Source organism: Populus alba, chromosome 9 (genome assembly GCF_005239225.2).
Source record: "Populus alba chromosome 9, ASM523922v2, whole genome shotgun sequence".
NCBI classification, from domain to species: Eukaryota; Viridiplantae; Streptophyta; class Magnoliopsida; order Malpighiales; family Salicaceae; genus Populus; species Populus alba.
This window is the reverse complement of record NC_133292.1, coordinates 6097922-6166928: the sequence shown is the minus strand read 5'-3', so window position 1 is coordinate 6166928 and position 69007 is coordinate 6097922. Positions and strand designations below refer to the sequence as shown.

Here is a 69007-nt window from a genome sequence, read left to right as displayed (position 1 = left end):
TTTGGACAGAGAGGAGCTTGCTTGCAACTGCGAATCACAAGGTTTCTTGGTCATTTTTTGCTGAAGGCGATTTTGACACAATGGAGACCGGCTTGCAAATACAAGGGCAAATTGAAGGGGAACCATGCAAGGAATCTTCTTGTAAACGTGAAGTTGCAAAATAAATTGAATTTTTGTTCCACCAGCGGAAGTCTAGATGTTCACGTCCAAAATATTACAAACAAATCCCCTCATGGAACAGCATAATAATTTAAGTACATCACTATAATCTGCACATGTAAATTAACATCATAACAAGTTACATAGAAAAAAAGTAAGTGAGAATTACATAACCCCACCTCCTTACATTGATGAGTATAGCACACAAAATGAGTTTCAGTCTCATATTTTCTTTTAACAGTTGATGCCACACTGCTCAACATCTGGACCTGTAACTCTAGTGGTGAAAGGATCAACTCTCACCCACAACAACGAAAAGATGGACGCAAGAAGAATAGACCACACGACAACAATGGTGGGTGTCCGGTTCTGGCGACCCATCAAACCTTTGAGGAATGGGTAGAGATGGACGATCACCCAGAAGGCAAAGAAAAGCTTGCCAAAGAGTGGGCCCCACGACTGATAACCACTGTTGATGGCATGGGATATCCCGGCAACAACACCTACCAAGTTAACGATGAGGAGAGTTGTTGGTGGGATAAGCAGAGTTGTCCATTTAAACATGTACAGTTCCGTGAAATCACCGTCCTCGTCTGATGACTTGGACGTGACAGTGAAGTTGGTGTCAATGCCAGCGAGTACTTTGAGCAAGCCTTGGAAAACAGCAAAAAGATGGGCTGAAACACCACCAATAACCCAAAACTGTTCGTTCCTCCACCATTCATCAATCCCAACACCACTCCACCTCATCTCCAAAATACCGGTTGCAAAGATGGAAAGAAAGAGAGAAATAAACCATATACTTGCGATGTTACTAATCTGCAGCAGAACAAGTCGAGGAAAAGAAAATTAGTAGATGCTAAAGATACAGCGATTGGAAATCTTTTGCAAGTTACACACAGGCAATAAATCAGATGCCAATTGAATGTGTATCCATAAATCACATCCTAAGCGGTTGAAATTGCAACAATTTGGCAATCCATCCAAAATGCCATATTGACAATATTTCGTTTCTTTAAAATCACACACATTTAACCTACTACCTCCCTCTAGGCAGATCCCATGTGAGCAGGGACTGCACAAAAGAGGCGCGCAGAGAAACTAAATGCCTTCAAGGCCAAGTTTGGACATAGAGGCAGCATGGACAGACATTGAGGTGTAACTAACCTGTGGAATGATGAACTTGTCTGTCAATAGACAGATAGCTGGAAGCGTGCAGTAAAAGAGAAGAGGAATGGCGGTGATTGGATAAATGGTAGTGTTTACATATGCAAACCTCTCGAGCCATTTCAGCCTACCACCATAGCCATACCAAATTGGACAATGCCGACTGAGAAGAATTTCAACAGATCCTAGAGCCCATCGAAGCACTTGGTTCAGACGATCAGAAAGATTAATAGGAGCAGACCCTTTAAAGGCTGGGCGCTTGGGCATGCAGTAAATTGACCGCCAACCACGGGCATGCATCTTGAATCCAGTAAGAATATCTTCTGTAACAGAACCATAGATCCATCCTATCTGCATTTCAGAAACAAGCATTCATGTCTGGTGAGGAATCGAGAAGAACTGGAGTATGCAAAAGATTGTTTGAATACAGTGAAATCTGCTAAATTAGAGAAGTTCGTAATGAACAGCTAGAATATATCTCAGTTGCAAGGTTTGCCTAATCTAGAGGCCTGCTTTAGGCCTTTAAACTCTATAGTACGGTAATGGAAGGATTATCTTCTAACAGATCACTTTTTTGCTCATGATTATATTTTCCATCCTCCTCCTCATAACTAAGACGATCTCAACAATATTAGATCATGGTCCTCAAATCCACAAGCAGCCTAAATTTCCTCAATAACAGCACCCAAATGGAAGTCAAAGCAATAAGTAAAAGAAATAAGCATACCTCAGATCCCCAATCTGTTTTGTCCTCGTATCCACAACTGATGACATGAATAGCCTCTTTAAGAAGAGTTTCTGGAGTTGCAGACTGAGGAACACCGCCATTCTCCATGAGTGTGGAAGCAACAAAAACAGCTGACTGGCCAAACCTCTTCTCCAGGCTCGTCTGTGACATGAGAAGTGACTTCTCATCATCAAATCCAGCTCCTGAATTTTCAAATGTGCATAAAAAATCTTAGCCACGCCTATTATAATTCAGTAATTTGAAAACAAAAAAAAATCCATCTATCAATTCATGCTACCCAGGCAAGGTCAGTTGGTACTTCTTTAAACAATTAACTATTTTCCCACAAAATTAAAAAATACGATGTATCTTGCTTCTGCACTAAAGGTTTACAATAATATTGTTTCAATGACCATTATAGAGTCAGTTAAAGACCGTATTCAGTTTCATGGCTAACTCATCAAAAGATACTGTTGCAGTTAAACCCTCACCCACAGTAAGAGGATGAGATAAGTGCCTTCTACCAATATATTTATCAATGAAACAGAAAGAGAAAACATAGAAATGTACCTTCGACGCCCTCTTCTATATCTTCCAAGCTGAAAACAGGTACAGTTGGATCTGCATGCTTTCCAGATTTCTTCTTGTCAGAGCCCTTTTTACTTGATTTAGAACTCTTCTTTCGTGATCCACCACAGAGTGAAGACAGGAACCCTGGTTTCTTATGCTTGGGTTTGAGGGGAGGTTCATAACCATACAATGCTGTCCTATTAAAGACACATCCAGTGCCCACATAGACAGGTCCTTGAATACCATCCAAACCCCTCAAGTTTATCTAAAATTCAGGCAAAAAGAAGATATTAAATATAACACTAAACAATGGCAAATGCTTTATGCAGCTTTTTGACAATCCAAATCATCAACACATAACAGACATAGCACAAAGCCAAAAAAAAAAACCAAACAAACCAGTTCATGACATCATGCTGGAAAGACAAACATTACTTAATCAATTGATGCAGAACTTACATCAAAGAACACAGTATTGCGATTGGCATATCGATCATTCTTGTCAATGCCATCAAATCTTTGTGGAAATTGAACATAGCAGACATGTTTTCCAAGATTAGGATCCATCATGAAACACATAGCTTCTCTCAAAGCCTTGCTATTGTTTACGTAGTGATCACAGTCAAGATTCAACAAGAAAGGCCCATTAGTTAGCACAGCTGATACACGAACCTGAACAAGTTGCATGTCAATGTTAAAAATGAGCCCAAAACCGAAGAAAATAATTTACATACATACATCATACAATTACTTTTACTGCTACTACTCACAAGTGCATTCATGGCACCAGCTTTCTTGTGGTGCTGGAAGCCTGGACGCTTTTCACGAGAAACATAAACTAACCGTGGCAGCTCATTACCATCAGTATCAAGCCCTCCACTTTGCCCTAAGAAAACCTGAAGACAAAAATGAAAACTTTCTTAGGTTACTACTGCTTGGGATCAGAGTTCATTTGATCAGCTTCAGCAAACCCATGAATCAAAATCCAAAATTATCAACAGTTGGTGGCAGAATAGAAGGCATGAGACAGGACATGACATGACAAGGGGAAAACACTAAAGAGTATACAAGGGAGATAATGTGCAGAAAAAAAGATCCAATAAAATGTTCTGGTGTGCACAATATCAGTGATTTTTAACTTTATGGGCTAGAAGAGAAAATTTACCAAACTTGAGAGAATACATCTGCCAGAAAAAAACTTGAATCATAAGCCAATGCTGAAATGTTTTTACCTGAATCATTCCTGGATGGTCTCTGGTGTTATTTCCAGGCCATGGGGTCCCATCTTGCATAATCCATCCTTCTTCAGGCACTTTTTGTGCCTTGGAAACAAGCCCGTTAACACGAATTTTAAATTCTTCATAATCTCTCTGCAGCAAGAGGAAAGAGTTACCATATGAAAGGTTTAACCATGGAAAACATTGGCAGAGTTAAGTAAATGAAGCACTGAATTGATACCTTCATAGCTCTACGATCTTTGACAAAAGATGGTTGCACTTTATCCTTCAAGTAGTCAATCTTCTGTGAAAAGTAGAATTCTGGAGCCCGAGGTTCAATGTTGTATTTCTTGCAGAAGGGTACCCATTTTCTGGCAAACTCTGAAGTCTCAGACAAAGCTTCAAATGTCAACATTGCAGCACCATCATCAGAGACATAGCACGAGACTTTGTCAATTGGGTAGTCAACTGCAAGAATAGATAGCACTGTGTTTGCTGTCACAAGAGGAGGCTCCTTTAATGGGTCCACAGTACTGACAAAAATGTCAACCGCAGCTAGCTGTGATGGTTCTCCTTCATGGTCATATCTGTTACCCATATAGAACAAAAATTAAAATCTTAAATATGGAAAAGAAAAGGAAAGACAAAAAAAAAAGCATCATTGCTGGAACTTGAAAAGTGATCTGATTATAGCAAGGTGGAGGACAGATGCAAAAGAAAGGACCCTACCTCAAAGCAAGCCTGTCCAGGTACGTTTCACGATTTACAGGGAGCCACTTAGGGAACTGATCCAATATCCAGGATATTGCAAACCATATCTCACATATCACGGATATTAACCACAAAGCATATGCATTGGGCACAGGATTCGTGATTCGGTAATGCAAGAAAATGCAGAGGATAATAAGCCGCAAAACAATGACCATCCTGTATGGATTAATCCTAGAAGAAGGAATGGAAACCTTCCTTGAGAGAGGTTGCCGAGCTTCATCATTCCTGCAAAGACACAGACAAGAGTATTATGGTCTAGTAGTTGAGTGTACCTAGTACCTAGTTTCATGTTATCAATTATTGCTTACTGCCAACGCTCCAAATATCAGAATAGATTGCAGGGTGTGAAAATTTGGAAGGCCCCACTTCCTGGGTCATTATTGTTATGAATTATGAAAACATAATTAACTTAACCACGTGGAAACTTACAGTAGAGAGTCATCTACAAGCACATCCGTGGCGGCATCAATATCTCCAACACCCCTTTCAGAAGGAGGATGGCCAGTACTCATAGGAACAACATTCTTGTCCTGCTTCATCTTCCAGCCATCTACTCTCTCCTTCCAGGCCACATTGCCCAGTCCTGGTGAACCAAACTCCCTTACTGGGTCCACAACCCTCCCATTAGCTGCAAAACGCACACAGGATGAGTACCACATATGACAACATAGCATCCAAACATATTACACAAGAACGAGAGATATACATGATTGGTGGACATCAGATGCATAAGGGATGTGCTTCCCACCAGCAACTCCAGGAGATGCCATAGAAATATGCTCAGGAGATGCGGCAGACAGCTCTCCAGAAACCTAAAAGTTAATTGCAGGTAAAGATTAAACTTCAGGTTCATATAAAAAAAATCATTTCAAATTTTAGGTATTGTTTTTTTTTAAAAAAGGATAACAGCATTCCAGAATCTGATTGACTTTACCTCATGTCCATTGGTAATCAGTGGAATATGGTGATGTGAAACCTCTTTATCATAATTTGGAGCCCCAAGATCTTCCCCCCGTCCAAACATCATCTGCCAGCTCAACATGCGTTCTGCAATCTTCTGTTTCTGGTTTTGATTTTCTGAAGAGTAATTAAAATCAATAGCTCCATCATCAGCATCACCATCCTCTTCTCTATCACCAAGAATGGCAGGGCTACCTGATATCATTTCACAATCAGTGCTAATATTATTTCAAAAAAAATAACATTAAACAAAAACATCAGTTAACCAGTGAAAATTTTCATTTTCCATTCCATTGCATGGAAGAAAGAGTTTTCACATTATTAATGAACATTCAAACGCTAATGTGATATTACAAGATAAAAATTACATGTCCTCAACAATCATAGTTGCATAATCATAGTTGCATTCAACTCAGAATAACAATCTCTTCCTTTTCTGGCATTGGCTAAAGCATCCAGTAACACAATGCTGTTCAACATACCTTTGTGCCTCCTGTATCTGGTTTTGCACTGAGGGCAAGACTGGTTCCCATCCTTCCTCTCATACTCATAGCAAGGCCTGCACACTGGAAATGCACAAACATCGCAAGCAACAAATGGTTCACCATCCGCAGTCTTCCCAACACTGTCACTACAGATCTGGCAAACCTGTCCAGATATACTTGTCATGGGCTTCACCTGCGCAACCAAGCAAAATGCACATTATTTCAGAAACCATACAAGGAATCTGAATGAACCTAGTTCCACCGAGTGACCTAAACCAGACTAAAACACCCAGAGTATTCTAAGAAGAAAAATCACAGAAAACAGTCACAGTTCAAGCTTCAAGTGAGCAACAGTACTGCCTCTCTTTTTATAAATTCTTCAATCAAACCAAAAACTAATTGAATCGCCATCTATACTTACCCCGGTTTCACCTTCTGATTCCATCGATAGCTGCTCTCTTTATCCCAGAATTGAACAGTGTATCGAAATAACAGTTCGGTCTCAACAAACTCTATGCATCCCTAATCATACAGAGAGCATCGAAGCGTCAGCTTCTCTAACTCTCAACCTCAGAAGCAACCTCTTATCTCTCAGAACTACTGCATAAAGAGAGGATGAGAATCAAACTGCGCCGCTCAATAACTACACAAGATCAACACGCAAACTTTATAAATATTATCCACTGAATCCACCAATTAAGTTTACTGACCATCTGTATTCACGGTAAATACACAGGCAAATTCACCAAAAACAAGTTAATTAGCCTCAAATCAAAACGCTAACAAGAAACTATAATAGCATTACAAACAAATCAATGAAAAATTGAACTTTCTTTCATTTTCTTGGCTACCAAACATAAATTAACAAAAAATGACTCTAAATTGAGTTTGAATTCCAGACAAAAACAACACGCTTGGTTCGATCTCCTAGAAACCAATTTGAATTTGGCTCAAAATCAAAGCAGTTATAGAAAACAGAAATCAGAAAGTGAATAGTTACTTACAGACTCTAACAGTCCAAGATCGACCGATGCTAAGGAGAAATAAATGAAAGAGGTAGAAAGACGACGGGCAATGCAAAGTAACAGCTCTGTCTGTCTGTCTCTCTCTCTCTCTCTCTCTCTCTGTGTGTATTTTATTTATTTCAATAAATAATTTAAGTATAGAATTAGTTAGGGGATTTCTTTTTCTTAGTAGGTGTAACATAGCTGTAAATGGATGTGCTTAATAGAGAAATGACTAGAGCTTACAGGAAACGAAAGCGACGACACACCAACAGCTAGATCTCAGGGACGCCTCCACCGACACTAATATTTTTGACTCGGTAATTATCGGAATTGGAAGATCGAAGATGAAACAGATCATACATTGCCATAAATATTTCTTCTTTTCCTTTTGCAAAAACTTCAAAAAAAGAAAGTTATTTTTTTTTTTTATGAAAAAAAAAAAAAAAAAAAGAGAGATAAGTGGGAGACGGTTGTTTTTATTTTTGTCTGAAGGTACTCCTAGACTACTACTGTTACATTTTTCTTTCTTGTGGACTTGCAGGGGTCCTGTTAGTGTTTGATTGTGCTTTACTTTACTTACTCAATAGTGTCTTGCCACGTAAGACTTGGAAGGTCGCCTTTTTTTCTCAACGGCAATAAGAACAAAGCGCGTCCAAAATGAGCGTGTTAAAACGACAATGCCCTCGCAGCTGTGGCCCGTGGGGATAATTTCTAACAGAGAAAATCTTTTTTAAAAAAAAAAAACAAATGGTTTATTTTATGGTAATCTGTGGTGGACGCTGGACGGGCGGGGTGGGGTTTGTAAGATAGTATTTTGTTATGTGTTAAAAGTTTTTTTAAAAAATATTTTTTATTTATTTTTCAAAATTTAGTTTTAATATCCTTATATTAAAATTATTCAAACACATTAAATAAAAATAATGTGTAAGAGCGGTATGCAACTTTGTATTTTCAAATAAATAAATAAAAAAAGAATAAATAACATATTGCTATTAAACAATTGAAAATATTCTCAAATGCTGGTAGCAAATAAAAAAAAAATAGTGTTTGAAGGAGGGATTATAACATGAATAGAATAAATTATCAGTGGTTGAGAAAGAGACAATTTAACTAATTAGAGAGGGAGACATTTATTAAAATGAGTTGAATTTCAACATGAGATACGAAGATTACGAGGTACTACCATGCGACGATATTATTTTTCCTTTCCTCTTCGCAGAACATGCATCTTCCCTGTATCAACATCAATCAATTCACATGGTTCAATTCAAGACAAAATACATGTTTGTTAAATATTTTTTAATCAAAACAATATTTTTTAAGATTTTTTTTTATATTAACACACCAAAATTATCTAAAATACATAAAAAATACTTTTATTTATACTGAAAAAGAAAACACTCCCTCCAACTTTTATCAAAATAGCAAAAAAAACCTATAATATTCAAAGTCTCAAGTTTAATATATTATTTAATATTTGATAATGTAGTAATGATTATTATTTAATTTATTTTTATTTAAAAATTATTTTAATATTAATATAAAAAATTATAATTCTTTTAGAGCTTGTTTGTTACTATGCTTCCTATTGTTTTTCAAATAATTTTTCGTGTCCAAAATGCATATTAATGATTTTTTTTATTTTTTAAAAAATTATTTTTAACATTAATACATCAAAATAATTTTAAAACACTAAAAATATATTAATTTAAAGTTCATAAAAAAATAAAATAAAAATTTAAAATTTTTAAAAAATACTTTTAAAATACAAATACAAAGAGGTCATATTGCCATACTAAACAACGTTGAAAGCATCCAACTTTATAAGGGTATTTAAAAGTATGGTTATAATTATTTTTCAAAGTGTTTTTTACTTAATAATACATCAAAATATTAATTTTTTATTTTTTAAAAAATTATTTTTGACTATTAAAATAATAAAAAATATTAAAAAATAAAAAAAGTTATTAAAAATATTTTTAAAATATAAAAATAAACAGGAAAGCTTGGAAGTTGAACGAGCACTGGACGACACACCATCTGATTATACACGGCAGCAAAATTTTCTTACAGATTTGCTTTCTAGGGTTTTGTATTTCGAAAGGAAGAGACATGGCCTCTTTTGGCTCTTTGAAACCTGCAATTTTCGAAAGAGAAGAGATAAAACAGTACCTTTCTTCACTTCCTCTTTTTCTTTGCATGGACATATCCTTCCATGGACTTGTCATTTATAGATTTTTGTTGTTTACAGGAAATATCAATCTCATATTCGAGGCCTCAACGCCTGCGATCGCCACAATAAATTTTGAACGATTACGGTAAGATTACTACCTCTAATTTGTTTCTTTAATCGAATTAAGTGATGTTGCTGTATGGATTTATCTGTTTAAAGGGATCGATAAAAGTTTTATACATGTCAATTTGAAGGAAATAATATTGTTTAATTTTATTTTTTTAAAAGAGAAGAGCTGAAATGAGGAGGACATAGAAGGTATTTATGCAAACAAGAAGCAATGTGTTTGTAGAATCTTCCTTTCCTTATTGTCCAAAAGCAAAATGGGATGGTGAACAGTCTCCTCCACTAAGAAAGGAAGGAGGCTACAGTCATCCTTATATTTCTTTCCTTTTCCTTTCATCACTGCCAAATTATTTCTCATGGCTTTTTTTCCCTTCTTTTTCTATTGCGGGTGTTTTTGTAAAGGCAAGTCAAGTAGGTTTGGTTTGTATAATTAGATATCAAGATCGTTACTGTTTTAAATGGGCAAATTTGGGTTTTTTTTTTTTTTGCTGTTAGTTTTAATTATGGGAAAGGAAAATCTACCCATGAGAAGCTGCTGGTTGAAATGGACAGAAACGCCCTAAGAGAAGGATACCAGTATGTTGATTCTCTTATGATTTTATTTTTTTTTTTTATCTTGTTGCGTTTGCCTAGTTATCAATTGTCTATGAAATTGTTGGTGATTGATTAATCCTTTTCCTCCAAGTATAAGGTTAGTTGCCCAAGTAGACTTGTATGTATTTAGTATTTTCTTGATTTTTTGTCGTGCATGGATGCCCTAAAACATTTTTTTCTTAAATGACGTGAAACCGATAATTAATCAAGCTGGTTGGCATGTCTTTTAATTTCTCATGTAATAACTGGCAATCAGGTGATGTAAATAAGGAGTCTCTGGCCCAATTTAGTGTTAGAACAAGAAAGGGCAGGGGAAAAAACATAGATTTTTAGTCAACAAGAGGGCATCCAGTGGCCAGTTAAGTGATGGGGATGGTATGTTTCCATCCAGCCACATGCGCGTGTAAGTTTAATTCACTGTTAGTTGTATTTATCCCGTGTTTCCTTTCATGCTCAATCAACACTGAATCGTTTTCAATCATGAATCCTATTCCATGACACTCTTGATGGTGGAAATTTACTCCTATATGGCCAAGCTGTCTTCTTTTCTAATCCTAGACTCTGCAATTTTGTCACTTGTCACCTCTCTTTGATTTTTGAAGGCTCGTACGTTCAGAGGAAGATGATATGGATACATCCTACGAGCGAAGGCTAGTGAAGCGTTTTTATGATAAGCTTTTAAAGAGCATCCTTTGTGAATGGATGTTGTTCAATGGTCTGAAAAGTATTGTTACTCCTACATCTGAAATTCACTTGAAAATACCGTGAGCTTAAACTTTTTGAAGATAATGCAGAGCTGACATGTCACTCCACAACAATGGCAAGTTGTGTGGTTTCCCATTGCATAAAGCTGTTTAATCTCAGCTGTAATGACTTGAAATGGTCACTCTGATGATCTTAAGAGTGTATTTCTTTGTTTCCCCAGAAGAATCAAAGTAAATTAACCGTGAAATATGAGTTGTGGATTGGATTTTCCTCTTCTGACAGTGCACATTCTTTTCTTCTGGTTCTTTACATATTCTTTTAGCTATTCAAAACTAGTAACTATCTCCTTCTTTGTCATCCAGCTGATACAAGGTTATGTTCTTGTCTATCCTACCACGGATAATATGCAATCTCTTGCTGTGACTTGCCACTGGGTTCATGTTTTTTCTGTCTATATGGCGTAAACTTTGAAATCAACACACACATATATATATAGCATGCAAACTTCATGCAACATATTTTCTTTATTGCATGTGTGTGTGTGTGTGTGTGTGTGTGTGTGTGTGTGTGTGTATAGAGAGAGAGAGAGAGAGCATGCAACACTTCATCATATATAAAAAATGATGTGCATGAAAATACAATAAGGAAAACATGTTTTAAAATGGCCGATTAATAAAATCAAAATTTTCATGGAAGAACCGATAAGAAACGTATATTTTGAAATTAATTGGGAAAACAAACTGCTCATGGATGATTAAATTGAAGACAAGATTTTGGTGCAACAGGGATGCATCCACATAAAGTACGAGCCTTGATGAGTTTGGAGAGGCGTCATGTCTTAATAATATCCTAGCTGAAGATAAGACCACTAGACTCCAGAAAGTCGCGACATGGATGAAGTTGGCCCATTAACTAATTACTTGATTATATGTAAATATTATGTTGTATTATTTTTTTTAATGATATGTTTGTATTTTTATATATTTTTTATAAATGTTTCAGGCTTAGGGATGGAATTTAAAATTAATGTTGGGAAATGGCACATCAAGATAGAAAACGTTGTTGAGACCGGTGATTTTTATATAAAACGTTGTTGGAACGAGTGTTTTGTAAAAGAATTGCTGGTCTCAATATGATTTCTATCTGGTTATGCTATTTTTTTTATAAATAAAAAAAATAATAATAATCATAGTTGGCTTGAAAAAGCTTCCCGATATTTGTGTATATAATGGGACAAAGTCAGGGCAAAAGTTGTACAGGATAGTAAAAAAATTGTATCAAGCGTGCCTGCAGTCCAAGCTAGGAAAAGACGAGATGCTAAATTTTTACTTTTTTTAATGGGCCTGCTTGTGTTTACCCGAATTGAACGCTAAAATAACAGTTTCCCTCTGTCCACTTTGGAAATGAGTTTGATTTTCCGAGTCTAGATAGGTCCTTTTTTGGTGTTTTATACTGAGTCGGTATGAATCATGAAAGGTTTAGGCGAGTTCACTCAATTATCTTCGGTAGGTTTTCGGCGATAAAGAATGAGTGTCCGTGCCATCTCAGCTCGGCTTGCTTAGCGTGAACAGCCCGTCGTTTTACAGCCACGCGGGACATTTTTAACAGACAACTAAACTTAGGATTTGACTGTAAGAATCCAGGCACTAAGTATGCAACATTCCAGTATGTTAAAGACTCGTAACTGAACTCCAATCACTAAAGTTCATAAAACAGGCATGGAAAAAGGGAGAAAAGAATGAAGAAATGTATACGTTTGAGGATAGAGAATTTTTGCGATGCCAGTGAATCCGAGAAGGAGAAGGAGAAGGAGTCATGAAGTTGTCTTTTTTGTTTTTGTATTTTAAAAATGTTATTAAAAAAAATTAAATTTTTATTTTTTTATTTTTTTAAATTAATATTTTTTAATATTTTCATATTATTTTGATTTAATAATATTAAAAATTTTGATGTAATAATATTAAAAGTAATTTTTAAGAAAATAAAAAAATATATTTTTTAAAATAAACACTTTAAAAACTCCTCCTACCTACCATACCATACCAAAATGCACGAGAAATAGGCCATGGACTCCTTTTTGGTTTGTCGTAACTCGTATGTCATTGACTTGGTTGTAAAGTTGAGTGACTTCTTGCAAGCTTGATCACCTTTACTTTTTTTCCTCTTTTTTTTTGGAATAACGGGTAAATACAAAAACCATAGATTTTATAAACGGACAGACTCTGTAAAGAATTTCATGGTTGCCGAAACCTCTTTTGAATTGTCAGCTGCGTAACTGTTCATAAGCTACTGGATTTGATTGTTGATTGGAAAGGACTAAAATTAGAGTGTGGTTCCTTAGATTTATTAGATTATTAGATTTTTTTTAAGCACGTCATTAAAAAAGAATTTGGGACATGAAACTTTATTATTTTTCAGCATTTTATGGTTAATGTAGGAAGGGCACGAAATTCATTCATATTTATCTTATAAAAAGCTGAGAAAGTAATATAAGATTTTCTGCTAATTTATTTTACAAGCACGGTTAGAGATTGAATCTGGGCAATTTATCTACCAAGTTTTTAATTAAAAGAAGAATTCTGCTCTGTTTTCCCGCAGTAGCTTTTGTCATCTAGCACCATTTACCACCCACTATATTGTAAATTCAATGGCCGCCTTGACGGTAGCTTGCTTGTAGGGAAATAGGATCGCCCTCCACTCTCCACGTGGCTTGTCTTGGTAACTACATGCCAGTCTGTTAGCACGTGGCTTTCTGACATCAAGTCCCGATTCTCTCTTGGTGGTCCCTTCCTGAATTAGGTAACAATTACTATTGAATTGGTAGTTCTTACTTAAATTCATGGCTGCAAATGACAGCCTTTAATTTATGATATTCGAGTTTATTATTTTTTATTTAAAATATACTTTTTATTTTTAAAATATACTTTTTATTTTTAAAATCAGCATATTAAAATAATTTTAAAATATTAATTTAAAAAAATAAAAAACATTAATTTTTTTTTAAATATTTTTAAAATACAAAAATAAATAAAAACTTAATAATTAACTCGAAAAAACATGGGACGCTATTAGATTATTTGATCAATATATAAGTAAGAATGAATTGATTGAAAAATAAAATAAAAATAAATAAATAATTGATTATAAATTTTGTTGACTTACAAGACATCCTCTTATTAATTTTTTTTTTCCGTACTATAAAGAGAAAATAAATTGACGTGATTTTTTTTATATTGTACACAAATTAAATAATAATAATTTTTTTCATATCAGGTTGGGTTAAATTTTTTTTATTAAAACATGTTTGTTTTTGCGCTTCAAAAATGATATAAAGAAATTACTTTTTTTATTGCATCAAATCAATATTTTTTTATATTTTTGTGTTATTTTTGATGTGATGATATAAAAAATAATAAAAAATATTATCTTAATATATTATTTTGACATTGGGTGTTTGCATGAACGATATTGTAGTGTCACAGGAATCATTATCTTTTATGTGTTTAATAAAAAATTACTACTTGGTCAGGCCGGACAACCAAACCCAATATTGTTAGGTCTTACTGCTCGACAGCACCTATGTTATTGTCAACGAAACCCAATAGCATTGAGCCTTTTCTCCAACAAGATCCAATAATATTAGCCTTGTTAGGTTATTGACATTTTTAATGCACTTAACCTATTTTTTATACTTTTAATTTTTTTATATTTAAAAAATTTATTTTTGACGAACTGCATGTCAGTATATTGTCAAGACATGTAACAAACAAGGAGCAAGATTGATACTTCGAGCTTATTTGGCAGTGAGGTTGCGGTTATTTTTTAAATAACTTTTTCGTGTTAAAATACATATCAATGATATTTTTTTAATTTTTTAAAAGTTATTTTTGATATCAGCACATCAAAATAATTTGAAAACACAAAAAAATATATTAATTTAAAGTTAATAAAAAAAATAAAAAAATTTTAAACTTTTTTTAAAATACTTTTGAAAAAAAAAAAAAAAAAAAAAACAGGCCCTTCATCTGATTGCAGATAACACCACAATCTACGGAACACGTTTATTTGATGGGACGCTTAATTATTGATTTAATGCTATATCTCATACGCATCGATTACCAGAGAAGCTATCAGAGATTGTATATTATTTATATAATCTCAGGGGCTGGCTTGATTGCAGCGAGGTTTACCATTGTATAGAGCGATGCGTCCTAAATGAAAATCGATTAAAATTTATTTATTTTTTATTAATATTTTCAGATTATTTTAATATACTAATATTAAAAAAATATATTTTTTATTTTAATATATTTTTCAAATAAAAAGTATTTCAAGAAGTAACAACTACTATGTTTTCAAATACTCTCATAATTTTTTGGATTAAAACTTTAAATCAACACCTAAAAAATATATTAAATTTCATAGAATATACCAAATTAATGTATATATTTAAAGTTAAAAAAGAAAAAAGTCTCAATCAATACAGAAGTAGCATGAAAATATCCCTTATTTGATTGTAAGAATGTAATTTGTGTTTCAATTGAGATTATAATTTTATCCTATATAATAATAAGAATCACTTTCACTCCAGCTTCATACATCTAAGATCACAGTTTTTGTTTTTATAAATATAAACTTCAATATAAAACTCAGAGAATCATGCGAGAAAATAAATCTCTCTACCGAGTCAAACATGAAAGTCAATACACAAACAGGGCCTTAACTTGTCCAGGAGGGCAGGTCTTTTTCGTCCTCTCCCGCTCCCTTCCCGGAGCCCGACAACATCGAAGTCTACTGCTTATTTCTGTCTCTTTCCCCCACCACACGATTTTGCCTGTTTTGTTATCTTAAACCAAACAGAAAGGATTAAATTGCGACTATGTTTAGGTAATATGATACAATTATTTATTAAAGTATTTTTTTATTTAAAAATATATTAATAAATATTTTTATTATTTTTAATATTAGTATGTTAAAATTATCTAAAAATATAAAAAAATAATTTAAAATAAAAAATAAAATATATTTATTTTTTAAAAGTATATTTTTAAAATACAAAAATAAATCAATTAACTTGTTTTATTTAAGGTATGTTTATTTTCATGGTTGAGTTTTTTATATGATTTTTATAGTTAAATTTTATATATAATTAAATTATTTTCAACTTCAATCTCATCCACAGAAATAAATACACTTTAGTTGTACTTCTTGTGTTTGTGGGTACCTCGGATCAGGACAAGAATGCCGTCTTCAAACGCCGTTAATATTCCAAATGTTACTGTTTTGCTTTAGCGTGTGAACAACGTGGCAAGGCATAAGTTAGTTGGCTCCAGTTTAAATCATTACATTTCTGACACGTAATGGCTTCACCACAAACGTCGGCTCCTGCAATTAAAAAACGACAAAAATAAAATAAAACAAATTTAACGCTCCAAAGTCTCTCATTGCCCTTCTGCTTTCTCTTTTTTATTTTTTATTTTCTTTTAAAATCCTTATGCAAGAAAAGAATTTTCGCACCACGCTGTAAGCATCATGCCCAAATTGCCCCTGCTCCCTAACGTCACTAATTATCATCCCCGTTTTATAAAATTGAATTCTTCTTCGCACAATTATTGACCATTTCGTCATTACTGTACTTAAAGACCTTGACCCAGGGCAAGATTTTAAACTCTTCACAACTTAAGAGAGTATCCAGTGATGTAAATCATGTTTTATTAAAATTTATTTTTCTATTAAAAGTTAAATTTTTATATATTTTAGATATTTTTAATATACTAATTTTAAAAATAATTTAAAAAATATATTTTAATACATTTCAACACAAAAAAACATTTTAAAAAACAACCATACCCATACTCTAAATATACTTAATTAGAAACTGGAATTAGAAATCTCAGCCTTAAACACTAATATTACCAGAGTTATACTTTATTCACATAAATTGAAAAAATAATAATTAACAACTAAATATATAGTGAAAACCAAGAGCCCAAAACCCCATGGCTCACTCTTTTTGACAACCAATTATAGCGAGAGAATCTGCTAGTTTCATCTGGAAGCTTGTAGAAACTACTATACCATAAAACATAGACAGTCAAGTAAAAGAATTAGAAACTCGTTTCAGCTTGTAGAAACTTCAATATTGATTTTGCAAGCAACACAAGATCTGCAAAAAGCGATGAGACCCACAGCTCACTCAGTGCTGCTAGTGGGATAGTTACTCTTCAGCTAAAAACTTGTATACATCAAATGGTTGTTAAGAACTAAACTTAGTAGTCAAGCATTTCTAAAAGGTAAAGGAAACTCCACAACTCCTGGAAGAAAACGCTATCATAATGTTCCTCACCTGTGGGACAACTTGGTCCTGCTGTGCTACTAACTACTAAACTTGGACATAAAACTGCCTGTACTTGTTTTCTTTTTGTTTATTTTTCACTTATATTGAACATAAAATAAAAAACTACACGTTCTTTCACATGCCTGTTGCGCTGTCTGTTTTTTTTTTGGGGGATTCGATAAATTATGCCTGGTCTGGTCTGGTACTTGGGTTAGATTTCAGTTACTGTACCTCTTTTCCTCCGAGGTCAAAGGAAATGAAGTGGTGTGCTTTCAGATTTTAGGTACTCTTTTTGGAAACATTATCTAGCTACTTGGCATCCATTTTTACCTTAGAAGCTTCCATTTCAGGGGTTCTCTATGCATCATTAGGAAATTCTAATGATTCTTTTTAATATCCATGCAGCAGTTCCATGATATTTTTCTCAAGATAAATTAAATTTCCAAGACAATCCATTTTAGACTGACCATTTGGGAATCAAAAGCAATTATTGCACATCCACTCCACTATTGTTAAAAGAAGGTACAAACTCCGCAATGAATTCAGTGGTGTTTATCTTTGTAGCACAGTTGTATTTTTTATTTTTTTTAAATTAATTTTTTAATATTTTTAATGTGTTCATATCATAAATGAATTTTAAATAATAATAATAAAAATATTATTTTGATATATTTTTAAATAAAAAATATTTTTTACCACACTTTCAACCAATTAAAAAAACATAAAAAATGAAATTTTAGGATTTTGTTTTTATATAAAGAATGATAATACTAATAAATATGATTATATCAACAGTATTATAGAGCCTTGCTATCATAGCTTAAGAAAAATAATTGAACAAGTATAAATTATTATGTAATTTTTTTATTTTGTATAATATGATTATCTGTCTCTGAGTAAAACATATTTTTCTCTAATTTTTCAATCAGACGCAAAGAACAAAAGAAAAGGAAATAAACAAAGGGGATAGCTTTGAGGTGACCCAAGGGTGATTTTGTCATACCAAAAAGTCGAGATACCTTGTGTTCTTAAATTTATAATTTTCTTCCGAAGAACAGACAAAGAAAACGACCTTTGCGTGAGCTGTAAAAATAAAAAATAAAAAAATGAATTTTTATTATTCCTGAAATATCCAAAACACTATTTTTTATTTTATATACATCTTTCTTCATCACAATGCCACTCTCTCTCTGTTGAGGTTTCCCTTGCACTCAGAAAATTAAATAAAGATGGACCGAAATCAATGACTTTCCTATAGATTCTCCAAAAATTCAAGCTCTTTTAGGGTTTCCCAATTTCACAGTAAGCAATTCTCCCAACTCCTCCTCCATCCTTCCTCTCTCTCTGCTTGCATCTTCAATTTGTGTTTTTGATGATAAAGTTTTGTTCTTTGGGGAATTTCTGTATCTGGCTTGCTAGAAAAATTGTGGGAAAGAAGAAAAAATTGGAAATTTTTTAGCTCTGTTCTTCAAGTAGAAGGGGGATTTAGAACTAGACTTTTGCTTGGTTTGATTACTTTGTGCTGTGAAATTTAAAAGGTTGGAGTGGATTTAGGATATCCTGATGAAAATCATAGCTGAATTGAGCTAAAATTTGGCGTCCTTTCCCCTGTTTAAGCCTAGTTTTGTTTTAAAGCTGTTGAAGTTTGAATAAACTTTGTTCTTTGCTAAAAAGCTTGAAATGAAGTCTTCTGTAAATCTCTCTGTCTGTCTGTCTGTCTCTCTCTCTCTCTCTTCTTTTGGCGATGTGTGGTGATGAGTAATTCAATGGAGATTGAATTTTGCATATATTTTGCAGCGTGTCATATGTCGTATTTTATTTTTATTAAATTATTGAAAATTTAGGATTTTTTGAAATTTTTATGTTCTAGGAGGACGTTGTGAATGATGCCGGCAAAATCTGAAAAAGAAGATCGACGTTTAGACCACAGTGGACCGAGCCCGTTCCAAACAAACATTTACTCGCAACCTTGGTGGCGTGATGTGGGGAACAGTCCCTCTTTAGGTGACACTGCATCAAAATTGTCTTCAGTAGAGAACCTAAATGGTTCTCTTGCGAATGCAGCAATACAATCACAAGTTAATACTGGCTTACAGAAAGGAGCTATGGTGAACAAAGACATGCAGACCGATGTAACATCGCAATCTGGTAGTAATCCTTGAACCCATCTCTTTGTTTTGCAAGTATGTTTGCACGAAGCCATTATTATTACCTTAACAGTCAACATAAGATAACTGTTTGAAAAGAGTGTCGCTAGGGCATTCCAATTGTGCTTTTCTCTCAATGTGAGTGATCAATAGAATGTTCCCCCGTCTTTAACATGGTCCATTGAATTTAAACCAAGCATTCCATGTTTTTATGGTTTGCATCACAAACTTGTTCCAGTATGCATATTTTGCTTACTCTTCACATTTTTTACATGAAAGGTTTATTCTAGAAATTAGAGAAATCAGCTTGAAAGAACAAGATTCTATCTTGTACAAGAGGAAAAGAAAGAAAAGGATTGGTGATTTTCCATTGTGGATAAAGTTTATCGACATTGCTAGGATACTGCCTCTTTTACTTCACCCTGGGTATCATATTCATTTACTTTGGTGATATGGATGCTGGGCACTCGAAAATGATAGAGAGCTCCTGAGAATAATCAAACTCAAAACTTGTAATTTTCACTTACAATTGAAATAAATGCATGTGTTATGGGTTTATTTGTACTTTGATAGAAAATTGTTCGTGAATGCTTACTTTGTTGATTACTGGTGCCTTGATTACTTCTAATCTTCAACAGAATGAAATGTATATGGCATGTTTGCCCCTTGTTTCTTAGAAATTCAGATGTACCCTTTTCTTTTAGACATATGATATTGTTGCAAGGGTCACATTTTGTCAGGTGAGAACACCACTCATGGCATGGCTAAAGTTTCTTTTCTTGTCCAGATGAAAGTAATGGACAAGAACACCATCTCAAACACATTCCATCACCAACAACTGTTACCATGGGCGGACACCTTGAACCAAATTCCCAGATGGAACTTGTTGGCCACTCAATTGTAAGATCCCCCCCCCCCTGTTTGTTTCCCTTGTGTGCACAAATGCACTTGTTTTTCCAGTGCATGCTCAATGTGCACATTTGTGAGCACTCACAGTTGTCTTCCATTAACAGCTGAATGTCTCTTGGACTTTGCCTCACCTGGTTCCAACTTCTGTTTACTCAGAATTCGAGTTCTGTTACTTTTTCAGGTTTTGACATCACATCCATATACAGATCCACAGTATGGCGGGATGTTTGCTTCTTATGGAGCACAAGCTATGGTATGAACTTCATGGTCCTCTATCTATGCTATAAATATAAGAACAGAAAGACAGTAAACCACATTTGGCATGCTTCACGTTTGAATCTTATTTTAGATGCTATGTTTGCTTCTGAATTACATTTGGCATACTTCATGGTCCCTTCTCTATGTTTGCTTCTCATTTTAGATACTCTCCCAGTACTGAATTTATATTTGTGCCTCCTTGTTCACAATTGGTGATCTGGCATTATGAGCTGAAGCCAATAGAGGAATGATACAACCAAGGCCAACAGATTTCTAGTATTCTCTGTTGTTCATGATTACTAAATAATTGCAAACATTTACCCATCAATGATCAAGTCATCGGCTCTCTAATGCAACTGTGGAGCTTATGGTTCTTGGTTGAACCACCACTTATGCATTCAGTTTATTTCTTGTAGACTAATTGAAAGTATATTACAAAAAAAAAAAAAAAAAAACAGAAAACTTTATACATGGATCATCCTCATCTTCAGAAGAAAACCAGATGATCTCTTAAGGTAGATTGACACATATATATATATGTGGGTGTGGGTGTGGGTGTTGGCTTATTTGTTTTTATTATTTGATTGTTAAAGGTGGATAAAATTTGAGATATAAAACTAACACGGGCCAATCAAAACTTCATAGCTGTCAGTTGGGATTCATTATGATAAAATCCATCTTAAACAAGTTCACCTTTTGATCTTATACTGGTTTCTTCTCAATGCTGTTGGTTCAACCATCTTTCAATGGGTTTTGATGGGTATCCCATTGCATGTCTGGTCTGAGAGCCAGCTTGAGTGCAGTCTTATATATTCTTGATAATGATAAGTGAAATGATTAAATTAATGTTCTTCTACCTAATTATTGTTTTCAGACATTTATAGTTAACAAATTTCTTGCTTTTTTACTAGGTACCTCAATTATATGGAATGCCACACGCCAGAATGCCCTTGCCCCTTGAAATGGAAGAGGAGCCTGTTTATGTAAATGCAAAACAGTTTCATGGCATTATGAGGCGAAGACAGGCGCGTGCTAAGGCAGAGCTTGAAAAAAAGGCAGTAAAAGTTAGAAAGGTAGAATCAGTGTTTCAATTTTTTCATCTGCTGAGATTATTTAGTATTTTCAGTGGTAAAATTTATGTCTAGATGCATAGATACGTCCTTAAATTGTTAATCTAAATCCTGACATGGTTTGTTTCATCTGTTTGTGCAAATTAATAGTTAAAACATGCATTCTCTTTTAAAATTAGTTGATTTTCTGTGTCACATTCCTTTTGGCTATGTTACCTGAATGCAAGTTTCTTTCTGCTAGGTTACAAGCTTTGTGTGGTTCTGTCATTCAAATGGAATCAATAGAAGTTCAATTTCTTTATCCTTTTCACGGGCTCAAATTCTCTCAGTTATGGGCTAGATTACTTGATGATGATTTTAAAGAAGTTCCTAGGATTAGACATCCTTGGATGTGTTTGATATCTGAATTCTTTCTCAGGATATTTGTACTTCCTTTTGAAAGAAGATAATAGACATTATAAAGAACTTCCCAGGAGTAACCCATAGTCGACCACGTGTGTGTTAATGAAGTAGACAAATTCATATTCATAGAAAGTGGGATGAAACTGTATCGGGTGTTGGGGATATGAATGGGGATTTTAAGTACTTGCAAATGTCACTGATTCTTCAGTCTATTGTTCTGGTCTGAAATCTCGTTCTGATTTATTTACCCTATTCACGGTTGAGTTCATGCATTCTAAATTTATAAATTGTCTGTTAAATGATCTGTGTCTCTTGTTGTTTGGTAAAGCCATATCTACATGAGTCTCGACACCAACATGCTATGAGAAGGGCAAGAGGTTGTGGTGGCCGTTTTCTCAATACAAAGAAGCTTGATAATAACGCTACCAATCCCACATCAGAAAAGGGTATTAATTCTGTTGCTAATATCTCAAAACAATCTTACAGCTTTTCAGTTTCTGAATTTTTTCCCACTGAAGGTAGTGGAGATTTGAATTCCTCTGGCGATCTGGAAGGAGGAAAAGGGTCACAGGCTTCCTCCAATGGTCATGGTAATGGCATGCACTCTCATCAAGATATCATTCATCATCACATGATGGCAGCTTCTTGGGTCAGCAAAAGGAAACCACACACGGGAATAGGGTGTCTAATGGAGCTGTCTCCATTCATTAAACTTCCACCTCGAGTTGTACGGGGCCCTTCAGCATTGCTACATTGGTTTGATTATTAACTCCGATATAGACATCGTTTAATTTCCTTTTTCTCCTGGCTAGTCTCTGTATCTTATGGAAGGTTTGCCTTGTGCAGGAAAAGCTGGAGGCATTAGCCATGTTCAACTTGGGAGGAAACTTTTCCTGTGCTGTGTTTCTCAGGCAATTCATTCTTGGCTTTCGGTCTTCGGTTACTTGGTGCATTCATGGTGGTGAGAGTGTAGCATATGTGATGGACTTCATGCTGTCTTCAGACTTGAACTAATTTCATCTCTCTTCTTTTAGTCGCTTCTGTAAAAATGGCAAAAAGTTGTGCATCTACCTGGTAGAAATTACTCTTGAATGTAGTAATTCCAAATGGTCTGCATTTGAACTTTCAAGTGACCTCTTCTTTATGTGTGAGCAAAGGGTTCTTCTACCCTAACATCTCAATGACGCTAAGAGTTGGCTGTTGTTCTTTCCGTTCTGAATTCTGATTGTTCTTAGGATTCACCTCATCTTCATTCTCTCATCTTCATCCTAATGATTGTTTGGAAACTATTTCGCTTATTCATCTTTGGGTCAAATTCATCTCCATTCTGCCAACTGTTCGTGTGTAGGACGCGCGCGCTTCATTGTTGTACAAGAACAAAGGCTAAAGCTGCGTGTGTTGCCAGCATGTACCACGTTAAAGTGGCATGCTCGATTGTTATCCAAACACAGTCCCTCTGGAGAAATTTGGAGACAGTTCTGTTTTCCAACATGTTCTATTTTGCAGGAAGTGATGTTTGGATTATTGTTGTGCTATAAAAAGAGACCACCGGGACGGAATCCTGGGGGTGTTGAATAGCATTTTCCGTGCGTGAGTGTTTGCTTATAAACACGTGCCTTTGAAATTGGGAGACAAGTCATCCCATAAATTTTAATTCTATAGAAGCTAAAATAAAATTTTGTTTAGAGACATGTTATTTATTTATTTATATATGAAAAATTATATCACAATAATTTTAAATAATTATATACTTTTAAAATCACTATTTTTTTTTAAATTATTTTTTTAATCCATAACCATAAAAAAATTAAATTATTAAAATGTTATATCTAAAGTTTGTTTGGTATTGTTGTAGTTTTATTTTTTAAAGTGTTTATTTTTAAAAAATATATAATTTTTTTTTTTATTTTTTAAATTTATTTATAATATGAGCTTATCAAAATATTCTGAAAAAATAATTTAAAATAAAAATTAAAATAATTTTTTTGCAAAAAAAAGTTTTTAAAACACAGTAAAACATTGCTCAAAAGGACGGGTTTTAAAAGAAAAGGCTTCTGTACACGTGGCTAACCATGATTGGTTATATGATACAAGCGGTGTTGCCTTGGATAAAAGAATTGTTTTGGATTGTAAAACACCGTAGTTTTGGGCGATCCTTTTAAAAACAACAATCCCCTTCCCTACGCGACGCTGCGGCGCTCTCATCTCTCTCTTCTTGTCCCGCCGTATCAAGTCGACTCCCTCTCTTTTTCTTGATTATTATGCTGTGTGTAAGCATTTATTTATGAAAATATAGATATAAATATCCCAATGAAGAAACATTTAGTAATCTGAAGTGTGCTTGAAACAATTTATGAGGGAAAGATGGATGGATGGGTGCTCCTTTATTCTTCTTTTTTAGCAGAAGAAAAGGTTTGAGGAACCAACCAACCATCCCTTTCATAGGTTTCATGCACCTGCAGGTGGATGCTTGGCTTTTTTGCTGAGGGATCAATTTTTTTTTCTTTTTTTCATTTTTGTGATAGAACAAGATTTCACTGTTCTCATTTTTTAGAATTACTTGCAAATAAATCCAAATGCCTTCTTCCCTTTTTTGAAATTTAGATTTCAAAATCGGTTTGGGAACTACTCTAATGTATGGGACTACTATAAATCTATAGAAGCTTATTTGATAAAGCTTTGGTATGAAGATTTAAAGATTTACTGGCATCGTTTTTTATTTTTTATTTAAAAAGAAAGAAATCGCTGCCAGGCCAGTGGATTTCAAAATCAACTGTAAGAAAATGTCAATTTTTATGGTGCCATGCTAATTGATGACAGCTCATTGGCCTGTCTGTTGAGTCGAGATGTGAATCAAGAATCATTCCGCTGGTTCTGTGCTAGCCTGCTAGGTTCTCAACGAAGAGAAAGAAACCATAGTTTTTCTTTTGTTTTAGCGGATGTTTGCAAGGAATTTTATTCATAGTGTTGTGTTTGTGATAGGCTTTGCAGCTGCTCCCTCTACGTGGAGAATCAGGACTCCAATTTTAATCAATTTACAGGTTGTTCGGAAGTTCAATTTGAATCAAATTAACAGATAAATTGAATTTATATATTTTAAAAAATAAAATTTAATTCATTTTATTTTTAGAGAATACAATCACCTTTATCTTATCCTCTCATTATCTCAATTTTAATTAGAATTTAATTTTTAATACTTAAAATAATTTCAAATATGTTCACAATGCTACATATGTTCGATTTTATTTCAAATAGAAAATTTAATTTTATTTCACAATGCTGCTTTCTATTGGCAAATATGTTGGATTATGAATGGACCTCTTTCTTTCACGCTACATAAGGATTTTTGCAAAGCAGTGGGCAAATCCAGAAAATGTCTATATCCAGCTTCTTGGTTATTGCCAATTTGCCTTGAAAGATTTTCTCTGTTTTTCATCCGTTGGGCTGTCCTTTTGGGAACTATTGCTGTGCAGGTTGACATTTACTTGCCTAAATTGAAAGGGGTATGCAACGAAATCGTTGTTGCCTAATTAATGAATAAATCGAGATCTTTCTCTAATCAGGTGATTATAAACCATTGGAATGCTCGAGAAAAAGCTTGTTTTCTCGAGTTCTCTCCAATCGCCGATGACCATGGGACCTGCGAAACTGCAATGGATGACAATTAACATTGACAGAGAACATTATCTGTGAATGAGCTGAACATGTAGAGATAAACCATCACATTACTACTAGTGCTGCTGAGGTTTTATAGTTTACAGGTTCTCTGTTAATACAGAATTAATGGCAGCATAACAGGCAACAACTACACGCTTGTGGAAATTACTCTGCTTCCCGTTCTCCTCCGTGTGTTCTATTACCAAATCCCATCCCCAAATGATTGTTTGTTCTTTCTGTGGAGCAATTACAGTTTTGCCTGTTCTTGAAGTTGTTCCTGTTCAGCATTTGATGAAGTTTGGTTAGAAGCACAGCTCGGAAAATAGAGGTAGCTGTGGCAGCACACAATAAACTTAATAACTTGCATCTGTACAGATATGAATTATAATGGATGAACCCAGAGAAGTTGCAGGAAATAATCAAACGGGTAATCTCCGGCAAACATCGGGGATGAAAAGAAATAAAGGCTATGCGATATTCACTCTGAAAACAAAACACATTCCTTCTGGCTGGACGACCGTAGAATTTCACACTGAAATTTTGTTTGTAAAGAATAGCTGGATCATCATACTACTGTTACTCATCAGCTAGAATTCAGGGAGGTAGAAGGTGTTATTCCGAGTAACAGGTGACTACAACTCTAACCCTTTATGCACAACTCCAAGTAGGGGTAAGGGCTGCATTCTCTAGGAACACAATATCGCAGCTATTCTTTGCGGCATAAGCAACGAACTTGTTACTCAATGGTACTCTCGCATAAGCATGAGAGGTTAGGTCTCAAGTTTGAGTTTTGACAATTCAACCCTAATAAATTGGATCACATTCATAAAAAAGAAAAAGAAAAAGAAAAGCCAGTCTTCATTGCAGATGTCACATCAGCTGAGATAGCTTTCTTGTATCCTGTCATCATCAAATGGCACTGCCTTGAACTTCTTGCTATCATTTGATCCATTTATGTACAATTATTCATTTCAAAGAATACCCAAATACTTAATCCGTTTCCAATATGTTCAACTCCATCTCCTCATCTTAAGAATCAGATCAGTACCCGTTATTGTTAGCTAATATTTGGTCATCAATTTTTTGGTGCTCTGAACTTCACTTGATTGATTCTCAATGGCATTTATTGAGAGGAAAAAAAAAAAAAAAACTTAAATGGCATCGCCAAACAACTCTCTAAAAACTCCTCCTAACTCATAAAAATTAACTTCTAGTATAAGTCAGTCCAAAAATGAATTTGAGTATGAAAGATTAAAATCGAACTAAATCCAGAAGTAACTAATATTACACTCACCTCTGACACAAAGAAGGCATGGAACCCATATGGAACTCTGTGTGGTAACTCAACAACTGCAACAGGATCAGCTGACATGGTCTTTGCATCAATCACATTCACTGATGATTTTCTGCATGTTAAAGATAAGAAGTTAATTTTTTTAAAAATACCATGAGCCTATAAACCATCCCATCCTCAATGCCCCTCGGAAAGAATAAGAGAAAAAGAAAACCGAAAGAGAAAGCCTGGTGTTCCTTGACGGGGCATATAGCCAAATTTTTGGAATATTAGAGCAGTCAAAGTTCACTTATCAAATTGGATGCTTGGATGGGGAAAAAAATGAAAAAAAAAGATGGGCCAAAATTATTGACAGGTTTACAAATTGAGGTAAAGGAAGTTTTAATTAAAAAGGGGAGCGATTACCCGGTACTTTCATCATGTGCGAAGAATATCAGGTAGCCATCATCTTCCTCAGAAGTGGTGCCTGGCTTACTAGGGACAAATACAGCCTCTGAACCAAATCTACCAGGACCAAGGTCAAAGATGCCTTTGACATTTCCTCCAACTTCAATCTTTCCTTTTCCTGGTTCAGGCTCTGCATGTAGATCAAATTTAACAACCCCTGTGACCTTTGCAATGCTGTCCAGAATTGTCCCGTACACATATCTTTGTTTCCTGAATTCACACAAGACAATCATCAGGCAAAAATAACCAGCAAAGGACACAAGTCAATCAACAGCACAAGTAAAAAATGAAACAGCAAAATGAACTCAAGCCAAAGAACAACAACATTAGTGACACAACTGCAGCTCAGGGTAGATGTACACCTCCCAGTGTAACTCTCATTCACCCTGGGAAAATCAACTGCAGATTCTGATAGTTTCTTTTGTGAAGCTACACCACTTTTCATATTGAATCTCATCTCATACCTGCTCAAAAAGAAAAAAAGGCCATCAGAAAGGCATAAAGATAAACTACTATAAGATTCACAGGAATGTGTCATGTTTCTCCTACAGCTCATTTGTAAAATTCTCAAGCTTTTCTTTGACATCCCCACTGACCATGTCCAAATCTGGATTTTGAACGCGGCAAGTGATTAAAACAATTTCATCCTCCTCCTCCCAGGCATTGGCTAGTAAAAGCAAGCAAATAAAGTTAGAATGGACTCATGAAGACAGGATAAAATCTAGTATCTTGTTCATAAGCCAATAGAACCCTTCGTATATTTGAAGTTCCACTAAAATATATCTGTGAAATATGACAAAACAGATTATTTCATCCAAAAATAAAGTCAACTTTGTTCGCCGTGCGCATCTCTGAAGAGAAGCCAGACTATCAGTTTAAGAACAGGAATCTGCCATGACAAAGACTTTTCAAGGCTAAAGAGGAACCTGAAAGACAGTCTACTGCAGTTTTTATATACTTGTTCACATCACTTTGATTTATTGATTTATGTCTTCTAGATTTAAGCATGTTAAGCCGAAAGATAACAAATATCAAAAACCATGCATAGAAAAACTGACCACAGATTTTGTACAAGGGTGCCTCTATGTTGATTGAAATTACTAGGCATGCAGATTTGGCTAGGCAGTCCCAGCAAATTGGAATATGAAGCTTGATGTAAGCTACGACACAAAAGATCAACTTCCTAGCCAATACCAGAAACTAGGATAAAGCATAATAACCTAAAGATATGCTGGGAAAGTGTGTTCATATTACAGATTTATCAACTCAGAGAATAATGTTTTTGGCATTTAAATAGACATGGAAAGGTTACAATACTATTAACTCAGAGGATGATGTTTTTGGAATTTAAATATACATGGGAAAGAAAGTAGCGCACCATTGTGGAATATGAAGCAATTAGGAAGCTCAAACCATTTGATTAGGAGGTCATCCTTTGCATATCGTGGAAGGACACCAAAACGAGCTTTTTTTGTTGCATCAAATGTGAATATGAGCTTCTTTTCTTTCACCATTTCCTGAAGAGTTGTCTCAAGGAAAATATTTAAGGTTGACTGTTTCCATCACATTCCATACCATGAATGAAATCTAGAGCATGCATTCAAGTACTACTGTGAATTTTCATGCAAGTTACATGAGGCTGCTTTTGGCTGTCAAGAAAGTTTGTTAGAATCAATCTGGAAGTGAAGAAAGCAAAGCAAAAGTAAAGGAAACTGATCTTAAGGCATATTTTGCCTAGAATTTGGAAGGAAGGTTTGAAGGAAAACAACCATAACTTTCTTATACTGCATTTCCACAAGCAAAGGTTGGACAAGATCCGAGAAGCATTTTCTAGCTAGAATTACCTAGTTGTTGGTTGCTCTTATTTTTGTTAGAAACAGATCAACAGAAATGAGGGACCAGCTTACATGCCTTCTCCTTAAAATAAAAATGCTGGAGATTAAAATCAAAATAGTATAATTAACCCATGGATAGCATTGAACTTGACTGTTGCTTGGATTAGGTTACAATTAACAGAAACTCTACTTGTTAAGTGTTTGTTGAAATTACTGGTCCGATATGCTCTCTATTTGGAGTCATTTATTTTTAATAGAAGATTATTCATGATGATCCGACAGTTAACTGGTTTAATCACATAAACTTGTGAAATCTTTTACACCTAAAAAATCTCAACCAAAAAAAGGACAGCAAAAGGAACAGCTACTCTAAAACATGCAATATTAGTAAGACCTGTATGAATATGCAGTGCAAATTATTCACCCTCAAAATCAATGATTCGTGTTTTCCAGAGTCTAACCAAGAATCTAGTTATATTTTATGAGTTGACATCCCTCCTCCCCTCTCTCACAATACTCTCTCTATGCAAAATACTCTCTCTAGTTATATTTCCATGCACTTTTAAATCTCAAGTTTATAATTGCCTTTCACTTACATAGATATTCATGAAAGACACTCATATGCATGCATGACGTATCATGCTGAACCTTGTGAACAGTTCATTCATTTGTTTTATAAGCACTGTGAATCGTGTCCATAAACTGCAATAACTGAGAAATTAATGTACCTTCGGTCGGAAGTACAAAGGAAGATCCATAAAAATTGCATAGTTCTCTGTAATTGCAAAGTCATGCATCATTATGGGTTCTGATATTGTTATTGGTACAGGGTCATGCATGACACCATCCTTTGAAATGACTCTGTATGTCACATATGGTGGTTCATGTGAATAGCCAAAGGTAAACATCTCTCCTGCATTAAGGGATTTTGAATGTCAAAAATGTTTCACTTCAGTAAAACTTGTTGCCGAGGTACCTTTTCATGCAGGACATTACCAGTGAATGGATCCACCTTTGGATGAGCAGTGAAAGAATGTTTGAGTCTTTTTTCATAATCCAACAGGCCAATAGTTTGCAGATCTCCATCTTCCATAACTTTAACCACATCTGCAAGATTCAAAGGACATCATTCCAGTTCTCCACAAAAGGACCGCAAAAGAGCAACAAACTACTCACCCACTCAAAAAATTCTCTGATCTTCTCAAAAGTATGATAAAGAGAAAAGATGAGCTTACAGGGTTTATCAGCCTCTTGAAGTGCCAAAAGTTTTCCATGGTGATAAATGAGATTTGTATTACCTGAAAGAGCGTTGCAGACAATTATTATCTTTTAACACTTTTATGAGGATGCTTAATAATGTGAGCGGCAACTAATAAATATAGATGTGGATATCATCTCCAGATCAAACTTTAAAGCCAACCAAAAGAAACCCCACTTACCAGTCCCATTTCCATATGACATGTCCAATACTTTTGTTTTTGCTCGAAGCATTTGCATGTTAACCATAAGTAATCCGAAAAGCCCTTTGAGGTCTCCAACCTGCAAATGACAGGTCAAAAAACAAAAGATAATTATTCAAGAGAAAACATGTAGAACAAGGTTCAAAAACTCTTGATTGGCGAGCAAAACTACAAGAGGTGTGGCAGTACTGAGACCTCAGAGCATCAAGAAATCTTAGATTCAAAATTCACCCAAGGCTCCTAACTTTGGAGTGAGATACGTACCATATAAAATTCTAATCTGCACTTTCTCAGGAATCTTTCATAAATGATTATTGTCATATTACTATATGTAGTATAAAGACAAGACAAAGGAAAATATCTATATAATAAAATGTACAGGTCGCACTCCATGGTGAGTGTTCCAACCAGCCATATAGCTTTCTTTTGAGTAAATGTATCAAATAAAGAATCAACCCCTTTAATTGAAAATCCTTCCAAGTTGAAGTTTTAACTGGCAGAATGAGACTGAAATTGTGATTGAAAGAAAACATGAGAGCATAATCATAATTAAAGATGAGTTATTAAAGTCTCTTTCAGACTGGTCAAAGAAACATAATCTTGACTATTTCTTATACTTGAAGCATACAGAGAAAAATTTTAGAAATGAATACTGTTAGGGACTCCAATTGCGGTAAATGGAGTCCCTAGCAGTAGCAATATTTATGTGAAGAATAACTTGTTATCTAACTCAGAAAAGAGGCAGGCATTGTATAATTTCCACATCCTTCGTGCTATACAGTTGAAATCATCATTCTCTTAATATCACAATTATTTGAATCTTAAGAGTTGGATAACAGAATTGTCATAGCTTTGTACATAAACTTAAAATGATCCCCATAAATGTCACAAAATAATTCCATTTTAAATGAAAAATATTCCTATTCAGTTGGTTCGGGACTGTACCTTCATAAATTTGGAACCTCCAAAAAACTCTTCTTGTTTAAGTCTTGATGTCCTCACAAAACGACGGACATATGCTGCTTTTCCATCTTTAATGCGCATACCATGAATCATTCTGCAAATACATTTGACAAAATATACTTAAAGTCATGATTGACTTGGTAAGTGAATAAATATAATCCAGATTAATTGGAAGCCACATATAACCCTTGGAATCTAAACAATTATGAAGGAAGAAAAGGTGCCTAAAAGAAAATGGAAATAACCACCTATGTATCATGTACATGAAAACAGATTATCATGAATGGTTATGTCTGCACATAGGCATTCCAATAGTCTGATCACAAATTCACACACAACAGATCTACAACAACCATCTTCTAATAATTCTTATTGTATAAGCTGATGTCCATGACAGGAACAACAATCAGGCTCTGTGAAGAGTTCTTGAATAAAAAAACCATTCTTTTCTTTCTTGTATGTGCATCAGAAGAAGCAAAATGTATTTGCGAACCATTATGGATGAAACAAACTCTCTACTTTGTTCTCAATTGCAAAGTACTGCCAACGTTACTTGCCTATGGAGACTCGAGTAATTTATTTCTAAGGTTGTGCAGAATTTTAATTCAATACCATCATGATGCTTACGTTTGACTACACTCAATATCCATTTTAGGTATTCTTGCCACCAGATCGAGTTTGCATAACTCATGTATCTGTTAAACAAACATCAAGGAAGGAATGATGAAGACAAAAGCATAAAATGCTCACTTTCGGTAAGTGACTTCATTAAAACTTGACATTCTATAAACAATGACTGAGAAATTCAGTGTAGAATGTCAAGGCACCCATAAAATCCACATATGTATTAGTGCTCCAATTGAAACCATTTGAAGTAAAACTAGGTGAGCAGCATTGACAAGCCTAGGCAGAGAAGAAAAGGTAAAGAGGAAAACACCAGGCACTAAATTACATTCCACTGCCACCATAAATTCAGTGTTTAAAAAATATATATATGGAATAGACATGCATTTGATTGGTTGTGCTTGATAGTATGAAGTGAATTTGGCCACAGAACATAAGATGTTAGGCCAACAAAAACCATCACATTGTAGAAACTGGGATATATATTTGCAGAGACAACAAATGGAACAAACAAAATCTGCAATGTATTAGCGCAACATACCCATCTCCATCAAACCTGCGCAACCATCAAAAACAGAAATTAGCACGAACATTCAACTGACCAATCACTCTATTTTCATTTACAATGACAGAAACATTTTCAAGATGTTGACACAGATAAAGAGAGCATACCAATGGTATCCAGCCACTGGTACATGCTTCGGGTTTGGACCCACCCTCACAAATTCCCCATTCAGGCAATCCTAAAATTAAAAATAAAAACAAGCATCTTAGCTTAATATAAGCATCACATGCAACACAGATTGCCTGAGAAAATTAATATACATAATTAAACTATACAAATATTGCCTATTTTTCTGCAATTGATTTAGAGTTAACTGATATATAAAAAAACAAATTAATACTATTAAAAATTCTGTTAAACTAAACATTTTCATGAGTGAGAGGAGGCGCGTGGCCTTGTCCACAGGAAAAATCGTGTTCTGCTTTGACTACTCGTCGCAATCTAGTTTTCTATTATAATTTAGAAATCAACAACTCTCAGAGGACTCAATACTTAATTAAATGAGTAAAAAAATTCTCACAATTTCAAAATTCAAACACACGACAGCACATGATCAATCATTTATAAACAAATCCAAACTTTACATGAGACAAATCGTTGACGAGGGAATATTATCAATAGAAATCATTTTATCGTTACTCTTAGAAAATTAATTCATTTTATCAAATAAATAAAGCAGTACTTACAGGTAGGTAGCCTTTAACGGGAAGGTCTTTAACAGGAGGAGTTTCATCAGGAACCGGAGCGAAGTTGCCGGAGAGGTAATGGTGAGATTGAGAGGTATCATAGATTAATTTAACAATCAGCTTTTCCAAGTAGTCAATAAGTTTTGAAGTAAGTCCTTTTTGTGGCTTTGGATTCACTTCCACTACCGTGCTTCCTGCTCCGACGCCGATCTCTTGCTTTTTCTCAACTTGTGATTTCTCCGCCATTTTGCTTTCTCCAGTCTGTAGTCGAGTGAGCACTGAATTGTGATAAAATTGGATGGGAACAAGAGATGGCTTGACTGGTTAAGACATCCCATTGCAGATATTTTTGGGTGTGGCCTTGTATTTTTCCGATAATGGGCGATGGTGCTACAGAGGCCACGTATTTATATATTAGATGTTAACTAGTACAAAAAAAAAAAAGTGCATATATAAGATAAACTATATACTAAAAGAGCTTTTAAATTAACACTAAATTGTATATTTTTTTATGAGCGAGGGATGAATAAAGAGACCGATAACTAGAGTAAAAAAATCTAGTAAAGTAGGTGATGGATTTGAGATTTGTTTGAAAAATTCATTTTGATTGCTTATTTGTTTTAGTTATTAAATAATTTGTCCCTTTAATTTTAGAAAATAACATTTTTATGCTAAATTTTGTTTTTTTTTATTTCTCGGTTCTTTTTTGGTGGGAGAAAAGAGAAGAGCTTATCGAGTTCTAGTAAAATAAAAAAAATAAAAAATAATTTTAGCCATCAAAATAGTCTATTTTTTGTGTCAAATGATTCTATATAATAAAGAAAGTCCGGATTAGTTTTTTTTTTTTTTACCTTAAAGGCGTCTAAAAAATCAAATCCAAGCTTGGGAAAACATTTAGTTTTGAGGTTTGAGATATTTTTTCATGTTTTTTTAGATTATGAATTGGTTTGGCAAAGTTTCAAAAGTGTTTTCTAGGTATTGTGAAGTAAAGAAATGGATTCAAAATGTTTTTTATGTGATAAAAATCATAAACCCTATTTTCCCAACTACTAGTAAATCTAGACAACACGTTGTTTGTTTTTAAAGAAAAAACATTAGAATGGATGAATTAACTTTTTAAAAAAAAAAAACAAAAAGCCCATGTGTGGGCCTTTTCTTGATGGGTTAGGTGCTTGGCCTGACTTACCTAGCCCAATAATGTTTATCCATGTTTTTTTTAAAAAAAAAAAATTTAATTATTTTAATTAATATCTTTTTTAAATGTCTTTTTTCAAATAATTTTATATTTTAATTAATACCTACTCTTTTCTCTTTTATTTGTTTTAAATAGCATTATTTTTTAATAATATTGAATGTGTTTAATTTTTTAAGAGGTTAATGTAATTTATTTGTAATTTGTAATTTTATATATATTAAATTTATTTTTTAAATTTAAGAGTGTTTATTTTTTTATAATATTTTTAATATTTACAACCTTGGATTGTATTTTTTTTCCTTTTATTTTATTCAATAAATTTTATTGGTGTGTCAATTTTTATTACAAATTGATTTTAATAAAAAAAATTTATTAAACACAATTGAATAAATTATTTGTGTTGTGATATTAAATATCTTAATCTATTTTTGTCTTTTAATTTTTGTAGTTTTTTTTACCTACAGTCATTTTTTTTTCTATCAAATTATCCTAACCTTATGACCTATGACGATCAATAAATATACAGTCTAGATATATCTCGAGTCCAAGTTATAAATTTCACGTGTTAACCTATCTTTTTTTAAGGCGATAATTTATTTATTTATTGTTGTTGTTCTTCTTACTTTATTTTTTTTATTGTATTGTCAAATTAATCAAAATTTAACTTGATTATTGAAATTTTTAATTTTTTTGAAAATTAATCATCTCCTAATTTTTTATAGGTTAAAAAAAATTAATTCAGCCTGTGGTATCAGGCGGACCGGCAATCTAGTAGTTATCTAATATTAATATGAAAGTGCATTAATAATAAAAATGACAATTTAAGTAATGTCCCGATGAATGCACTAGTTAAACTGCCTCGTGGGTTGGCTGCCATGATTGTCCGTACGTAAAAAGGGCTTGCTGCTTTTGTTAACCTTCTCGAGAAAAAATTTAAGAGTGTAGGGGTTGATTTTGCATGTCTTGATAAACTTTACAAGTTAAAAGTAAATTGAATAATTAATAAAAATATAATCTAACTCAACAAAAATTTTAAAAAAATATTGACACAGTAACATACTAAATTGATTAAGATTGACACAGTTTAACCAACTAGATTTGCAACTCGGGTAATGAAACCAAGATAATTTTATAAAAAATCAATCAAAATAAATCATGAAGCATAATCCTCGTTCAACTAATATTGAAAGATAAAATTAAAATTAAAATAAATAAAAAAATATAAAAAATAATCCAACTCAACACCAATTAACTTGTCAAGTATGTTTTATGTACCATGAGTCCCAAATAATTTCATTAAAAATAATCAAAATAAATTATGAACATCTCTTCTAGTAAATTTAATGTTAAATAATAAGAATGAAAAAAAATTCAATTAAAAAAAACTCCAGTCAAATTACGAAACTTGCAAAAATTATGAGACTAGTATAACATATGAAAATCAAATTGAAAGCTTAATACCTAGTAACCCTGATATCGAAGAATGGGATTAGAGGTGTTCACGGTCCGGTTTTAACATAAAAATTCAACCGAATAGAAAAATACTATTCCTTGTTAATATAACTCAAACCAAACTGAGAACCGGTTCAAACCGAACCGGTTTTGTTCGGTTCGGGTTGGTTTTTTAGCCTTAGAAACCAAAAAAACCAAAACTAATTAAATAAGAGAAAACTTGGCCGAATCACAATCACTGGACAAACTTGGTAAATCACATTAAAAAAAATCCTAAAAATGTAAACCCTCTAAGTGAGAAACTATAAATTGACTAATTTCATGTAAAACAAAAGGAAAAAAAAGAATATTTAGTAATTATAATCCTGCATGTTTAGAAGATAAATGCATGTTAATGTAATAATTAGTTCAATATAAATCTTTTGAGTTTATAATTGTTTGTAGTTAATGTGTTATTTGTCGATGATGTAAGGTTGAGAAAAATACAATAAAGTATAGTTATGTGAAATATATTTGATGAGATTGGGATATGATCCAGGATGGTTGGATCAAAGTGGAAGTTGTGAGTATTATGATTGAATGAAGTCTAATTGATAACTTGGTAACATTAGAAAACAAAGGAAACTCTATCAATTTTTTTTTTTTAAAATCCCATAATCTTAGACATACTATTCAATACTTGATATTAGTAAAGAAATGTTTGAGATTTCATGACATTATAATTTGAGGGTGTTACAAAAACTTTGAATCCAAGCCCTTCGGTTGAGATCTGAAAGATCTCCCCTAGCTGAATCACAATCATCGGATCTATCCAAGTTAGCACAACTACATGTTAACAAAGATTCTAATAGCATCCAATAAACTACCGGGACCTCGCTAGCACAACTACATGTTAATAAAACCAGAAACAAGCATTTTATCCAAGTTTTTTGCCATAAAGTAAAGTAGAAAGTAGAAAAGCAACAATATAAGAGAAAATGAGTTGCTTTAAGCCTTCCTTGTGCACAGAGGAAAGCGAGAGGGAGAAAGGGAGGGGTAGGGCCATTGGAAAAGGGGAAGGGGAAAGGGGGAGAGAAAGCCGGGAGGGAGGGATGGGTAGGGGTGGCTGGAAAGGGAAGGGGAAGGGGGAAGGGGGAGCGACTGGAAATGTAGGGTTAGAGTATTTATTATTTAGGTTTAGGATGTTTTCTTTTATATATTTTTTTTAGATTTAATTCAATTGGTTCGATTTGGTTCGGTTCAATCGGTTTAAGCCTTTTTAAACTGGAACCAAACCGGATCGGGTGGTTTTTTTTATTTTTTAATCAGTTTATTTAGTTTTTTCTATCGATTCGATTTTTTTGATTTAATCGGTTGGTCGGTTTTTTTGAACACTTTTAAATGGGATTAATAAAAAAATATTGTTCGGCAAACAAGTCTTCATGAGCAAGTGAATGAAGGATTCACATTCTCTTTTGGTTTTTGTTAGTAGTTCAAACAAAATAATTGGCATGTAAAATAATTAGATGTTTTTAAATAAAAATATATTAAAGTTTTAAGTTTTTGTATGAAAAAATCCATTTTCCGGCACCTCTCTCTCTCTTTACCTTATCATGAAAAAAAGTGTTACTTCATAAATAAAAAAAAAATAAAAATTAATTTCTAGCAATAAACAAATACTTAATTGGCAAAAGAAATTAACAGATTCTTGGATTTGTTTCTACTTTCTTAATATTTTTTTTTTCAAGATGTTAACAATCTCTTATCCAATAGGGAATTGCCACGTTTCGTCTTCCTTTCTAATTCAAAATTAACATGAAATCTGGTTGAATATAGACGCCAAACGTGTCAAATTATATATATTCAATTGCTTATTTGATGCTACAAGAGTGTTTTTTTATAAAAAATCAAAGCTACATATTGAAAAAGGAAGAATAACTAGGGCTGAGAAAAAAACTGAAAAACTGATTTAACTGAGAGAATAAAAAAAAATTTAACTAAAAAAACCGAACTGGTACAAAAAACCGATTGAACCGGTTAAAATATTTAGAAAAATATCCGGTCCGGTTCGGTTTCCGGTTTTGGTGTGCCAGAACCGACCAACCCGAACCGAACCGGTTTCGATTTAAAAATAAAAAAAAAATAAAGCAATAAACCAAGCGCGGGCCACCCCTCCCTCCCATTTGCCAACAACCCTAGCAGACCTTTATCATTTCTTTCCCTTACACACAGCCGCCATCTCCCCTCCTTAAGTCTTTAAATGCTTTCACATTTAAGGGTCCCTTCATTCACAGCCTGAATGCTCTTTTTTTCTCTCATCTCTCAACGTGAAGGAAACATAAAGATTACAGGTAAAGGCATAAAGCTTTAATATTTCCTTTTAATATTCGAGTAAAATTTGTCTTTTTCTCTTCCATGCTTTCTGTCTCTCATCTCTCATCTCTCAAACTTGCTATGTCAAGATGAATGACTGATGATTCTTCCATTGATTTACTTGATTCTCCTTCATGGGTCATGGCTTTTAATAGATCCCACCTTGATTGCCAGAGAATGATTATTTCGGGTCTAAAAGCTGAAGAGTGTCTAGAAAATTGCTAAGAATTGATACTGTTTTTTTGCAATTATTTTTTCCTTTGCAAGAAGTTGTAACAACGAGAACAATGTTTTTGATTCTTAGAGGATGGTATCTTGGCATTGCAGTTCGGTTTGAAAGGGAAAAAAACCGAACCAAACCGAAATTAATCGATTTGAACCGGTTTTCGGTTCGGTTCAAAAACTAAAAAAAAAAAACGATTTGGTTGTTTATTTTGGTCCAAAACCGGACCGAACCGAAAATGCTCAGCCCTAAGAATAACTTTGCTGAATGGGCTCGGTTCCTTAATGTAACATGGGCTTGAAGAAACCTATTATAAATGGTTATGGGCTTTTATAGATTAATAAAACTATTGTAATTAATTGCTGGGCTACTTTATACTTGAATCGGTTCTGCTATCGAACAATCTCTTTCTCGAACAGCGTTAAATGCTCCAGCGATGAAGATTTTAGCTCGTAAAAATCAATTTGCCATCTGCCCGGGATGAGACCACACACAGTTAAGTTTTTTCTTTTCTTAGAAAAGAAGAAGACTAATCAGGCATGCTCTGGTTTGCCACCACGCACCGTTTTCTTCGTCTTCTTCCACTGAATTAACAGAAGAAAGAAGAATCTGATGCATCACAAAACAAACATTTGATAGAAATGTCAGGATCTCCTCCCACCTTCCTGCGCAAGATCATGTGAGTTGCGAAGGGAGTATTTTCGAATTAAAAAACTGAATTTCCGTTGCAATAATTACTGAATTCAAGTTTCACAGTGAAAGGAAAAGACAGGAGTGAAAATGCTCCCCCAGAAAGGAGGTGAAATAGTGCTGAAACTGCCCGATTGACGTCGACGTGTTCTAGAGCAAATGGGGTTTAGGAAGCGAAATCAACTTTCTGGTCCAATGTTAGGCTTTTTTACCCTTTTGACTCTTCTGTTTTTTCATTTATCAAAGGAAGCCATTAATTAAGGAGAAGCTTTCACATTTAATGAGATGTCGAGTGTTAGGCTTGCGAATCTTGTAAACTACTGTGTGAATCGCAGACATCAACAGTGCCTGGTCGGTCACGTTGAGCTATATGTTATTATTGACCTTTTGAGTTCAAAGTCATACCCAACAAATATAATTGCCTGGAAAACTAACTCAGCCTAACTGAAAACTAAATGCAAAGATTCTTAGTCGTATAATAAATGGATTAAGATACAAGTTGAGGTTGGATTTTGATGAAATTGTTGAAAACCTCCCATGGTATTATTTTTAAGATTGCTACGAGTCGGAAAACATTTGAAAAACAAGTCCTTGAAAAGGATAGGGAACTTTCAATGTCTAAATCAATTCAGATAAGAGCTAGAAGCTTTGTAATACAATATTAAATGCATGTTTAGTTGTAGAGAATATTCAAATTTAAATTAAAAAAACATAAAGCCTATTTTTATTTTTGTTTCTCCTGAAAGACAATGGAAGACGATAATTTATGTTGGGATTCAAAACTATTTATATAGCTTTGAACACATGTAAATATGTCCTTGTAAGGATAAAATAAATTTGGTTACCATTTACTGTTTTAGACTACTTGGAGATAAAAAGATCTAAAATAACAACGTGTTATTATAGAAACTATCATAATTTCTAGTTTCGTGAGCTATGTACTGCTAATAATAATAATAATAATAATAATAAGAATGTGATTAATATCTAGGAAACACATTACTAAATAATATTTTTTTATTTGATGACAAGTAGATTGGATTTAACTATAAAGTAGTGTATTTGAATTTAACTTTAGGTTTAAAAATCTTAGTTGGTTTGATGTGTTCATGAGATCTGAAAAAACCTTATATCAGATAATATTTTCATGTTGGGTTTCATGAACACTATACATCTAATCTAATTTAATTTAATTGTGAGCTCTATTAGGGTTGCCTCAAATTAAAAATCCTCGTTTCAAAGGAGTATTGAGCCCCATCTGATATGCCAGGCTCAAATGAAAGTGAATTCCATGTGAGCCTTGGATACCTAAGTGGGTTTCACGGCTCGCCATAATCTTGCACCCGTGGCTCTCACAGACCTAGTTCCGATCATTGAGACATGACCATGTCCGAAGGGTACGAACCCAGACCCACGAGGTCTGTACGGTTTGTACGAAATTGATTTCAATTTCTGCTGACTTGGGTATTGTATTCTACCGGTCAAAGGTAACCAACATAACCACCCCATTAAGCAGTTGTAATTTCACAAGTCAAGTCAAGTGGCCTAGCTAACGTCCTACAGGGGTAAAGTGGTGACAAAATAACGATCGTCTTGTTGTGTTAAACCGATAATTTGGCCGGGAAATGCAAGAGAAAAAAGAGATCACGACTCCGTTTTTCCCGTGATGATTGCAATTTGCAAACCCAATATTGCAAAACAAGGCTGACCGTACTCTGAGGCAAAAGCCCATGCCGGGATGACTTTTTGGACTTCCTACATAAAACTTGAAAACTAATCTGTGAAAGCCAGTTTACACTTTCTTTGAAATTGTCAATTTTTTTTTAAATATTTTTTATTTATAAATATATTTAAAAATATATATTTTTATTTTTTAAATTTATTTTTGATATCAATATATTAAAACAATACAAAAATATAAAAAAATTAATTTTAAATAAAAAATTAAATTTTCACACATTTCTATTTAAAATGATTTTCTAAGCCGGGGTCTTAATTTCTTTCCCGTAATTTTAGGGTCCAAAGCACCTGTTTTTGAAAAATTCAGCAGTTTTAAAATTTCCACGGCGCACTCAGGCAAGTCAAGTAAAACTTGCAATGTATTTGTTCTCCTTAGTTTATAATTTTCTCCCCATTCCATCTCAAGAAATTTCAAATCTATAATCATATAATTTAATTATCTCCACGATTATTGAAGTTTACTTTACTTGATGGAAAGACCGCTATCCCATATATTTCTATTCTGCGATTAAAAAAGTGCTTTTCCATCTCCTTCCCCGGATAACACCGAATCAGACGTTTTTTAAATTAATAATTATCATGTAGGGTACAAGAACGCAATTTAATAATAATTTCATTTGACTTTGGGTGTTTGTTTAATAATGCAGAATGTTTTTTAAATAAAAATATATTAAAATACTTTTTATAATTTCATTTGACTTTGGGTGTTTGTTAAGCTGAATGTTTTTTAAAAATATTTTTAAAATAAAAATATATTAAAATAATTTTATTTTTATTTTTATATCAACATATCAAAACTAAAAAAAAAACTTCAAAAATATGAGTTTAATACATTTTAAATGTAAATTGCTTGGGGAACGATTACTTTCTTAATTTTTATTTTTTTTTAAAAGCTAAAAGTAACATGTTTTGCAACTACACATTTCATATGTTGGGGGTTAATACATGAACTCGGAGTCTTATCCTTGATTATGTCATAACGACAGGGAATCCTTGTTGCAGCGGCAACAAACCTAGATCACAAAACCCTCCCCTCCCATACCTCCGGCTTTGTTTCCAAAGCACACCACGGCAAGTCTGGATGATGACGATGACGTACCAATTACTTGTTCTTTTAATCCCCTTGGAAGCACACGCAAGTTCAATTCTCTTACCACAATCTTACCTTCTCCTTCCCTCACGCTTATTGGAATTCACCTAAAATATTGCTAACTCCCCCTAACTTGATTAATTACATAGAAAATCCCAGTACTTTCAGGTCTATTATTTCTGCCCCTTTATTCTGTCTCGATTACATTATTAGCATGTGGTTTTTTTTAATACAAATTTATTTGTTGATGAAAATTATGATTATGATTCGTGGCAGGTAAAGAAGAAAAGGAAAAAGAAAAGGCCAACATTCATATTAATTTTTTTTTATTAGTAGGTGCTCGTTAGACTTGCGTGCATTTCGATTAATCCTAAAGATCTTAAAATTAATGATCATGTAAGTTTCTAGTAGCTCTAAAATTTATAAGATTCGAACTAATATTTTTTAGGGAATAAATCTATATGGTATTTGATTTTGCTTTTTTTTTTTTCTTAAAAGGGTTCAATGCATTGATGATATTACAGTAATGTTTATATATATATATATATATATATATATATATATATATATATATATATTCTACAACACATGGGAATCAATTAAAAGAACATGAAAAATATTAATATCATCAATTCAAAGACTTGTTGATTTTCGTATTGCGCAGCTTTCCTAGAAATCACAAGCAGCTGAGAGCTGGCCTAAATTAAGAGCAAAAATCATCTATTCTTCAGAGGGTCGTCAGTGAGTGGAAATGGATCTTCCACTTTTTATTAATTAAAAGTATTCCTCGGTGAAGTTGACTGTAGAAATATTCTCTGCGCTTGAAATCAAGCGTTGACACATACAAATATTTCCAAGCGTTCCATCCTGCTCAAATTTGTAAGCGGTCAAAACCAGTCTCTATTTTGGAAATCAACAGCATCAAACTGTACGTCCATGGCAATCTCCTGCAGCTTGTCAGAGGTGGATAAATACCAAATAGTCAAATACCAGTAACGAAAAATCATGAAATAAATAAACGGGTGCCGAATTATAACACCTTAATTATTATGCCAAATCCTATGTTCAAGAAATGTTGCAATTATAATTTCTACTATTAGTTAATAAATTTGATTGATCGCTAGCTACCCTTAATTATAATTAAATTAATTAATTAAGGATATAGTACAGACGTGCTTACTGTAGCTAATATGTAACACACTTGGAATAAGAACAGGCATGAATCAAATTCAATTAAAACATCTTAACATATGTGAAAATAAATCTTAAACACTTTAGGTAAGCTTTTAAGTGAGAATTCAAAATCCAGACCGAATAAATATATAGTAATATTAATTAATTTAGATATAACTCCACAAATCTCAATTAATATATTTTGTATGCTTTTCATAGGTTACTAGTTTAAGTTTTACAAGCTTTAGAACAATTGAAGACTTAAAGTCTGTTTGACAGTGTGGTAGCGATTGTTTTTTAAATAACTTTTCATGCCGAAATAAATGTCAATGATTTTATTTTTTTTTTTAAAAAAAATATTTCTGATATCAACACATCAAAATAATCCAAAACATACAAACCATATTAAATTTTAGTAAAAAAAAAAAATTTTGGTTTCAACCACGTTCCTAAATAATTTCTTACATGATTGTTGATTTCATGATCCGTGAAATTAGTTAAGGTACATATAAAATAACCTGGACATCCATTTTAATAATAAAATAAAATTAAATTAATACACCTTGTGAATTAAAAAGGAGTTTAGGAAATAAGTGGCTAAAATTAACACACCATTTATCAGTAGACACTCTAGCTTGTATAAAATGCTTTTTATTTTTATTTATCATAAGAAAATTATTCGAAATTGAAACTCTTAAGAAGATATCGGGGATTACAATGTATTGACAGTGTCCAAATCATGGATATATATTTTATTTATTAGAATTTGTTGATCTTTTCTTTATTTGTTAATTAGTTACCTAATCACACACACAAAAGCAGGTATACAAATTATGTTCGGTAACATATCACCTCATCACCATGCGTGTGTATGTTGGGTAAACAAGCATCAAACATGTACGAGGACAGACTAATATTTTCTTACTAACTAACTTAATAGCCATTTTGATTTTCTCCAGATCAGAAAAGAATTGCATGTGAATTAAAAAAAGTCGGCTACCAGCCCAACAATCCTTTCGTCTCAATCTCTTGCATCTCTGTCCATACCTCCCTGAGTCATAAGATTTTTTCTTTGAGCAGCCATTGTTTCTTCGAAGTCTTCACCTCTTTTTCTTCTCTCTCTCTCTCTCTCTCTGAAAAGCAAGTCCACTTTTGTCCATCCTTGTATCTTCTATATATATGCACACCTCACGACAAATCATTTTAACATCCATACCTCCGATTATTCTAGCTAACAAGTAGCAGCTTTACCAGATCTTTCAATATTTGTCTGCCTTCTGCTCTCCTCAAAAAGTGATAGCAGACAAAATGCATCCACAATACCCACCAAGACATTTGCTCCTGCTTCTCATCCTTCTGTCCTCCTTTGTCTCTTGTTTTAGCACTTACCAAGAGAGCCCGGTTGCCACTGTTCCTGAGCATACCCATAGCTATAATGATCCGAGAAATTATCGTCCATATTTTAGCACCATTGATAGAAAAGACAACGATTTGAAGCATATATTTCCAAGTTTACTCAATTTTGAGGCCAAAGTTGTAACCAGACTTGATCAAGCAAGCGCCCCTGCAAGCTCAGCAAAGGTGGTGAATGTGGACGATTTTGGAGCTAAAGCTGATGGTACAGATGATAGTCAGGTATAACTAATTTGAAGAAAATGAAAAATAATATTATTAATTGTATTTATATTGTTATTAAATCTTAATCTTATGTTACGGCTGCAATGCTGGGGATTTATTGTTGGCACTTTGTTAGGCATTTAAGAAAGCGTGGGAGGAGGCTTGCTCTTCTAAAGGAAGTGCCATTATCGTGATCCCCAAGAACAAAATCTATTATCTCAAGCCAGTAACATTTTCAGGTCCTTGTGAATCTGATCTCGTGTTCAAGGTGAGTTCAAGCATGCAAGCATGCACAGTATTTCTATATGAATATGATGTGTGTATATAATTAGCAATTAAATTAATAACCTGAAAAGAATCACGGAAATTCTATAAATGGATAATGGCACTTGCAGTAAATAGCAATTTAAATAATGGCATTTGTGTTTGTATTGATCCTTCATGGCGTCTCCAAAAGCAGAGCTAGAGATTTACCACAGGAAAGCTGATCGACAAAAATCATCTAAAGACACAAAAAGTTGCAGCTTAGGGACTAAAAAGAAAATCTTTTAATCTAAGGGGACCATTATATCTAAATGGATTTGGATCATCATTCATATTTGAAAAGAAATGTTAAGACTTTTGTGCAAATCAATCGAACTTTTGGACTACCTTTTTTTTTTTCTTTTATCTACATGCATGCATTTTTTTCAATATATATGTAAGCACAAACATCATGAAATTTAATTTAGTTCCTGTAATCACGGATGCTTTTTCTTAACACACCAGATTTTTGGGACAATCAAAGCGTCTGCTAAAGTAAGCGACTATGAGAATGATAGAAGACATTGGCTCGTATTCGAAAATGTTCAAAATTTCAGAGTTAGAGGTGGTGGCACTATCGACGGCAATGGGAAAATATGGTGGGAAAATTCTTGCAAAATCAACAAAAGCCAGGTATATTTAAATATTAAATCTTCCCATTTGATCTTGCAATCAATTTGGTACCACTACATATTTATATATAAAAAAACTAATCACGGTCTCTTCTTCTCTTCCTTTGTTTTCCTTTTTTGCAGCCTTGCCAACATGCACCAACTGTAAGTTCATGGTCCTATCGATCACCTTGTTATTAGCCCATAAATTAACTCCTGAAACCCTGGAGATTAACGAGGTATTTCAGTTTTTTCTCCTTTACGTTTTGGTCTTAAGAATCTATACATATTTGTTTCACAGGCCGTGACCTTCTTGGAATGCAAGAGTTTGATAGTAGCCAACCTGAGGTTCCAAAACGCACAGCAAATGCATCTTTCGTTCCAAAACTGTGTTAACGTCAGAGCTTTGAATCTCATGGTAATTGCACCGGGGACGAGCCCAAACACCGATGGCATCCATGTCACCGGCACCCAAAACATCAGGATAAGAAAATGTGTCATAAGAACAGGTAAACATACCACTCTGGATAAACACGAAAGCTTGATAGCCACCAAAGCAAATGATATTTTATAAAATTAAATTTCAATTTGAATCTTTTAATTACCGAAACTTATTGTCTAATAAACTGATATTTATGTTTTGAAGGTGATGATTGTATTTCAATAGTGAGCGGGTCTAAGAATGTAGAAGCCACTGACATAACCTGCGGACCAGGCCATGGAATAAGGTCTCCATCTCAACTGCTAATAGACTTTTTGTACCTAATTATCAACCAAGTTCAACCAATGCAATCTGACTTTCAAGGTGTCCAAGAGTCTTCTTACATGATTTTTCTTCCTAAATCTAAGGCTTGCTCTGTGGGCTCTATATTTTGCAGTATTGGTAGCCTGGGAGCAGATAATTCAGGGGCCGAAGTTTCAAACGTGTTTGTTAATAGAGCAACACTTTCAGGAACCACCAACGGAGTCAGAATCAAGACTTGGCAGGTAATTAGAGTCATTCTCATCATCTTTTATGGTTCATATGCACTACGTACAAAAGAGGAATCATCTATAGTATTAATACCACACTGTGTGTATATTTTTGTGGAGGCAATTCAATATGAAGAATTATGTTAAGCACGAGCATGTCTTGAAATGAGGGCAAAGTGATCAGCAATCCTGACCTCGTAGAGTTTTGGGCCTAGAGCACTGAGAAACATAATTAGAATTTTGGGCCTAGAATCTCTGGTGTTACAAGCAAATGATTAGTATATATGGGTGTGTTTTTCGTGGGTTGTCTGCTAAATGATTATGTTATTGCAGACGAATTAATGATATTATGTTCGTGTTTCTTGGGAATTGCAGGGAGGTTCTGGATATGCGAGGAACATAGTATTTCAAAATGTGGTAATGCGTAATGTGACAAATCCCATAATTATCGATCAAAACTACTGTGATCAAGACAGTCCATGCGAAGAACAGGTAATGCACATATGACCCCATCACCTTTAAATACGATCATCCCTTGAGTAGAGCTAATGAAGATTTCAATAATCTAAAGAACACAAGTCATAATTAAACCATTCTTCTCCTATATTGGCAGACCTCGGCTGTGCAAATAAGCAATGTGATGTACAGGAACATCAAGGGAACTAGTGCTTCGGATGTAGCTGTTAGTTTTGATTGCAGCAAGAACATCCCTTGTCGAGGGATTTTGTTGCAGGATGTAAATATAGCACTCCAAGAAAACGGGAAGCCCGAAGCCTCATGCGCGAATGTTAATTTAAGAAAGAAAGGGGAAGTCTTTCCACAGTGCTCGTAACTCGTAAGATGGGAAGAAGGATCTTTCATGTATTAATAGATGCTAGCTATTAGAGATTCCAATAATTTTTCATTTTTCATTCTAGAAAATAAAAAATGTGTTTATTTTATTTATAATTATATTCTCTGTAATTTATGTCTCCAAAAACAGAAAAAAAATATTAAAAATGAAGTCTACGATAAAAGATAACAAGCACACTCAGGCCACATGCTAGGCATTATTTAAGTAAATGAATATATTAAAAATAATAAAAATTAAATATTTAAACGAAAAGCAATATATGATAATGATTATCTATATTATATAAATATTATTTTATATGACAATACTTTTAAGTGTTCACAGAAAATTAATTCAGAATATTAAATGACTCTTCATAAGTGTTCTAAGAGAACCCATTAACCATAGCCTTTTTTTAATATCAACAGAACCCTTTTTTTTATTAAATAAAGTTGAGCACAAGCCAATCCAAATTTAGGTTTGATGAAAGCGGGTTAATTGCTGTGAAATATTTTTAGCAAAAAAAAAACTGAAATTTAGAACTATTTTGAATTTCTGAATTGAATGCTTCAAGAAAAATAAGTGTACGATAAACTATTTCTAAAATAATCATGGTATTTGTAAGAATAATTATAATTGTTTTTTAAAGTATTTTATACTTAAATATATATTAAAATAATATTTTTTTTATTTTTTAAAAAATTATTTTTAACATCAATCCATTAAAATAATTTAAAAATATTAATTTTAAATAAAAAAAAAATAAAAAAAATAATGCTTTTAAATACTTTTAAAATACAAAAATAAACATACTAAATAGTATATGTTAAAAATAATGGGCTGCGCATGTCAAGGGTAATACCGCCTGATGCCTGATGGGCACGAATGAAAAGTACTGTGTGGAACAGCTCATCACGGCCGACTGGTCGTCTATACTCCTTGGAGCATGTATATTATAACCCACCCATATGGCTAATATAAAAGTTTTGGGCAAACATTAATTTACATTAATCAAATGACATCGGGTATTATCAGGTTTACATTTAAACTACATCTTCTTTTATTAATTTTATTATTAATCTATTTTGATTTTTCAATTTAAAGTTTTTATTAGAATAAGTTAAATAAGTATTATTTTTTTACAAAATAATATCATCTTTTATATAAAAAATAATATAATTTGGATGAAAATATATATAAATGCAAAGCCTTAAAAGGGATGAAAATCTTTAATCGAGAATTTTTAAAAGTTTGAGGGTAAATTTGATACAAAGAATTATGTGGTGGTAGGTGATATTTTTAAGGTTTATCTATTTTTTTTTATGGCTACTTTCTTTAGAAATTAGATTTTAATAGTACTAGATAGATAAAGGTTGAATTTATGCAAATTTCATAATAAATTGTATTTTTTATAAATTTACAACTTCATTTTTTTTCTTAATCAAGTGTTTCTACTTGCTATTTCATAAATGAAATTGAATTAACCTACTTATTTTCTTAAAATTAAAGAATTTGTATCTTTATTATGATGATCCAGAAAATTTGTAATTAGGTGTAAGGTGTATGTCTTGGATGATCGACCCATCTTGTGGTTCTAACAATCTGATCTATTATTATTGACCATGATGATTGGTAATTGGTACAAGTAAAAGGTCTTTTTTAGTGGATTTGGAGGCTCTCCGATACTTAAATCAGTATCTTTTTTAGAGAAAAAGTAATGATATTTTCAAGAAAAAGACTCTGAAAATAAATATGCGGTCAAGAATAAAGATTATGAACCTTTTTGGCGTTGAATGATTCATATGGTTTTTATAGCCTATGAGACTTGTTCATTTGTGAAAAGAAAGAGTCAAAGTGTGATTTTACCTTAATAGCATCAACGAGAGAAAATATGCATAACACACATCCTAGTAGCATTAAAGAGGTGAAATATCAATGGCACATGCATTAAAAAAGAATAAATATCGCTTACACATCATTTGGCCTTAAGGTGGTGAGATAGTTAAAGAGGATTCTTACAATTCCTTTAGACATTTCAATGATATATGATAAGAGCTATAATAGTCATTTGGCCTTGATTGGACAAATGACCTTTAATGTAAGGAGATTTCTCATCCAACATTTTAGTTTGATTTTATAGTTGTTATTTTCTTAAAATATATTTTTTTTTCTAACTTTCATGATATATGTCCATTTCAAAAAGCGCTAAATGACCAAAAGAAACCAAGTAATAGAGGCCATTGCCAAACATACAGTAGACTAGGTAGTCTTCCAGCGACTAAGAGTGGAGAAAACTATGGTGGAGGCCAAACCAAGAAGACTCAAAATGGCCCATATATCGCTAAAGAAATAGATGTAAGGCGCGTTCTTCAATTGAGCTCCATTGAAAAACAACTCAGATCATTTTAATTAGATGAATATCTTGAAATAAGAAATCTTTAAGACGGTACAAGAGATGAACTTTTTTTTGCCAGGAAAGATGCCCAAAGTTCCTGGAGGTAGCTGGAGGCATTAAGGAACTTTCTTGGAGAGTTCCAAGATATTTTTTAGAAAAATGAGTATCATTAACTTTAACATTTTAAATTAACACAAGTGAAGTCTTATGATCCAATATGAGGCCAAGAAAGGTTATCAGTTCTATATCTATTTGATCTTAGCGAGATGCTAAGCTCATGAATATTGGGTTTGGTGGCTTGTCAAACTCATATATATTTGAATTCTGCATGTAGTTGAACCTGGAGATGTGAGGTTATCACTCTATTTCTTACCTTTTTAAGCATGTATTTTAGATAAAATTAACATATAAAAGACACTAATCATCACTTTCTTTTTTATTTTACAATAAGGAATTTGAAATATTCAAAGGAGAGGAAACAAAGTTCAAATGAAATTAAAATTTTTATTTAGACCTGGATGCATTTATGGACGGTCACATTCTTGCAATTCTCGTTAAGTTTCTAAAATTAACCAATTATGAAAAATGTAAATTTAATTAAATAGTTGAATACCATAGCTCATTTCATAAATATCCTTGGTCTACATCAAGACGAAGGAGGATTATATAACAAGTACGGCATGAATAGAAAGAAAGAAAGAAATAAAAAACTTCTCCTATAGTTTACCTTTTTTGTTTTAATTGTATTAGAGAGTGATTGATATTGTTTTTAAAACACTGATTGCTAAAATTTTGATTTTTTTTACTTGAAATTATTTTTTTTAGTATTTTTATATATATTGATATTAAAAATTAATTTTAAAAAATAAACAAAAATATTATCTTAAAATATTTTAAAAATAAAAACTTTGAAAAACAATGTGTGCTATATAAAGAAAGTCCATCCATCCAATTAGTGAGAAGAGATAGTACTTTCTATGCGCTGCGTCCGTAAATGATAAATGCATGTGAAAACTGCAAGAAGACGATAAGGTGTCAGAACTCCAATTATCAAAGCCGTGGTTGCTGGGGCGGAGACAGGGTCACTGGGGCCCGGTAAAAAGTTCTCTGCATTTTTTTTTTTTTTTAAGTTATATATATGTGTGTGTGTGGTCTTAAAAAAAAATGGATTTTCTCTTTTTAAAAAATTATTTTATCTCTAGCTCTGCTCTTACGTGGTTATATGATCTTAGGTGATAGACATATATGTATAATAATTTTTCACAAGATACAATATATTTTTTTACCTTATCTACCAGTAGCATAGTAGAATAACAGTAGTTTTTGTTTCTGGATGTGTTTTAAAAATATTTTTTTATTATTATTTTGATATATTGATGTGAAAAATTAAAAAATAATTTTAATTAATTTTCAAATTAAAAATTAAAAATTACATCACAGTATGAACAGACACAGTAACTTTACTAATCAAATTCTCCCTTCTATAGTTACTCTAAAGCGAATAAGCCAACAAATGGGAATTTCATAGCTAGTTTAATGATCTGACAACGAACTAATTACTTAGGGGTTTCTGCGATGAATTTTGAAAATCATCGAGAAAAATACGAAAAGGAATCAAATTTATCTTAAAAAATAAAGAAAAGAAATGTTGGACACAAATGATGAATTAAAGTCAACGTGGCGTTTGAGCTATGAACAGAGTGGATTATCAACATTTACAGTGTTGTAGTGATTATTTTTAAAAAATATTAAAATAATTTTATTTTTTAAAAATTATTTTTGATATTTATATATTAAAATAATCTGAAAATATAAAAAATATTAATTTAAAATAAAAAAATAAAAAAAATTTTAAAAACATTTTTGAAATATAAAATAAAAAAAATACCTTTTTTTTTTTTTTTTTTTTTTTTTTTTTATGTGCCTTCGCAGAATAGTAATAGTTATCGGGTGGGGATAGAGAGAAGGACAGCAAAATGATAAAAGCGATGTATATTTAAAAGATGGGGCACAAGAGGTCGAAAGAGCACTGGCATGGTCCGTGTAGACATACTTTGTCTCAAATTCCATGAAAGATTCCTTAACAGTTTTAGGTGTAAGAGAAAATTAATTGCAAGGGATGGCGAAGATAAAATGAGAGCTGGAGATGGGCTCTTCTCCAACATAGTAGAATTTATTTATTTATTTTTATTTTAAAAATATTTATTTATTTAATATTTTCAGATTATTTTGATATTAAAAATAATTTTTAAAAAATAAATAATAATAATAATATTTTAATACATTTTTAAATAAAAAATAAAAGATATAACACTCACAAAAGACGACGGGCAAAAGGAGAGGCTGGGGTCCTAGAGGGGATGAAGTTGTGGAGATTCAAAAGCAAAGTGTCCCTTCTGCTTCCCTCGCACATACAATATCCTCCTTCGTAATCTGTTCTGCATTCTTTCTCTACTTTTCTTTTCCTCTCTCCCCCATATCACTTTTCTCTTTATATTATTCTTCTTTGGAGAATGGAAGGAGAAGAGGGGATATCTGCAACAAGTGAAAAAAAAGGAAGGTTCAAAAGGATTTGTGTCTTTTGTGGTAGTAGAGCTGGATACAAGTCTTCATTTACTGATGCTTCTCTTGAGCTTGGCAAACAGCTGGTAATATATATAATTATCAAGTCATAATTACAAAATCAAAGAATTGCACACAGGCTCTCTGTTTGAAAGGAGCACACATATTCTATGTGTCAGGAGGTTTTGTATGTTGCTTACCAGATGTTTTTCCTTGTAATAATTGCCAGGTTAGGAGAAAGATTGATTTGGTCTATGGTGGGGGGAGTGTAGGTCTTATGGGTTTGATCTCACAAACCGTGTTCAATGGAGGCTGCCATGTTCTTGGGTACTCCATTTATCACTACCTTTTCATTTCTTTACTTTTAATATTCGCTCTTCTTTTGGCTGGTGCCAGAAAACTTAACGTGCTTCTTCATGTTTTGTTTATATAGAGTGATTCCTAGGGCTCTAATGTCTCACAAGGTATGCTATTCAAGCCCTATTATTTCATGTTTTTGTACCGTCTAACATCTTCTTGCATCTTAATGGAGTTAAAGCTCTACTTGCCAGATATCAGGAGAAACCGTTGGAGAAGTGAAAACTGTAGCAGACATGCACCAACGAAAGGCAGAAATGGCAAAACATGCCGATGCCTTCATTGCCCTTCCTGGTACATGTATTCTCATTCAAAGCAACTACTAGTGCAGAAAATATACATGCATGCATGCACACACACGCGCACGCACGCGCGCACGTATGTTGAATCAAGTTTTCGTGCAATCTTTTCATTAGGCGGTTATGGAACCATGGAAGAGCTGTTAGAGATAATCAGCTGGTCTCAGCTTGGGATTCATGAAAAACCAGTAAGATCAGATGGTCTTAATTTGTAGATTCTATATACCTTCCGTCAATATTTTTACAATTTAGAATATTCTTTTTGATAGGTGTGTTTCATCTTTCATTTTCACTTTTCTACCAGGTGGGACTGTTAAATGTAGATGGATATTATAACAGCTTGCTTGCCTTATTTGACAAGGGAGTTGAAGAAGGCTTCATAAATGGTACCGCAAGGCACATAGTTGTTATAGCAGAAACAGCAGCTGAACTTATCGAGAAAATGGAGGTATAAAAGGGAAGAAGAAGTCCTCAGTTTCTTTTATATTATGTAAAATATAGGTTTGGGTTTGAGCGTGTATTAGCATAATGCAAGTATGGGGGTTGGTTGCTGAATTATTTTAGGGGATGACAGGGCAAGGTTTCAGATAGAAGCAGGGAATGATTTGTTATATTGTTTTGGTTGCTATGTCGCAGGAGTACACACCTGTCCATGACAAGGTTGCACCCAGACAAAGTTGGGAAGTGGACCAATTACCAGAGCCTACTGCAAGTGGGAACCTCTAGGATCCAAGATCTTGATGATCCGTTTGTGTATATATAAAAAAGAAAAGATAAATGTGTTGGTGCAGTCCCATTTTAATAAAAATTAAAAAAAAAAGGACAGCAAGATAACAAATCCCTCTTTAGCGGGGAAGTCTAAAGATCCCATATATATCTTAATCGCCCATCCATTTGTATATTTACAATGACATGTATGTTCCAGTTCTCTTTAAACCAATTGAATAACAAGAGATTCTCGAGTACTTTCTCTACCTTTCTGTCATCTGGCCATTGACAATGTCAAAAAAGCATACAGTCTGTGACTCGGGATCACAAGGTGTGGTGGGGAGAGGGCAGAGAAGCTACTGAGAGGGGTAGAATGATAGATTGTTGTTCTTTCTGGAGATTACTTTTCTTAGGGGATGGGATAGGAAGAGGCAACAGGACTTAATTAATTTGTCCACTTGCTTTTGGACCCAAATTGTTTTTTAGCTTCTGATGCGTGGCTTCGAGCCATCAGTTTTGGCTGGATTGCCACCAGGTCTGAATGCATTGGGTCCCAAAGCATAGTTGACAGCTTTGTAGCTTAGTCCCTTTTCAACTCCTCTTTTGATAAACACCGAATTATAAATACAAGTGTACGTAGTGTAGGGTTTTTCTCCGGTACGCAGAGCTCGGTGAAGAAACTGGCAAAAAAAAAAAAAAAAAAAACCAGCACGTGAAGCTAGAATGATAGGCAACAGGAGTAACCAGATGGATGGTATAGCCATGACTTCGGTTCCCAAATCTTTATTTTTCTTGTTTATAGTTTCTTTGGCGCTTTCTCAGCTTTTGTAGAGATACCAAAAGACATTGTCGTTGGGATGTCTTTTCCAGAACGAAACATTAAAATATCATCAAGTGGTTTTGGAATTTTGAACAAAAGTCAAAAAATAGTGATCGGGTGTTGCAGACATCTTATCTACTCAGGGAGCTATGACATGATCAAATGTTTGAAATGAGAGGTTGTGGGAATGAAACCCGTTGAACCGCATGTTCTAACCAGGTGATTTAAGAATCCAGTTCAGCCCTCCTTTTTTTTTTAAGTTTAATGTGAGTGTCCGGGTGAGTTTGCGCACACCTCGACTAATCCCACGAGCCCTGAAGTTAACGACCATGTAAGCCTCTAGTGGCCATCATATGAGCAACCTAGGACTCGAACCTGAAACTATAAAAAAAACAAATCTTTTAATCCCAAACTCTTACTACTAGACTACTATCTAGATGATTCCATTCAGCCCTCTTCTCAACACAATGCCACTCATGACTCGAGGAATTCATTGTTCCTTTTCTTCTAGACATTTACCATTGGCATAGGGATTCGCACCATGCCCCCTTTTTTTGTTTTTCTTTTTTTCTAACATTATTTTTTTTTTATCCAATCCTTCCTTACGCATTGGATTGATTTGTGTTGACTGTAAACTCTTTTAAGTGTTCTCCATGTCTAAGAAACACATTTTGCTTTACATAAAAATGTTCAGTTTTTTTAATATCACAAAATCAAAACAAAAAAGGACTACAATTGACATTGAGTAAAGAAACCTGGATTTTTGGGTTTAGAAAACTATTGCATGATTTTTTTACCACTCTTTGATGGCCAGTTTCTGAAAAACTAGATGATGCGTTACTTATTTTTATTTAAAATATAAGTAAGTAACATGTTATTTAATTTTTGGATCATTTTCAAAAAATAACAGATTAAACATACATGGCCTTCTTTTTACGGGCCACGTGTCGGGCAACCCAACCCAAGTGTTTAACTCTTTTTAATAACTTTATTTATTTTTTAATTAAATTGAATTTAACTAAACTATATTAATTAAATAAATAAATGTGTTGGATGCCAGACCCAAGAAATATTTAATTGTGATTGAGGTTAATTAAAATAAATAAATTTCAATATTTTTTAAAATCTTTTTGAATGAAGTCTTGATTGATTTTGATTTTATTTAGCATGCATTTTTTTTCTGAAACCCTGCCTATTAATTTTTTTTTAATTTAATTTTATTCAATCATTTTTTCCAATGTGTCTATTTTTATTATTATTCAATAAAATAAAAGTTTGTTTCTAAAAAAAAAATAAAAAAAACTGGACCAAAAACTCATGTTGTGAAATTATATATCTTGATGTATATTTATTAATTTCTCACCTTTTCAATTTAGTTTCTAGTCAGTATTAACAATTTTTTTATTATTTATTTGTGTATACAATTCTCACTTGATCACATATGTACGTCTAACATTTGTAGTTGCATTTGTAAAAAATGTGTAAAGAAAAAAAATGAAAAATTACAAAAAAAATAATAATAATAAAGATAAGAACAAAAAGAATGGTGTAAATAAGTTAAGTGTAAAGTGATAAATATTTCAAGTATAAAGAATAAAACATAATATTTTTTTCCAAAAAAAAAGTGTAAGGCAAAAAAAAGGAGAAACTAAAAACAATTAAAAATAAATAAAAATATGAACAAAAAGAATGTCTATAAATAAATCAAATGTAAAGTGATAAATAAGGGGAAAAAGTAAAGAAATCTATATAAAAAAAAATTGTAAAAAAATAAAAATTATAGATTTTCCACTGTTATAGCACCCACTTCATTAAAAAAAATTTAAATTTATCATTTCTACAGGAAAATATTATTTCTTTTAGTACATGCATAATAATAATAATAATTGCATCAATCCATTCATCATTGAAAAAAATGAAATAGGAGGATATATATATAAAGAGAATCCTCTGGAGGACAATGTTTGGTCATAGTAATTTAAATTGTAGACCATTCAAAGCAATTTTAGAGTGTTCAAGGGTGTGATAGTTTATGGTTTTTATGTGTTCCACTTAAAAAATATATTAAATTAATGTTTTTTTAGTGTATTTTGATAATTTTAATGTGCCAATGTTAAAAATAAAATAAAAATTATTTTAATATATTTCAAATAAAATACACTTTTGAAAAGCACTATACACCACAATACTAAACACATGAGAATTTCACCCAAATCCAAATGATATCGACCTATCTAGATAAAAATTATCTAGACCTGACCATGTTAAAGTAAAACTCAAAGGCAAAAGGTCTGTTTTTGGGTTGGGAATAGTTGTAAATTATAACATTAAAGTTTAGGTCATATTTAGATTATTTGAGTTATAAGTACCTGAAACCTGATTGAATCAGGCTCAGATATTAAAAATTCATATTAAATCAAGTTCAAGTTTAAATAGTTATTTCGGATTCATGTTTGAATATGGATAATACAAAACCTGAACTATAAGTATCCAGGCCATCACTTGTGTTCCTACTTTCTACCATTAGTTTCACCTATAAGAGTAACAGTTATTTCTTTATAGAATTTCAAGTTAAGTTTACTCAAGGGACCAAGTGGCAGCAAAATTTTAGTAAAAAGAAATTACGAAACCATGAGCGAATGTTACAAAATAAGCAAAAGGGCTATTCCATGAATACTATAAATCCATAAACTCATCAATTTAGCATGAGCATCAGCGGATCTCAGAGGGTTCCTTTAAACTTGACAAGAACTCGGGTTAGGTCTCGTACCCAATAGGAATAGGAAACATCGTAGGTTTCAGAAAAATAAAATACGGGACTATTTATAATAACCCAGAAATTCAACCTACAGGTTTTACCCGTCCAAGTTAATAAAACAAGGTCCTAAAACAGTCCACGTCGAGATGAGGGTGAGCAGAAACACCGTCATGTTTAGGGAGGATTATAGATCCTAAAGAGCGAGGACAAGAGTAGACTATAGATACTAGAGAGTAAGGACAAGAGTTTATTAAAAAGCAGTAGGTGTGGCCATCAAATCAAATTCTCAATCATTTGAATTTGGTATGATTATTACCATCAATGGAGGAGTTCCTTGACTTTTTCCTTTATGGTCGTCCCACATGCCATTGCTCAGCTGAAATGATCTGGTGGTGAAAGGATTACTAAACCTACCACTGTATTAACAAACCTAGGATTAGGCTTTATTAAGAAAGGAAAATTAAAATCCTGTAACTTGGGCACCTAGCTTAGACAAAGAAGAAGAACCGGGGGCAGAGCTGGTTGCTAATGCATGCAATGGAACCATGGTGCTGTACTGATACCAATGATTCAACTCTGGTTGCTTGGATTTGGAATTGAATACCAGACCACATGACCCAGGAAACATAGGTCAACGGAACTATGGTGAGAAGAAAGTGTCAATGGTTGCATACACAGATGAGTGGACAGATTTAGTTTGGAAATATAGATATAGTTATTTTTCAAAGTATTTTTAGTGTTGAAATACATCAAATAATTAGTTTTGATTTTTTATAAATTATTTTTAAAATCAACACATTAAAATGATTCAAAACATAAAAAAAATAATAATTAATTTTTAGCAAAAAAGAAAAGAAATAGTTTTTCTTACCCGAAATAATAATATAATATAGCTCTTGTTGGTCATTTCAGAATGTCAAGAAGTACACGTTGTTTTAAATCTAATCCCACGTAAAAGATTACCTACTTGCTGACAAATAACAGCTAATAGACTTCAGTAAAGACGACACTGTAAACAAGAAATGTTTTAAGGTTAAATGGAATCCTGTTGAATCATTCGATCCATGTAATGTCCAAAAATGAAGAAAAACTACAAACACAGACAATATTATTTGGCATTTCTTCCAAGTTGACAATCCTACTAGTCTATTGTTCAGTGCCATCCTAGCCATCTACCATAATACAAGTAGGAATAGAAAAAACATTTAGCAACTCACACATAATAAACGGGTTCAAAAGCATTTCCGATGGACAATGGATGGTCCAGTTTCATCGTAATCTCCCTTGGTAACATGCTGATTCTGAGGGAACACGACTTTGGCTAGTATGGCACCTCCCACCCATGCAGAGTACTCTGTCAACTTATCGGGCATATATTCTGGAGGCTGCAGTGGAGACAGATACAAATTTTGAAACGTGCTATATAAGAGACTACCGAAAGAACATAAAGCACAAAGGAAAAGGAAAACCATGTCCACTACTTCCAGGAGGAGAAAACTGTCATCTATCACTATCACTCGTAAACAGGTGTGTGGAAAAATATATGGGAATTAGAAGAAAAAAAATGTTAGACATAGTCTATGATGACAAACTTATAAAGCAAATGTCTTGAAACTTTATATAAGATAGAATATAGTTTACCATTTAATGAACTTTTAACCTGTAACGTAGTCTTGTTTCATTTATTCCTTCTAGAAATACTGGTAATATTAGCATATGGAGGATATTGACCTAAAAGCAACAAAAGCATTAAATCTATCTAAATATTGTAGAAATAGTGATTTCATTTATAATCTACGATATTTTACATCAAAAGAATCCCTCTATAAAACCTCTAATGTTCAAACAAGTATACTTCTAAAAAGAATTTGATACACTGACAATTTTTTAAAATATGTTTCCTTATGGAATCTTCACAAAGAAAATCTACAATGGGACAGCGTGCAGCTTCCTCACATAAACAAGAAAGCATTATGTGCCGAACTGCGGACAGAACATGTGAGCTGGAAAAATCCTAAACATCTGAGGATTTTTATGCACTGGCAAGTGGGAAAGAAGCAAAGTGCTCCCATTGCTGCCTCGATCATGTCAATCCCACCACCAATCAGCATCCTCACATCACAGGGCCAACATAAGGATAATTACAGTAAAACATGCACACAACAAACATGAAACCTCAAAAATTCAGGAAAAATACATAAAAATAAAAGTCTATCCGGTCACTTACCTTTACAAGTGAAGGACGAATAGCTGATGAGCACAGGCTTGCTTCTTTCTGAAACCTATCTTCAAAACCTGCAGAAGGCATCAGTATAACAATTTTTTAGCTGTCCCAAGCAACAAATTCCTTCTGATCAAGAAGGGAATGTTTAAACTACAGTACATAGATTTCAATTAAAAATAAATAAACTCACCAGGCATAGAAGTTATGCCACCACAAAGTACAGTATTTTCCAGCAGTTGGCGATGGTTCTCTGAAGAAACAGTTGAAATACTACGTACAAGCTGCTCAACTATTCCAAGTGCCTCTATACCCAGTATAGATGGTTGAAATAATGCCTCGCCAATTGTATATTTTTCTCTTCTAATTCTAATCACCTAACAAACATTCACAGCAGTATTGAATTCCTATATTTCATATCAAGCGTCAATCAGGAATATGCTAATACTAGATTAACAAAAGCAATCCTAGGCTAGAAAATTATTTTTTGGCACAAAAAGGAGAATCTCCCCTTGCAGTCACTTGTAAGACACGTTCCAATCTCATTTTTCACCCAAAATAGTTCCAAGAGTTTTACATAATCAAGGTACTGTATTATCACATAATTTACATTCAATCTTAGCACCAGAAAGCAATCTTTTGAGGCCTGCTCCTGATGGTACCAGCCACATGGATCAAGAGACCATCAAACCGCATGAAATTGGGACTCTGTGTCCAATTTTCCCATCAAAAGAGATGTCGAAGAACAAGTTGGTTAAAACTAATTGCAGGTCATCTAGTGAACAGGGAAGAAAATGATATATCAACCCAGTCATTTGGGTGATGTTGAATTATGAAATTCATAAAGACAGGCAGGGAAATAAAAGGTTGAACATGGATCAGGAGAGTGAAAGTGAGCCACTGAACCAATGGGCCATTATACTATGGCTACCTTAACTATTCCACAGACTCCAAGCCTCTTTGTTTTTGCATTTCAAAAACGCTATTGAAAAAATTTGATTTTTTTTTTTTGGCTTCAAATTAATATTTTTTTTTTTTGGCTTCAAATTAATATTTTTTTTTATGTTTTTAGATCATTTTGATGTGCTGATGTCAAAAATAAATTAAAAAAAAAAACATTATGTTAATGTATTTCCAAGTGAAAAACACTTTGAAAAATAGCCGCAACCACACTATACATATACCAACCAAGGCATTAAACTTTAAAGAAAACTTTATCACATAAAAGTAGCTTACTATCATTATTAGATCCCTTATTAATTGCACAATTCTGACGTCATAGCTTGATCACCCAGGTTGAACCTGATTGGACTAGGCTAGTTTTTAAAACAACACACAAAAACAAACCTGTCCATCAGGAAGGGTATGCTCCTCTGTATCACTTGACCTTTGAGTCTTCTCGTAGGCAAGCTCGTCTTCAGCACAACAGGAGTACTTTACTTTTAACATCTCAACATCAGATGCATTGAAATTCACCAAAAGATTAGATTTACTCAGTTCTTGGGCAAGTAACTTCGTCAAATCAACACCACCAATTTCAAATCTTCTTGAAGCAATGTGCTGAACAGCACCTTCAAGTACTGGTGCAATATCTGGCAATACGAAAGAGAGAGAGAGAGCGAGAGAGAGATCACACCTCAGCAAGAAAACTAACCCAAACAAAGGCACTCACTACCCATTTAGTATTTGTTATGTCTTAAGCTAACTAAAGGACTACAAACTCATGTTCAAAAGCTATTTGAAATGAAAAATAAAGAAAGAAAATAGGTGATAATCAAGTGCAAACCATCAAGCAAATTAAGCTTTACAAAAACCTCCATCTCCAGTTTTCATCATCAAACGCTTACATTATGAGGGACAAGTGAAGTACCAGAAACACTCTTCATGCATAACAAGAAAATGAAATTTATGCACATCGATTGCAAACAATGATTGAAAGTGAAGGTATCCAATGGAAAAAACCATTAGCTTAAACTTTAAAGAGATAGGTTTTACATACCAATCTTGCCATGACCGATATCCACGGTGCATCCAGAGATACGCCCAACTGCATAAAGAGACAACACCGCTTGCTCCGATGCATAAAACCCAGAAACATTAAATGTCTCAAACATCAATTGTACCAATTGTTCTCTAACAGCCTGTAATATAAAAATTCAATAAGATTTTCACACTCTCTTACTAAATTCACGCTAACAAACAAAGAAATTAGGCAAGGAATGTCAAAGGAAGGTGTTAAATAACCTTGGGAGTGCAAAGCGGATCGGTAAACAAAACTTGGCCTTCATTTCCCTCTTCCCAACCAAGACTAGTGTATAAAACATAATGCAACAAATCTTCCATCGCATCCCAATCTCTTATATAACCTCGAACAACAGGATCGACAGTTACATCCTCAAATACGGATTCATTATTATCACCCGATGTTCCATCTTCCACCATTCGTTTCATTTGGCTCGGAATTATCTACTCAAACAATAAATAATTTTAATACAAATTAAAAAAAGACAAATGGAAATGAAAACCCTAATAGAAATTAAAATTGTAAAATTATAGTTAAAAAGAAGTGAAAAGGTAAAAATTAGAAGATAAATTGTTGTTGGCTTTGATTTTGTTAGGGAACCCTAAGGGAGGGGAGGGATGATTCTTGTTACCATGGGCGGAGCTTGATCTGGAACCGCGGTGCCGGCTTTAAGGAGCTGAGTACCAGCGTCTATCACCGCCGCCTCCATTGCTAAGCGCCTCTCGAGTTGCTGCTGTTACTGGAGGGGAGAGCTTATATTTAGCTTCTTCTCTTTTCTCTTTATTAGCGGGTAGTCCAATTTGAAAACGCTGCGGGCTAATGCCAGTACTTGTGTTTGTTTTTTTCGGTGGTACTGTCTGTTAAAAACAAAATCAAATTAAAAAAATAATACATTTTAAAAAAAAAATTCTTAAAAAAAAGTTCACTGTTATAATATCAAACACCACATAACCTTAGCAGTGCTTTAATTTCTTTTTTATTTATTTTTTTAAACCACAAAATCTTCCTAGGTTTGGAGTTCTGTCAAATTTCCCCCCTCGTAAACTATAAAATTTGCTAGATCCCCCCTGAGGTTTCAGTTTAGCTTCCAGTTTAGTCCTTCCGTTTGCCTCCGTGTTTAATGATTTTTGAAGTTAATTGAACAAATCTCCGAAATCTCAAGTGGGGCACAAAAGTCAGGCATCAAATTTAAAACTTTTAACTAGTTATATTAGTATGGCACTAGCAAATAAATAATAAGAAAGTAATTGCAAATTTAATGGAGGAAATGAAGGGTTTTTTTTGTAACAACAAGGTAAACTGATTAAACACTTTTTTTTCTTTTTTTCATTGTTATTTATTTTATTTAAAATAATATATAAAATTAAATTTTTTATTCACTAGATGTAGTTTCTATTTTTTTTAATAAACTTGAAAAAATTAAATAAGTTAATTTTTAATTTAATTTTCATATCATAGTCAAATACAAAACTATTTTCCAACTCATTTTACACAATTCAACTAAATATCAAAAACTAATTTACTTTTTAGATTTTACTTTCCATTAAAACTAATTTTTTTAAAAAAACTACCTCTGGGGAACACAACGGGGAAGCTAAAATTGTTATTCCGTGAACAGTAATGGAATGGATCCCAGCCTTCCATGTCTGTGACAAAGAGAGTCAATTTATTTCATTCATTGCCCATTTTTGTTAGCTTTGACAGAGGTAGAAATGAGAGGGCAAATCAGTGGAAGAAGATAACAGGTGGCAGGCTACTAGTGCTTGTATACAGCTTAGCCTCTACTTATCAACAGAAACAGCTCATTCTCATATCAAACTTGAAGCTGGCATTTCCCGGCCGCTGCTTGTATAACAGTCGTGTAGTTTATCAGCTTCCATAATCGAAGGCGTCTCATTTAGACTGTGTGATAATCCATATCCACTGAAATGGGGGTATATAGCCCCAAAATCCTCAGCTGAAATTAAGTTGCACTGATCGCCAATTCCAGAACCATCATTATTGTCTTCCATAACTGGAGGAACTTCAACTTCCAGGTCTGGCATGCCAGCCGTAAGGGCTTCAAGGGGAGACTTGATACCCAAGTTCCTTGAGAAACAAATTTCACTTCAGGATTGGAGATTCAAAATCTACTATGGAAGAAGCGCATGAGAGATCAACAATGTTCTGCGGAATGTCTTGTTTAGACTCTTCTTCTGTGCCTTCTGTAGAAGCGACCAATTCATTTGAAACAGCTACTTCCTGGATAGTAACAAGGCCATCATTAGGCTGATCCACAGAAAATTGTTTCAGGTTTTCCGTAGATCGAAAATGTCACTTGATCCATCGCCAACTTCTCCATCCTTTATGCCGTGATTCATCTGATATGAATGAGTGCCCGCAACATCATGTGTGGCTGGTGCAACTGCATGGCCAACATAAATATCCTGTGAATCACTTTCTCCCCCTTCGCTATGTTTAGACTCTTCTTCAGTGCCTTCTGTAGAAGCCACCAATTCATTTGAAACAGCTACTTCCTGGATAGTAAGAAAGCCATCATTAGGCTGATTTACAGAAAATTGTTTCAGGTTTTCCATAGATCGAAAAATGTCACTTGTTCCATCGCCAACTTCTCCATCCTTTATGTCATCTGTTCGTCTGTCATCTGATATCATCTGATATGAATCAGTACCCGCAACATCACATGTGGCTGGTGCAACTGCATGGCCAACACAAATGTCCTGTGAATCACTTTCCCCACCTTCGCTATGTTGGCATTGTTCATCAACTCCCACGGCCATTTTCAAAGATCTATTATCATCAAGATATCTCATCACATTCTCATCATCCTTTAAAGTAGTAACATTTGAAACAGAAGAAAGTGAAATTCCCATGTGCTCTGTCCCATCAGATTCACTGAAATAAGGGGAAGGGTCTATATTTAGTTCAGATTCAACCACTGGTGGAGCTGCTTTCTCATTGGTATTTTCTTCTTCACTTGGAAAATCAGGAGCCTTGAATGCAAAAGTTTGAGAATATTTCTGGGACTGCATTGAAGTCGAAGATGAGAATCCAGCAAGTGCATATGCTAAAGCATCATCAGTTGACATAGCATGCTTTTGTTTAACCTTTGGAGATTCCTTCACTGATTCCACAGCATGATCTTCTACCTCATCATCATAATTTGAGAACTCAGGAGCAGTGACTACCAGACCAGGTTGTAAATTTGTGTCATTTACTGAAACAGGGGTGGCATCAGCGAGAATGGAAGTCAGAGATGAAGGTGAATGGCTCTTATTTGTTTCACATGCCATATAACCAATATCCCCACTCCCACTGTTATAGAAGGAGCTGGTCTCTGATTCACTGCATGAAAACTCAGGAGCAGAAATTCTAGTGCCAGAAACCAGAGCAGAGCTCTCAGTTTTCTTTGTGAGCACATCAAGTTGCTGCTCGACTCGCTGGAGCCTCACATCAATGCTGTTAATGGGCTTCAGCATACTTTCCTCAAACCTCAAAAAGAGATCCTCTATTCTGTTAACTCGAGCGACAAGCTGATCCAGGACACCTTCAAAATGATTGTGTGAAATATCAGATTTGCTCTGTGTATTTGAAACTTGTTGGAGGATGTTATGCTGGACTGGTTTGGAAGTAGGCCCAACAACTTTGTGCAACCTCACTTCCTCCTGAATTTTCTTCTCAACATCAACTGGAACAGCTTCTTTTGACCCAATTTCCTGTAACTCTTGCCTTTCCCTTGTATCAATATTGTATTTATCTTCTCCTCCACCAATACCCTTCGTTTGAGACAACTGAAAAACAGCAGGTACAAGCATGGCCATAAGTGAATTTCCAGCAGAGTTTTCCATTAGACCCACTTGATTATCCAAACTACTTGTGTCGACAGGATCACCAAATACATAAACTTCATCAACACAAACATAACCTTTGTTCCTAAGTGAAAGCAGCCTGAGTGTAAGGGATGTGGAAGGTTTTGCATCAGTGATCTCTGCTGCAGCCTCATACAAGTCCTGAAAGTTCATCCATCAGGCATGGACAATCAATTAAGATAAAGCAGTAACGAGTCAGCTGTGCTTAAGTGCTTTCAATTAAGTTCTATTGTTTAGCTTCTCTTCATTTCAACCCTACCTCGGAATTAGAGTTGTATAGTATACAAACCAAAGAAAAGTGCCCCAAAGGGAAGTGATATTGTGCAGTAAGACAGAACCAACCAGAGAGGGAAAGCAAGAAAAAAAAAAGCAAAAAAAGGACAGGCAAGGCCTTTCTTGACCCGTTACAAGATATATTAAACGGCTCGACTCCAGAAATAGCATCCACATCTTGTTCTGGAAAAGCGAGACAGATTAACACCCCTCTAATGATATTCGACTTAAAAAGGACCTCTTCATTGAAAACATGAAACATCCGATCTTTTAAATTCAAAGGGTACTTTAATCACATCCACTTTCCCTTTTTTTTCTTGCAATCATTTTCTCGTGAAAAAAGCTCAAATTAGTATGTATCAGTTACATTAGAGTTAGTACTTAAAAGCCCCATCAATTGCAGAGACAGAGGTAAAGAAAAATGCTTTGACACCTTGGATGAGTTCTTTTGTTGTTGGGGGAAATGGAAAGAAACAAACAGGCAAATATCCCAACATGGCAACAGGAGGCAGATGAGCTTGTCTTTGATAAGTCTTTAAAAGAGCAAATCTCATTACCTGTGAGTTTCTCTTTGGGTTTATGTCAGAATTTGATGGTGAAGAACTGTTTCTGTTGATGACCGGGGGACTATCAAGAACTTTCACTTCAAACCAGTCATTTTCATTGGGAGTTAGGCTTCTACCATTTCTGAGTTTCTCTTCAGCTAGTCCTTGAATGGAACTCCTTGCATGAGCCAAAACAGCTTCTTCAATATTGGTAGCATGCTGCACTTCTTCATTTCTAGCAGCAATGCCACAGCAAACAGTGCACAAATACTCACCGCTGCTCTGCAGCTCAGGGGCATAGTATATTTCATAAACTCGAGCAGTACTTCGAACATAAACCTGTCTCGCCTCATGTTTTTGTGCAAAATTAACTGCATTACAAGAAATTATCGGATCATTTACAAAGAGAGTGAAAAAGGACTATAAAATTTCTCGTCCAGCTTCAAGTTGACATAAATAAGAAGATTACAAATAATAACATTCAGTGTGACAGAACGGTTTAAGATGATGAGTGATAACACACCATTTCTCCATAAAAATCTTCCAATTTCAGAACTCTTCTTTAATTTTTAGCAACAATTAATAAAAGTCTATAATCATTAATCAGACATCTAGACAATTTTAGTCCACCATAACACTTAAATATCTTGAAAAACCAAAAAAAAAAAATACTTATGACTTATAAACATTTGAGGATTTACGATCAAATGAACCATTGTGGATAGAAAAATACATCATATAGCAATAAAAATGCCCATTAACTAAACTCGTCCATAAGAGCAATAAAACCCAAGTGTATAAACTAAATTTGCCAATAAGCTCAAATGGCCACCTATTCTAAAAGGGTAGACTTCACAAATACCAAAATAAATAAATTAAGAAGCCTTCAAGAAAAAAGCACATTGCAGGACCCATTACCATGCAAATTTTAGAATAATGCAGCATTAATTTCTATCATTGTCTAAAAAATGCTTACACTCCGACAAATTTTAGATTGAGGGCCAAATACTTAAGGGGTGTGTGGGACAATATTAGATATTGTTTTTTAAAGTATTTTTTATTTGGAAATATATTAAAATAATAATTTTTTATTTTTTAAAATTTATTTTTAACATTGTTATATCAAAACAATTCAAAAATAAAAAAAAAAAATTCAAAAAATGGCGCAATGATGGTTCAACCGCTGCGCCAAATAGTCACTTACTCTCAAACATCAAATTCATAGATGATGTACCTTAACCACAAAAAATAACTCAGGATAAGACATTTACAAACTGATTGTTGAATTTCACAAAGACATTCATCACTGATTAATCCACCAATTCGTCTTCAGATGACCAAGAAACTCTAGAAATTAAAATTATAAGAAAATTATTTTTCTATGAAAACTTCAGTAAACCACTAAAAGAGTAAAACACAAGTAATTCGTATGTACTTCTACGCATTGAATTTTTCTAGTTTTTGTAAACATAAATAACACATTAAAAAAAAAAACAGCCTGAATCTTAAATTCATATATATATATATATATATATATATATATATATATATATATATATAAAACAAGTTTTATGTTTCCCTTTTTCTTTTCAAATCATCCTTTTATTTTCCCTTCGTTATCTTTGTGTCCAAACAGCAGATACACTAAAATCTTCGGAGGGGGGGGGAATCGATTCTCAAAAAATATAACAGATAAATAATTTACAATAAATAATAATAATAAAATAAGTGTGGAAGATTTACTAGTGATCTCGCAGGGAGCGGAATCAGGTGTAGGAGCGTAGAGGATAAGAGGAGATTTAGATTTAGAATCGACAGGGGAGATTTGATGGTGATCATTATTATCGTCGTCGCTGATTAGGGAAAGAGAGGACTCGAAAGTGAGTGAGTTAACGAGAGAGCCAGCGGCGATGGTCCAGTTAGTTGCGGCGGTCCATGAAGTGCCGTAATTGACGTAGTTCTCAGATGATTCCATAGTTGCTTGGTTAGTTACTTAGGCTTTTTCAGGGGTTTTGGCTCTTTCTGTTTAGCTCTGTGTGTGTGTGGTTTCTCAGAGGAGAAATGTGAGCCGACCTCCAAAGAGGTGAAGTAGGATTTTATACGCGCGCTGTGGAAGTTTTTTGGTTTTAGCTATATTTTTGGAGGGGGGAAGGAAGTCAGTCTTCACTCACAAGTTTTTACTTTTTATTTAAAAAGAAAAGGATGATGTAAAGAAAAGGATGATGTACGACAAATTTTAGTAAAGCGATCGAGCTGATAACATCGACGACAAGTTAACGTGGATCAAATATTACTGGTGTTAATAGTACCGTTAGACAAAGTTTTCGAAATTATTTTTAAAAAATATATATTAAAATAATATTTTTATTTTTTAAAAAATAATTTTAATATCCACGTATCAAAATAATTTAAAAATAATTAAATAAAAAAATATATTATTTTTAAAAACATCATAGCTAAATTATAAAATATTCTTAAATATTTTTGCATTTTAAAAGTATTTTTTACAAAATTTATTATTTTTAAATTTTTTTATTCAAATTAATTTTTTATATATTTTTAAATTATATATTAATATTAAAAATAATTTTTTAAAAATAATATATTATTTT

At 33.5% G+C, this 69007-nt stretch overlaps 8 protein-coding genes and 1 long non-coding RNA gene across 21 annotated transcripts; 5 read left to right on the top strand and 4 right to left on the bottom strand.

The window, feature by feature from the left end:
- Positions 1-246: 246 nt before the first annotated feature.
- LOC118027698 (cellulose synthase A catalytic subunit 3 [UDP-forming]) lies at positions 247-7466 on the bottom strand. 6 transcript variants are annotated; one of them, XM_035031136.2, is made up of 15 exons: positions 7307-7466; positions 6478-6699; positions 6054-6249; positions 5546-5766; positions 5318-5423; positions 5041-5239; positions 4570-4836; positions 4082-4427; positions 3856-3993; positions 3394-3519; positions 3083-3295; positions 2624-2888; positions 2054-2256; positions 1327-1677; positions 247-978 (listed from the first exon to the last, which is right to left on the bottom strand). In XM_035031136.2, exons 2-15 carry the CDS (start codon positions 6499-6501, stop codon positions 394-396), a joined length of 3240 nt encoding a protein of 1079 aa, XP_034887027.1. In that variant the 5' UTR covers positions 6502-6699; positions 7307-7466; the 3' UTR covers positions 247-393. The 6 variants fall into 6 exon arrangements, with proteins under 6 accessions (XP_034887027.1, XP_034887025.1, XP_034887028.1 ...); XM_035031134.2 differs by having other exon boundaries at positions 6478-6656; XM_035031137.2 differs by having other exon boundaries at positions 6478-6653.
- Positions 7467-9068: 1602 nt separating this feature from the next.
- Positions 9069-11011, top strand: LOC118027700 (uncharacterized). Of its 7 annotated transcripts, XR_012170713.1 has the most exons (5): positions 9069-9231; positions 9315-9381; positions 9525-9554; positions 9858-9938; positions 10559-11011. XR_012170713.1 is itself a non-coding variant. In XM_035031140.2 (4 exons), the coding sequence occupies exons 1-4, from the start codon at positions 9176-9178 to the stop codon at positions 10722-10724; spliced, it is 387 nt and encodes a 128-aa protein (XP_034887031.1). In that variant the 5' UTR covers positions 9069-9175; the 3' UTR covers positions 10725-11011. The 7 variants fall into 7 exon arrangements, 1 of the variants encoding a protein (XP_034887031.1); XR_004683868.2 differs by having other exon boundaries at positions 9858-11011; XR_012170711.1 differs by having other exon boundaries at positions 9315-9554.
- Positions 11012-18140: 7129 nt separating this feature from the next.
- Positions 18141-23003, top strand: LOC118027701 (nuclear transcription factor Y subunit A-1). Its single transcript, XM_035031141.2, has 8 exons — positions 18141-18300; positions 18869-19146; positions 19933-20045; positions 20236-20307; positions 21224-21385; positions 22113-22230; positions 22303-22511; positions 22631-23003. Exons 2-8 carry the CDS (start codon positions 18882-18884, stop codon positions 22796-22798), a joined length of 1107 nt encoding a protein of 368 aa, XP_034887032.1. The 5' UTR covers positions 18141-18300; positions 18869-18881; the 3' UTR covers positions 22799-23003.
- Positions 23004-25491: 2488 nt separating this feature from the next.
- LOC118027702 (carotenoid 9,10(9',10')-cleavage dioxygenase 1) lies at positions 25492-33694 on the bottom strand. 2 transcript variants are annotated; one of them, XM_035031143.2, is made up of 14 exons: positions 33316-33690; positions 32737-32807; positions 32606-32620; positions 31423-31534; positions 30457-30556; positions 30253-30315; positions 30014-30124; positions 29746-29930; positions 28561-28699; positions 27732-27849; positions 27545-27646; positions 27141-27392; positions 26736-26847; positions 25492-25718 (listed from the first exon to the last, which is right to left on the bottom strand). In XM_035031143.2, the coding sequence occupies exons 1-14, from the start codon at positions 33559-33561 to the stop codon at positions 25689-25691; spliced, it is 1656 nt and encodes a 551-aa protein (XP_034887034.1). In that variant the 5' UTR covers positions 33562-33690; the 3' UTR covers positions 25492-25688. The 2 variants fall into 2 exon arrangements, with proteins under 2 accessions (XP_034887034.1, XP_073267478.1); XM_073411377.1 differs by lacking the exons at positions 25492-25718; positions 26736-26847 and having other exon boundaries at positions 27508-27646; positions 33316-33694.
- Positions 33695-38076: 4382 nt separating this feature from the next.
- On the top strand, positions 38077-38896 carry LOC118027703 (uncharacterized). Its single transcript, XR_004683869.2, has 2 exons — positions 38077-38292; positions 38470-38896. It is a non-coding gene; the product is annotated as an uncharacterized lncRNA (long non-coding RNA).
- A 5344-nt stretch (positions 38897-44240) lies between these two features.
- LOC118027705 (polygalacturonase QRT2) lies at positions 44241-47684 on the top strand. Its single transcript, XM_035031144.2, has 9 exons — positions 44241-44865; positions 44984-45115; positions 45616-45783; positions 45906-45926; positions 46063-46270; positions 46408-46489; positions 46640-46748; positions 47109-47225; positions 47347-47684. Exons 1-9 carry the CDS (start codon positions 44539-44541, stop codon positions 47563-47565), a joined length of 1383 nt encoding a protein of 460 aa, XP_034887035.1. The 5' UTR covers positions 44241-44538; the 3' UTR covers positions 47566-47684.
- Positions 47685-52133: 4449 nt separating this feature from the next.
- LOC118027706 (cytokinin riboside 5'-monophosphate phosphoribohydrolase LOG1) lies at positions 52134-54152 on the top strand. Its single transcript, XM_035031145.2, has 7 exons — positions 52134-52608; positions 52752-52849; positions 52956-52986; positions 53074-53173; positions 53296-53366; positions 53483-53626; positions 53815-54152. The coding sequence occupies exons 1-7, from the start codon at positions 52474-52476 to the stop codon at positions 53902-53904; spliced, it is 669 nt and encodes a 222-aa protein (XP_034887036.1). The 5' UTR covers positions 52134-52473; the 3' UTR covers positions 53905-54152.
- A 4324-nt stretch (positions 54153-58476) lies between these two features.
- On the bottom strand, positions 58477-62562 carry LOC118027707 (actin-related protein 7). Its single transcript, XM_035031146.2, has 7 exons — positions 62340-62562; positions 61930-62151; positions 61685-61826; positions 61033-61277; positions 59879-60062; positions 59692-59759; positions 58477-58849 (listed from the first exon to the last, which is right to left on the bottom strand). Exons 1-7 carry the CDS (start codon positions 62415-62417, stop codon positions 58697-58699), a joined length of 1092 nt encoding a protein of 363 aa, XP_034887037.1. The 5' UTR covers positions 62418-62562; the 3' UTR covers positions 58477-58696.
- A 664-nt stretch (positions 62563-63226) lies between these two features.
- On the bottom strand, positions 63227-68562 carry LOC118027708 (uncharacterized). Its single transcript, XM_035031147.2, has 3 exons — positions 68139-68562; positions 66408-66766; positions 63227-65718 (listed from the first exon to the last, which is right to left on the bottom strand). Exons 1-3 carry the CDS (start codon positions 68368-68370, stop codon positions 63997-63999), a joined length of 2313 nt encoding a protein of 770 aa, XP_034887038.1. The 5' UTR covers positions 68371-68562; the 3' UTR covers positions 63227-63996.
- Between the last annotated feature and the right edge of the window lie 445 nt (positions 68563-69007).

Excerpts from the sequence above, each read along its gene's own strand:
- LOC118027698 (XM_035031136.2), bottom strand. The coding sequence starts at position 6,501 with ATGGAATCAGAAGGTGAAACCGGG. Across the intron at positions 6,250-6,477 it reads AATCAGAAGGTGAAACCGGG|GTGAAGCCCATGACAAGTAT; the intron begins GTAAGTATAGAT and ends TTGGTTGCGCAG. Across the intron at positions 5,240-5,317 it reads ATCTGATGTCCACCAATCAT|CTAATGGGAGGGTTGTGGAC; the intron begins GTATATCTCTCG and ends TGCGTTTTGCAG.
- LOC118027700 (XM_035031140.2), top strand. The coding sequence starts at position 9,176 with ATGGCCTCTTTTGGCTCTTTGAAACCTGCAATTTTCGAAAGAGAAGAG. Across the intron at positions 9,232-9,297 it reads GAAAGAGAAGAGATAAAACA|ATTTTTGTTGTTTACAGGAA; the intron begins GTACCTTTCTTC and ends TGTCATTTATAG. Across the intron at positions 9,939-10,558 it reads GCCCTAAGAGAAGGATACCA|GCTCGTACGTTCAGAGGAAG; the intron begins GTATGTTGATTC and ends TGATTTTTGAAG.
- LOC118027701 (XM_035031141.2), top strand. The coding sequence starts at position 18,882 with ATGATGCCGGCAAAATCTGAAAAAGAAGATCGACGTTTAGACCACAGT. Across the intron at positions 20,046-20,235 it reads AACTTGTTGGCCACTCAATT|GTTTTGACATCACATCCATA; the intron begins GTAAGATCCCCC and ends TTACTTTTTCAG. Across the intron at positions 22,512-22,630 it reads TTAAACTTCCACCTCGAGTT|GAAAAGCTGGAGGCATTAGC; the intron begins GTACGGGGCCCT and ends TGCCTTGTGCAG.
- LOC118027702 (XM_035031143.2), bottom strand. The coding sequence starts at position 33,561 with ATGGCGGAGAAATCACAAGTTGAGAAAAAGCAAGAGATCGGCGTCGGA. Across the intron at positions 27,647-27,731 it reads GAGAATTTTACAAATGAGCT|GTATGAGATGAGATTCAATA; the intron begins GTAGGAGAAACA and ends CTTTTTGAGCAG. Across the intron at positions 27,393-27,544 it reads AATGAGAGTTACACTGGGAG|GAAACAAAGATATGTGTACG; the intron begins GTGTACATCTAC and ends GTGTGAATTCAG.
- LOC118027705 (XM_035031144.2), top strand. The coding sequence starts at position 44,539 with ATGCATCCACAATACCCACCAAGACATTTGCTCCTGCTTCTCATCCTT. Across the intron at positions 45,116-45,615 it reads AATCTGATCTCGTGTTCAAG|ATTTTTGGGACAATCAAAGC; the intron begins GTGAGTTCAAGC and ends TTAACACACCAG. Across the intron at positions 46,271-46,407 it reads AAAATGTGTCATAAGAACAG|GTGATGATTGTATTTCAATA; the intron begins GTAAACATACCA and ends TATGTTTTGAAG.
- LOC118027706 (XM_035031145.2), top strand. The coding sequence starts at position 52,474 with ATGGAAGGAGAAGAGGGGATATCTGCAACAAGTGAAAAAAAAGGAAGG. Across the intron at positions 52,987-53,073 it reads GGGCTCTAATGTCTCACAAG|ATATCAGGAGAAACCGTTGG; the intron begins GTATGCTATTCA and ends TCTACTTGCCAG. Across the intron at positions 53,174-53,295 it reads TGCCTTCATTGCCCTTCCTG|GCGGTTATGGAACCATGGAA; the intron begins GTACATGTATTC and ends TCTTTTCATTAG.
- LOC118027707 (XM_035031146.2), bottom strand. The coding sequence starts at position 62,417 with ATGGAGGCGGCGGTGATAGACGCTGGTACTCAGCTCCTTAAAGCCGGC. Across the intron at positions 61,278-61,684 it reads TATCGGTCATGGCAAGATTG|ATATTGCACCAGTACTTGAA; the intron begins GTATGTAAAACC and ends TCGTATTGCCAG. Across the intron at positions 59,760-59,878 it reads TGGCATAACTTCTATGCCTG|GTTTTGAAGATAGGTTTCAG; the intron begins GTGAGTTTATTT and ends TGCCTTCTGCAG.
- LOC118027708 (XM_035031147.2), bottom strand. The coding sequence starts at position 68,370 with ATGGAATCATCTGAGAACTACGTCAATTACGGCACTTCATGGACCGCC. Across the intron at positions 66,767-68,138 it reads CGCTCCCTGCGAGATCACTA|TTAATTTTGCACAAAAACAT; the intron begins GTAAATCTTCCA and ends CTTGTAATGCAG. Across the intron at positions 65,719-66,407 it reads ACCCAAAGAGAAACTCACAG|GACTTGTATGAGGCTGCAGC; the intron begins GTAATGAGATTT and ends ATGAACTTTCAG.